Here is a 72,089-nt window from a genome sequence, read left to right as displayed (position 1 = left end):
TACGATAAAAACAGTACATATTAAGTGAAATTAATATTCAATTTATATCTGCCTTATACTTAACGATTAAGTGACATTAGAATAACAATCTTCGTTAAGCCTAATATTATGACCACTTTACCCCATCTTACTTAAATTGTTCTAAAAAATTATCTAAAATCGATTCAGCCAAATGCTAATGAATAAGAGTTTTTGAGACGTGTAGGAAGCTTCCTGTGCAGTCAATCTCTTTATAATTCTAACAAACAAAATTTCCCAAGAAAGTTAAAAGAGATGTTTAGATTTAAAAAATTTTCATATTCACACAAAATATTTTTTTTATCAAATAAAATTTTGCCAGCTGTAAAATTTTTTATTCAAAATGTAGTTTCTAACTGTCCTACTCTATAATAAAATTTGTTCATTCATTCGAACATTTATTTCCAAGCTATAACCATAGACTAATAATAAGAGTAGACCGAGCTATGGCAACCCTTTTGCTGCTCATAAACCAAACCATGTGACTGGTGGATATCCTAGCAACAGCGGGCGTTAATCGTAGCAGACGATCAACGCCAGCGCGAAATAAAATAAATAGAATTGATGGAACACGGAAGAATGATCTTTTATGGAGTCCGATTTGTAAATTTGTTATTCTAAGTTGTAAATATTTTGTTAATATAGTGAGTTTTTCGTTTAGCTAGCATTGTGCATTTTCTTTAGACAATTTCAATAACTCTCTAAGCAATAAAAGATGCAAGCGACCAAGAAGAATCAGCAAACGGTAAGATTTTTACCTACAGTTTCAATTTACGATACCGATTAGTACATTTTTGCGTTAACGCAAAACGTTTACGCCATTTCGTTCACGCCAACGCTGACAGCTCCAAATGAAATAAAAGTTACCGAAAACTGATCAAAAACTATTACTAATGTCAAAATAATGCATAACTAAAAGAAAAACAGTTCAATCTCTGCACCTGGAAGTTTTTTTTAATGAAAACACATAGTCTTAAAATACATGTCGAGTGCCAAACTATAGATAATGCTGCCATCTAGCAACCATGCTGCCAAAGTCTTCGCCAAGCGCTTCCACTAGTCACATGATACATCTATGAACCAATTTTCTTTATCAGCAAGAATGAGAAAGCTCGGTCTACTCTTATTATTAGTCTATGGCTATAACCATTTATTTGACGTATGACCACTTTACCCCATTGACCACTTTCTCCCACCAGACCCTATGCAATATGTGGTTTGAAATATTGATCAATTAAACGCGCCAAAAGCGCGTTTTTCAGGTTAAATTTTCAAACATTTACCCATAAAACCTGCTTTTAGTTACATGTGTCCAAATTAAAACGTCATATCAGTCTCTGGTATCAAACGAAGAGATAGACACAAAGTTTTAAAATTTAAGAAGTTCTGTCTAGAGCTAGACGAGCCTACTTTCCCGCATACCCATACTACTTTCTAGTACCTGATCAATATTCTCAAAAATAGCTAAAATCGCAAATGTTTTCAAACATATTTTTAAAATACTTTAAGTTGATTTATAGGAATAAAATATTCCTCACTCATCTAAAAAAAATTAGATGCGAAAAAAAATAAACAAAAAACCGAACAAATAAAATAGCAACTTTTAAACAAAGCAGCTAATACATTTTTTTCCATTAAAAAAATCTTTAACAGCTTTCAAAACGAAAAAATAATAATTAAAATTAATAAGCTCATTAAAATAAATACATCATATAAAAAAATCGTTTCTTTTTCCCCTGTTGCGAAAAATAATTTTTTTAATGAATTAATGCACTTACCAAAATAAATAAAAACAATAAAATGTCAACTTAAAGATATACTTTTCATTATCGAAAAAAAAAATTGTCTGCTCATATCTTTATGTAGAAACATAAATGACTTCGAGTTCATTCGCCGAAAACTGAATACCTAAATTAAAACTTTAGCGTGAAAATAAAAACAAGTCACATCAACAATAATTATTTCAGAGTTAAAACCATAGTTGCGGAGTCGGAGTCAATCTCATTTTGGGATAAAGGAGTCGGAGACGAATATCCAAGAATAGAGTCAGTCATTTGTCCTCCGTGTATAAAATTTTGCCAAAGCTACGAAGTTAGAGTCGAAGTCGGGGAGTCGGAGTCCGATTAATTGTCGGGCACAGGAGTCGGATTCGGAGTCAGGTGCCCCTAAATTCTCGGAGTCGGAGTCTGGAGTTTGGCGTCAAGAGCTATTTCCAACAAAATTTGTTTGAAAAAAAATCCGCCTTCAAGTACGGAATTTACATTGACTTTCAGTTTCCCCGTAAGCGCTAATGTTAAGGGATTTGAACTGTTCAAAATTGAACGGAAAATTGTTCAAATCAAAAAGATATTTTATATACAAGTTTTTCATCAAAAGCTTTTTCCTATAAAGTTTGTTTGAAGCAAATTCGCCTCAGAGTTCGGAATTGTCTTAAATCTCCCCGTAGGCGCTAATATTAAGTTTTTTTGAACTGTTCAAAATTGAACGAAAAATTGTTCAAATCAAAAAATGAATTATGGGAATGAGATGTCCTCGCCGAGATCTTTCTAACAAAAAAAAATTGTTCGAATCGGACCATTCATTCAAAAGTTATTAGGGGGAAGGACAGATAGACAGACCGACAGACATTTTTTCCCATCTCAATACCCTACTTTCCAATTTTTAATTTTTCAATATTTATCTATTTTATTTATTTTTGACTTTTTTTTTTTTTTTTTTTCGGGATATTCTTAAGATGCATTAAGCCTTCTTTCATGCCTTTTTCTTCTTTCTCTGACTTTTACTGGTAAAGTAGGCTAAAAAAATTGGGGGTTGGGGCACTAGAATTGTTAAGGAAAAGGTAGTTTTTAGTGAAAAATATGACTTTTTTATTCAAAAAAACTATAGATTTTTTTTTTCAATAAGTATTCAAAATGTGTTAGTTATGTTATAATTAATAATCATATAAAGTTTTAGAAAGGTGCAATGATTATTGAAGAAGAAAACATTTTGAGTGTTCGCCTAACTTAAATTTTGACTTGAACCAAGGAAGGTCTCGTTAATCTTTATTTGAAAACTTTCAAAAACTCAAAAGAATTTTATGCTTATTTTAATCCAGCCTTGAAATTATTTGTTTAACTTTATTGAGAATTAACTTCGTAATTGAATCGATGAGTTCGATAACCGAACCGGTCATCTTCGTAAAAACCAATTTTACAGTAGATACAAAAAAAACTAAAGTATTTTAACATTCATCTGATATGTTGGGTTCGGTTGGAATATGGCTGTTTACTCCCAGATTTCATCACTTTTATGGGATTATAACATTTCTTGTTTAATTTTGAAAGATAAAAATTGGGAATGACTTATTTTCAGACAAAAACATTAAAAAGTACTTTTCAGTTTAACAAGGGAAAATAATGATAGAGTTCTTTACATAAAACTTGGAATAAAATTTACTTGATATACTGCAGAAATTAAATGACCATAAATATTTCTACCTCAGTAATAATATTAACAGTTAACGAAGGAGATTTAATAGCTGAACTGAATCTTCAAATTCAGAAATCCTCTTCTGTACTAATAATATCTGTGCTGGTAACAAACATATTTCTTCATAAAAAACTTCAAAAAAAGTTACTTTTTTTAACACTTAGTGTCAAATAATCTAGCGGCTTACCGGAACTTTCCCAGAATATGCTTCATTTACTGGTAATGGGACCACTTTTAAGGAACTTTTTCTAAAACGAAGTCAACGATCAGTTTTGCTTCGATCACCAATCGAGAAACTTTAACTTCATCAAGTGTCCAGCATGTTTATAAGAAAAGCTGTAAAAATTAGATGCCTGACATTGCCAAGTTTAGTTAGAAAATAAATCTCAAAGCTACGGCACGTTTTTAGTCGAAGTACAGATTTCAATGAATTTAAATTCGGAATATTTTCTACAGTTTGGGGGAATAGATCACTTTTATACTGGCTAGAAGGTGTGTCTGCATCATTGGAACGGTAAAGTAAAATAATCTCTATTTGGTTAAAAAAAAAAAAAAGAAAAAAAAGTGGGGATGATTGGTTTTTAGATTTAAAGGATTCCGTTGAAAATTTCAGTGCAAGACGGGCAGAGCTGCATTAAAAAAAAAAAAAAAACTTTCAGTAATCACCAACTGTTTTAAAAATTCATTTTTGAAGATTTTGTCTTTACATTTAATATAATGTTCTAAGTTTCCTCTTCTAGTACGAGGTCCCACTAGGCTTGACCGACCTTCATCGAGTTTCCTAAAATAGTTACCATAGATGAAGAGTAAAAATTTTAAACAAAACGCGAAAGTAAGAATTTCTACCTCTTTCATTTGAACTAATCAGGGCTGCCAGGGGTTGAAAGGTTCCTAAAAACGAGTAATTTACCCTCATCGAGTTTCCGAAAATCGTTATCATAAATGAAGAGTAAAAGATGGAAATAAAACGCTAAACTAAGGTTGGCTACCTTTTTCGGCTCCCTAATCAGGGTTGTCAAGGGATAAAAGGTTTTCAATGAGGGAGATAATTTATCCCTCATCGAGTTTCCGGAAATTGTTCGCATAAATGAAGAGTAAAAGCTGTAAATAAAACGCTAAAGTAAGATTTCCTATTTTTTTCCAGTCCCTAATCAGAGTTGCCAGGGGCTAAAAAGTGCCCAAAAATGAGTAATTTGCCCACATCAAGTTTCCACATAAGTTATATAAAAAACGTAGGTAAAAATATTACAAAACCGATGGTATAGTGCTGCCTAAGCAAAATTGCTCCAATCATAGGGTTGCCGCTGTTCAAAGTCTCAATATTGAACTATATGACTTTGCGATGCAACACCATGCCCCCCCCCCTCTTTTTTATGAAATTATATATCACAAAAGACATGAGAAAATTCTTCTTTATTCGTAAACAATTTATTTTTAAAAAATATACTATAATTTCTGCAGGTTTTGATTACCAAATACGTTTTACTCTTGCACTGTAATTTTAAAAATTTTATCCTTAAATAGTTTTTATAAACATGTCTGATGGATAGACAACTTAAGTCACGCATTACGTTGTTGTTATCACTAAAATTAAAAACTCTCGACTTTAATTGCAAAACTTAAACAAATCAAATTTGTAGAGCTCGCCCACGTAAGCACCCAAATCATTTTGTAAAGAATTTAAAACTCGAAAATATAATGCAAGAGGATTATTTTTTTTATGGAAGATGTTACTTTAAGATTCTTTATCAAGAGAAACCTTCACTAAGGAAGAAACAAGAAGAAAAATAAACTTTACTAGTGGAGCCAAGATTTTTATTTCTAAATTCAATCATGTAGTTTTCCAAATGTGGTAACAATATAGCAAAAATTGTCCAAACTTGAACTATGGAGAAGAACCTTGGACATTGATAATGTAAAAACTATTGTTCACGATGTTAGTACTGGTGAAACATGTTTAGAAACAATCTCAATCATCCTCCTTATAGGTTGTGCACATATTTCATAAACATAAATTATCACAAAACCATTTGTTTCAGTGTTTCATCTTTTTAAACTCCTTAAACTTACTAGATTCACAGTCAGCGTTCAATAAAGTCACCAACTGAGTAGCAATCTCTAGCAGTTTGTAAATACAACGAAGATCAATTTCACTTGAAGCAAAATTTGCCCGAAAAATTGACACATCGCTTATCAGATGACCTTTTTATAGAATTATTTGCTTTGAAACAATTTAACGTTTTCAGTTCGGTTATATCTCTGAATCGTATCAATTCTTCAGCAGTCTATCTGTTCAATAAAGTTCAGCTACATTTCTCGGCAGTTTGTCTGTATAAGTTACAATTGCTTCCAGAAAACTAACTTCAGTTGCTGTATCCAGATCTCGTTGTTTTATACTTCTTTATTATGAAAACTCCCAACACAGTTTCGTTCTGAAGTTAAATTTCATTCTGAAAGGATCTCTTCCTAGGGTGCTGCACCACCCGAAGCATCTTATACTTTCAGCTTTTCTACTTGTTACTTATACTTGCGACTAATGTGCTCTTTAAAAGCATGAGCAAAGTCTAAAAAGGAAAAAAAAGGCACAACAGTTATGCAGAATATAATCATTGACTGAATATTTCAAACAGAACGGTTTACTGAACATTACATTTACTAACCATTTTTCGGTTACGTTTCATAGTCACAGGATCGCTCCCTAGGGTGCTGCACCCCACTCCACATCTTTTTCTTTTGCAGCAATCCTAGCTGAAGCATTCTTTAGCAACGTGATTTTAAAGTCTGGAAGGAAAAAATATACAATAATGCATAATGTAATCATTGCCTGAAAATTACAAATAAGCTTTCCTGAACTTTTACTAACCATTTTTTGCTTAAGTTTCATAGTCCGAGAAACACTCCCTAGGGTGCTGCACGTCACTCGGCATCTTATTAATTTACAGCAATCCTAGCTCACGTGTTCTTTAGTAGCGTGATTTGAGTCTAAAAAGAGAAAAGTATAACTTTTCATAATAAAATCATACACTGAAAATTACTTACAGAATGTTTTACTGAACTTTGCATTTACTGACCATTATTCGGTTAAGTTTCATAGTCCAAAGATCGATTCTCAGGGTTGCTGCTCATCTGTTCTTATCTTATCCCTTTGCAACAACCCTAACTGATGCCACTCTTTAGCAGCATGATATAATTCTGGAAAAGAGAAAAAATACAATTATTCACAAGATAATCTATACATAGTATAAAATGAAGTCTTTAAAAAGCGTCTGTGTGTTTGAACTCGCAAAACTAGAGAACTACCCGGCCGATTGCGCCGAAATTTTTACAGTTTATTCCTTTAAGTTCTGAAAAGGTTTGCAGACCAGTTCGAATAAAATTCGATGAATAGTTCTTTTTTTATTCCAATTTACGTCCAATTTTCATATAAATTCTCAAATATGCGGTCCATCTTATGAGAATTTTGTTCTTAAAATTGGAATAGAAAAAGAACCACATCGAATTTTCGAAAAATCGCTTCGAGGTGCACACCCCCATGCTACAAACTAACTTTGTGCCAAATTTCATGAAAATCTGCCAAACGGTCTAGGCGCTATGCGCGTCACAGAGATCCTGACAGACAGAGGGACTTTCAGCTTTATTATTAGTAAAGGTAAAGATTGTTTAGATATTAGTAAATCAATTGTTTTACTTAAACAAGCCATACTTGCTCAATGAAATTATTACCAAACTTTTGTGACATCTCAAAATACTTTGGGGTAAATAATGTAAGTCTAAGTATTTCATGTCTAAGTGTTCCGCGGGGGAAAGTTATTGTGTACAAAATTCATCAACATCTTAATGAAAACGTGAGTTACGTTGTTAGATCAATTACCACCATCTACTCTCAAAACCAGTCCTAGCAAAACTCTGTACTCCCCCCCCCCCCTTTTTTTTTAATTATTTGCTGCCGCTAAAAGTCCTATGGCTTTCAGTTTTTTGTCCCCCAATTTTTCAATCCCAATCGTCGCCCTGTCAAAAATAGGTTACATTTCTATCGTTGATTAAAAACATAAGGAAGAAATTTGACCGTTACTTTGATTTTCTGCCTTTGAAAAACGACTTCAACCGTAACTTCCAATGAACAAATATTGAAAAAGAAAAGAGGAAAACTTACTTGTTGAATGCTGCACGAAGTCTTTGTGAAAAAGGCTTCTTTTTTGCCTTAGTCACAGTAGCATCCAGTGGCGGATGGGGCCGGCGGGCAGCCGGGCACTTGCTCGGTGGGCCGCCTCTGTTTGGGCCGCATCGAGTTTTACATCAACTAAATAGCAAAATAAATAAATAAATAAATAAATAAAAATAAAAAAAAACCTTCCCTTTTTTTTTCTTCCTTAAAAAAAATATATATATATATATATATATATATATATATATATATATATATATATTTTTTTTTTTCTTTTTCAATTCCGGTACATTTCTCATCGACTCACAAGAAAATCGCTGCAAGAAAAGTAATGGTTACAAGATGGAAAAAAAAAAAACTCTACAGACTCATAGTGTATGAGTAATAAGATATTTTTTTTTTATGTCGGTAAATTCATCGGTCCATAAGATAGTTTTGTTGCATAACTGTCCACGACCTTCTAAGGCCCTAACAGCTGACTTTCATTCGTAGGGGAAAATGAACCCATCTTCGCTCTGAGCAATGAACACGTCAAGGTAGAGTCGTCGCCTGTGGACGCTACCGAACCGAGGCTGCCAATTTTAATTTAGTGATAAACAAAACAAAACAAAAAAAAAAAAGAAAGAAAGAAAACGTTCTCGGTAGTAAAATACTGAAGTATTTAACGTAACTCTTGGAGTTCTAGTGACCAAAAGTATTTTTTTATTTTAGAAGAAAATGCGACGTTTGAATATTAAGCAATTAAACCTTTGAATATTAGTTAGGAACACCTACAATTCTTTGTTATAATTTACCTAACTGAAGGCAGCTGAAATGTATATTTCAAACATTTTTTTTAACGAAAAAAAGCATTCAGAACATAGTAAAAACCCATGACAAGCTTCAGCTGAATACAATAAGAAATGAATAGATAAAAATCGCGACAGTTTCGTAGGGGCCGCCGAAGAATGATTCAAATAGAACAAAAAGTTTAAATGCGGTAAGGGAAATTTAAAGTATTGTAATGAATAGTCACACCAGTTTAGCAGTAAATTACCGACCCTAAAGCAGGTCTAAGGCAGAACAACATGCAATATACCAAACAGCCCAGTTACCACATCCAGAGACTGCAGTTTTTCTCGTTAGAACATATCAGTCTGGAATAGTGAATAACCGAGCTAACCTTCATTTACAAGCTTTACCTTCAATTTGCGAGTTGTACTGCACTCTGCTGCGGACACTCGCTGGTGAGATAAATTTACTTTTATCTTCCAGTTTGTAGGCGCTCTCTGCTTTAATGAAATGACGTCTGCCTCCTGCTCGGTTATTCACTATTCCAGACTGATGAGCCCATAATAAGGACGAAACTGCAGTCTCTGGACATGATCACCGGGCTGTCTGCTGTATTGCATGTAGTTACACCAGTAGTTCTCAGTGTTTGAATGTATAAAACGAAAGTGAACCAAAACTTTATCCTGAGAGTCTGGAGGAATGATATTTAAAGTAAAACAAAGTTAGGAAAAGAAGATCTACGGTGTCACTGAAAAGTACCACATCAGTCCAAAATGTTAAAAGATTATTTTAATGAATCCTAAACACTTTAACTTCAAACAAGTACAAACATCAGGATGGAAATTGAAAAGTTCACTATGGAAAAACCAAAGAAGTGTTTAACATTACCAATGATCGCTTGAAAACTACATTTTAAAAGCTAAATCTGAAGATTTTTAGTTGTAGCGTCCCCGACGCTCTCGCCAGCATCATTCAAGGTCGTCTTAAATTTTGTTTTATGGGCTTCAATTTCGAAAAAAAATTCGGAAAAAAGGAGGTCTCCCGAAAACTCCTCCCCTTCACGTCATTGAAAGTCGACTAAAATAAAGTTTTTTAAGCTTCAGTTTCGAAAAGCTGTCGGTCTTCTTGACGTTATCAAAGAAGACCTACAGTCCTATTTTTAGATTTCAATTTAGAAAAATTTGCTGGTTGGCACCCCTGAACCTCTTCACTCCCAAACATTACCGAAGGTCATCTGGAATGCATTTTTAAGACAACAAATTAAAAACTTCCTAAGGGAAGAGGGCATCGGATTTTTGCTATCACTAACATTGTAAAAAATAGACTAAGACTGCGTTTTTAGAGTTAAAATTATCAAGAATTTCCACAGCCATCTTATCCTTAACATAATTAGTGATCTAACAATAGCATAGTTTTAATTTCGAAAAATGGCCGGGAAAGCGCCATTAATTTATGCAAAGACTCCGAAACTCTCCTTTCCTTACCATTAACAAAAACATTTTGAAGCTGTTTTTTTGGACTTACAACTTCACAAAACTTCTCCGGGAGATCTCCCAATCCTCTTCACCCTCATAACATTACCACCTCTTCTCCTAGTGTTTCCAAAGTTAGCGAACACATGCGCTAACTTTGGCTAGTTTCGAAAATTTTCATGGGGAATTCTTCAAATCCCCCTCCCGCAAACATCGTAGAAGATCATCTTAAAATAGTCTAACAATGGGTTTTTGGAGCTATAATTTCAAAAATTTTCCGGGGGAGAGCCCCCGGACCCCTCATACTCTGCACGAATATTTGCACTTTTTATTGATCTTCATATTATTTATGCTTTTCTCCAAATTTGTAAACGCAAATTCTCCTTAACTTGAGTCCTCAAATTTTAGTGACGATTCTCTTCTGAAACTAGAAGCTGGATCCGCTCTCCCTTTTACATTAATTTGAAAAAAGTAGAGGGGGTGGGAGTCTCCTATATGTAGCAATTCACAAGCTGCCGGCTGGTCTCTAAATGCCAGGGCCGGTTCATGCTGTCCCATCCGCCACTGGTAGCATCATAATCAACGTAGTTGTGATAATCCGTACGAATCAGAATGGTCATTTGGTCAAATTCTGCAGCTTGCTTGATGATATCATGGGCTTGGGTGGAAGTCAAGTTCTTCAATGGTTTGTCATTTATTTCCAAAATGGTATCATTTACTAACAAATACTTGTGAGCAATTGATGGATAAGTGAGACCGACAATTTTTAGCCCTTCAAGTCTGAAAAAAATCAAGACAAAAATAATATCAATATACAAGTAGAGTAATCACGTCTGCAAATACCAGCGGTGTAGTGAGGGAGGGGGGAGGGGGGGGCGTTCCCTTACCTTTTTTTTTTTTTTTTTAATTTTGCACTAGCGTCTTACTTTTTAAAATTTTAACATCAACGTCCACCCACTTTTAAATTAGATTTACTTATGCTCATATGATCTTCCTTTTCCTCTTGGACTACAGAACGAACTACTACACTTCATCTCGGAAGCCGTTGGTTAATTTCGCATCAATTGCAGTAGAGTAGAACTTTCGTTGCACACATGTTCCGCTCGCTTCATCACGGGACGCGGGAGCGTCTCGCCCCGCCAAGGAAACCAAACGTCAGCAGCCAACAGAAGCAAATCCACCGCCAAAGACGAAAGAAAATAAAGCGACCAAGAAGATTACGCGACAGAACGAATTGGGATTTTTGGGTTTTTCACCTCTCTGTATCTTAGCCCCATGAAGACCCCCGGAGTTGATTTTTGGTACGCTCAATTTCTAGTGGCCCCTGACGCCGTAAACCAAAATACAATCCCCTAGACCATCAGGGGGAGGAGGTATTAAAGTTATAAAATCGCTGTTCCAAAATATTTTCGCTTTCTTTGACAGGGCTACAGCCCAGACGAAAAAAGGAATCAAGCTGAAATTTCGCACACACATTCCTTGTGCCCTACTGATTTGCCTTTTGTGCCATTTGACCCCCCCTCCCCTTCCCCCCTCGTTTTTACCCCTCAAATTGTACCTTCCCGGGGTTCTATCACAGTCCCCCGGGGGGCTACGGTAATGAATTTTTGTATACATATTCTTGGGGGGCCCTTGAGTACATATACAAAAATTCAACTCCCAGGGACATCATGGGCCGGAGTAATTAAAGTTTGAAAATCACTAATTTTCCCTAAGTTCTTATGTACTTACTCTCAGCTCATAGGGTTTGTTTATCTCGGACTGCAATTGCAAGGTTAGAACAGATCTAACAGTTATTCCAAAGTTGTCTTAGGAAATGAAATTCAATCAAGACTAAAACATATCCAACAGTTGCTACTAGACGTTAAATCGCGGATATCACAAATTTGCCACAGCGACTGCGCATGCGCGCAGACTAAGCTCATTGGATTTTCTGTTTTCAGATTCTATGTTGTTTGTTTATACTTAAGCAGAGAAACAAATTAATGAATGAGATTAGAATGCTGTCCCCCCCCCCCCCCCCAGTTTCGCCGGTACAAAATTTTTTTTCTTCCTGTTTTTCAGTTTTGATATATTTATGGAGGGAAGAAATTTTAAATGTCGGCGCGAAACTGGGGTTAAACTATTACAATATTTTACGTGACAAATTATATGAAACTGTACGCATATGAATACGGCACATATAACTTCTTAATTGAAAGCGAAAAATAGCACTTTTTTATTGGTTTGCTTATTTTCTAAATTAATGAATTTTTCACAAACAATACATAATGAATTGAAAATATATAAAATATGTGTGTGGATATCCGTGCTTTGTAGTAATTTGCTAGCTGAAAAATTTTTTGCAATTAATTTAAGCAAGACTTTTAATGAGCTTAGTCCGCGCGCAACATGCGCATTCGCTATGGCAAATTTGGGATATCCGCAATTTGACATCGAGTAAAGTTGTATAGATCTTCTGAAACATTCAAAGTTAAAATATTTAATGGCTTAGTTTTTGTTTTTTTTTTTTTTTTTTTTTTTTTTGCTTGGTGATAACATGCGTTATTTCGTTTTTTAAATGAACTTTTAAACAAAACTAGGTATTAAACAAGACAAAGACTTCTATCAAGAAAAAGATAAATCACCAAACAATTAAAATTATCCCATAAAACGTAAAATAATCCACGATTTAAGAAAAAATGTAATTAAATAAAAAGTGAAAAGCTAGATTAAAATAGCCCTCAAGCTGTAAAACATTTAAAGAAACTTTCATGAAAATGTTGAATAATCTGTCAAATAAAGAAACTGTAATAGAATTTATTGCGAAGTTGTAAAATACTCGAAAACAATATAATTAAAAACATAGTATTTTATTATCCAAGAAGTTTTCTTTGCAACAGAGAGGATAAACGAATTGCAATAAAATTTAAACCGCCCAATTCTCGCAAAATGAACATAGAATCTTAATAGTCAGAAAATAACTTGACGTAAAATTAGGCTAGCCATTATTGTTCCTTAAAAACACAGAACAGCGTTGTTTCAATTGAAATTTTTTTGACTTGATGTTCTCAATTCTAAAAATACAGACAAAGTAATAATATCAATGCAAAAAGATGTGATATCTCATCAAAAACAACCCTGTTGTAAAAATTTCCCCGCCAAGAAAACCTTTAGCTTTTCCGCACAAAAAAGAAAACCTGCATCCTAAACCCAAAAGCCCTCAGCCATAAAAAGTTATGATATCTACACTGCGCAAAAAAATTAGGGGAGCACATGGTTTTAACAAAATTGAGAAAAATATTATTCCGGAAACTAATTTTCAATAACGCTTCCATGTTTAGAGAATAAAACGTAAACTTCGGAAGCAAATCAACGTTTCTGTCGTCGAAAAGCAGAAAAAGAATACAAGTGCAGAAATCGCGATAAAAAGATGCCCGTTTTTTCAATGTCTGAATGGTAAAATTCAACCGTTCATTTTTTTTTTTTTATTGGAAAATGCCACGACACCGTAATTTACTGGATTCCATGACTTGACTTTTTATCGGGGGACTGGAATCAGGGCAAACACAAATAACTGTAGCAGCCGATGTTGGAGAGGCATATTTTCATGTTCGCTTCACTGTTGTAGAGGAGTAAAGTTCTCAGTCAAATGTTTTCTGCTTTTTTGCTGTATAACATCTTAATACACGTGTATACTCCTTTTTATGCCTTTGCAAGGCTACCATTGCAAGTTTACCTCATAACGGTTTCTTCACTTTTGTGTGATTGCTCCTCTAATTGTTTTGAGCAGTGTAGTTTACCCGCCAAGTACCTGCCAAACTATCATCCTCCCTCTTCTCCTTTTTCATCACAGCTACTTCCATTAGAACCTCCTCCCACCTTCAACTCCTCAGAAATATGGATAGATCTTTTAAATTGTTTATCTTGTTTGGCGGGAAGCTTTTCAAAGTGAAGTGGTTGCTTGGTGAGCAAAAAGCTTCCCGCCAAACAAGATAAACAATTTAAAAGATCTATCCATATTTCTGAGGAATTGAAGATGGGAGGAGGTTCTAATGGAAGTAGCTGTGATGAAAAAGGAGAAGAGGGAGGATGATAGTTTGGCAGATACATGGCGGGCAAACTAGATATCATAACTTTTTATGGCTGAGGGTTTTTGGGTTTAGGATGCAGGTTTTCTTTTTTGTGCGGAAAAGTTAAAGGTTTTCTTGGAGGGGAAATTTTTACAACAGGGTTATTTTTGATGAGATTGGTTCTACCTCACTCAATGAGCCCGCTTTTGTGTTGGCAATCGATTAGCGATTGGTTGACATTAACTCCGTCATTAAAAATGACTTTCACCATCTTGATTATAACTTGTCGACAACGCTATGATGAAGCACATCGGATAAATCCTCACTCAGATGTTATAACAGCCATAGACAATATATTTTGATGGGATTTAGGATTATCATGACTTATTTCTTAATGGCTCAGAAGACGTCTCTCTCCCATTTGGGGTGTCGAACTCAAGGCTAGTTGCACCAGCTTTTTTTCGCCCCTATGGCCCAGACTTGAATTTTTGAAATTACGAAGCTATATACAGTCGGATCCCGACTTACGCGAGGGTGAGTTCCAAGACCCCTCGCGAAAACTGGAATTTCGCGTTGTGGAACAACGTATGTTTAGAAATATTTTATAAGCAAAACTCAATTTTTTCAGACATGTGTTAACACCCCTTAAATTGTTCCAAACCATTTCTTAACTATATATTACCGTTTCTGTTCCGAACTGACTTTTTACTGCATTTTGAGAAAAGCGTTTCCATAAATTACTGTTATGGAGCACAAAATCGATGATCAATGAGATACATGAATTAATGAACAGCAGATATCGTAAATTCAATTGTAATTTTTAAAATGATGCAGATGATGGTTTATGCAGTGTGGGAGCACCCCTCTTTCTGTCCTCTTTAAGCCACAATGAAAGAGCAGCTTCAATTTCCATGATGTTTGGATTTTGCTTAGACACTACTTTGCGAGCTTCAGTATTAAACTTAAGTTCTGAACGTTTACAGATTTCCTTTTCTTGAATTTTAATTCTATGTATCGAAGATTCACTCATACCTAATTGTCGTGCTACCTTCGAAGCACTTTTTAATTGTTCAAGCATATCAAGAATCTTGACCTTTTCTTTAATGGTCAGAAACTTTCTCCTTTTCTTTCCACTTTCACTAACTTTTGATGAAAAAGCGCGTTTGGGAGCCATTCTATTTTATCAACGTTCATATGTAAAATGAAAAAAAAAGTTAAGAATCGGAGTGGTTATTTGTATAAACTAAAGCTGAGCGTTGTTTAGACTAATTCAATGTGCGGGGTTGCCAACTGCTCCGCATTTTGTAGAGTTGCTCCGCAAAAATGGCAGAACTCCGCGGCTCCGCAAAGAAGTTATTTTGCTCTGCATTTCCTGGCCGAACGTTTTCGAGTTTATAATTTGCTATTACCATGTCAAACATGTAAATATGGGAAATTAAAAATACTTATACTCAAAGATTGAAATAGGGTTTAAAGCTGTTTTATTAATTTAAAAATAATTATTTTTTAATACTAGTGCTTAAAATGATTATTAAAGCTCTAAAACAATTTTAGTTATGTGGTTTTAGTTTTTTTTTATTGATTTTTATACAAAATACCGAACTGCTTCGCAAAATTTCGAATTGCTCCTCAAAATCACCACAGATGCTCCTCAAAATTGTTCCTCCAAGGTTGGCAACCCTGAGTGTGTGAACTTCCGCTTTTAGTGATGCTAAAGGGATTATTCATTCACAAAACCAATATTTCGTGTCAACGAAGCCCATTCTAACGCTCCGACGCTCCTCCCCCCCCCCCCCAAAAAAAATCATGTTACATGCAAGCAATTTGTGTCCGCAATAAAAAATTCATCACACATGGAAAAACTCGCGTTATAGCCCTTTCGCGTAAGGTCGCGTTGTAGCGGGAGAAACGAGTACGGATCTTCGCTCCTAGGGACAGAGAGGCAGCTCTGCCAACCACATGGGTTGAACTTGCCATGCTTCTACTGGTTTCCCACCGGCTACGGAAGTTTTATCACAGAGTTTTTGCACTCGCCACTGGTTCTACACAGTTGGGTTAATAGGCAATCGTGCTACCAACCTCTTACTGACTGATTATCACTTATTCCACCATTTAAATTTAATATTACTCAGACGACCATAACTCACAACTCCTCTGTGAGACGTTAGATTTAATTGCTGTTGTCGTCGAAACATAGCAATGGAGAAAGAACGGATGATTGCAGCGCGTTTTATGGCATTGGCGCGCGAGGACAGATCAGCATTGCTCATATGCTTTAAATAGTTTTCCGTCGGCTCTAGTTATAGAGCTAAAGTTTAACTACAGGGCTTGCGAAATATTTTGGCTGTGCACACATGAAAATGGCTTTGGCCACTACTTTTTGGTGAGCGCAACGGTCCAAAGCGGGCAAATTTAGTCAAACACGTACTCTAACTTCACCATGATGGGAGAGAAAAGTGCCAAATGTACTGTTCGCCTCTGAGAAGTTGAGCTATGCCCTTGAGCAAGTCTATTTTTTTCAAGGGAGAGCTATCAGTAAGTAGAGGAATCGTTAGGCTCAGATTTGGGCTACCATTGCAACCCTTTTATTGGCGAGAAAATCCTGCACCGCTTGCTACTTCTTACCTGAATAGTAATCTTGTTAACCAAATGGTCAATAACACTGCAAACTAAATCCGCAAGCTCTTAAGCCATTTTTCCTCACGTCCTATTTCAACTAATGGAATCGTTTAGTCGGTCTAGCAGCGGAGCTCAACTTGCCACAGGTGGACAGTAGAACCCCTTCCTCCTAATCCCCTCTGTTTTTGCTACAACTTTCTCTTCATGTTGAAATCTTGTAAATGTATGACAGGCCGAGCAATTTTCCTCCCTATACGTGCTTGACTTGATCTGTTTTAACTGACCTGTTTGCACGATTTGCTGCGTATGAGTATAATTAGTTAACAGTACTGAACGATCCTTGTTCAGCTTTTACATTTACTATTTAGCTGGAGTTTAAATGTATGTGCAAGTGTTTTTATTAGCTATTTACTACACTTTGTACATCAGTATCATTTATATCTATTATCGGATAAGCAGCGAAATTCGCTCCTCCGTGGTTACCGTGCCACCCTATTCTGGTGAATAATCGGGAGTTGACTACATTTAATTACTTTCTATATAGATGCACAAATAAAAGACGTAGAAGTTCTAGTAATTTAGGACTCGTATACATTCATTTTTGGCTGGCATTTTCTTTGTCTTTGTAAGCTCGCCCTTAATGTTATTAGACTTGTATGCTATTCAGAGTTATTTACGGGTGTTTTTTAGCATCTGTATTAAAAAATAATATCTTTACTAATAATAAAGCTGAAAGTCTTCTCTGTCCGGAGGATGTCTGTAGGATGTCTGGATCTCTGTGACGCGCATAGCGCCTAGACCGTTCGGCCGATTTTCATGAAATTTGGCAAAGTTAGTTTGTAGCATGGGGGTGTGCACCTCGAAGCGATTTTTTAAAAATTCGATGTGGTTCTTTTTCTATTCAAATTTTAAGAACAAAAATATCATAAGATGAACGAGTAAATTACGAAATTATCATAACGTGGAACCGTAACATGGGAACAAGCCAATTGGCGAGATACGAAATTATCATAACGTGGAACCGTAACATGGGTACAAGCCAATTGGCGAGAAAATTCACCATACATTATTTGTAAATATACAGGCGAACCAAAAGACCTTTTAATTTTTCTATTATGGGCAAAGCCGTGCGGGTACCACTAGTTGTTAATAAAGTAGAAATGTCATCCAGCTCTGTCACGAATACTTTTCCATACATCCTACTATAATAGCTGTCAAGCTAATATGTAAGCGATTTTCAAAAGAAAGGCTAAATTATCTTTGAAGTCATTAGCTTTTGCATCCTGACCTTTTTTGATTTTTTTTTAAATATATATATTCATAACATCTTCGGCTCCAAGTCATCGAAATATGTTCTTATATATGTTATTATCCTTCAACAGGGGAAGCCACCTGGGGGGGGGGAAGAGTCGCGGCGCAGACTATGATATTGGAATTTAATCAGGGGTGTTGTATCTATACTTATTTATTTGGATGTAAACAGAACTGTTTATACGTATGTACAAATATAGAGTTAAACTTGATGTAATACATTTGCATAATTTTGCGACAAAACCCGAGGAACTGTTTAAAAAAAGAGTTACCACTTCTTGAACAATTAATGAAATAAAAACTTTAAAGTTCTTAATGTAGAGTAATGGCTGCTTGTGTGTGTGTGTATTTTTTTTTTTTTTTCATCAAAGTAAAATGTATGAAACGGGTGAGACTTTGATGAGTAACCATTAATGCTTTTTGTATAACTAGTAACAAAGATTTAATATTGTGGACACTTTGCGGCACCTCTCGCCTATCCCTACGACAACCCCAGGGTGCAGTGGCACCCACTTTCCCCCACCCCAAACCCCTTCATTATATATCATAAAACTTAAATACTTCAAATCAGCACGATCGGAAACGTAATGGATTTTCATTATCATATAACTTTACTTGTTTCGCTTGAAAAATAAAATTCATCGCACTGCTAACTATACTAACGCATTAAATAAAATTTTAATTATTCAAGTAACCAGTGTATTGATCTATGTTGACGTGAGATCATTCATATGGACCTAAAATATTTGAACCCTAAAATGTCAGCCCCATGTAAATTTAATAAATGGTGAAATAAAACGTAAAACAGCCTCGCTGTATTCATCCATAGAAGAAAAAAAAATGGGTTAATACTCACGATCTTTCGGAAATTTTTCGCAGAAGAGTTAGAATTCAACGATAACGTATCACATCTACTCAAAAGTGACGGGTTGAAGTTTTCTTCCCTGTGTTGTAGAAATCAAGCATTGTTGCAGGTTTCAACAAAAAAGCAGCCATTTGAATGATTTGTTGAATTGTTGTAACAAATTGTCAACAATGGTACATTGTTAGGTTATTTTATGTATATTAACGTATTGTTAGGGAGAGGGGCGGTGCCTGATTTTCAAAGTCATTTCATAAATAAAATTTTATTTTAAGTGACTCTTAAATACCTGAAAACCAAAAATACAAATTATTACAGGATATGCAATTGATTCAACGATTCCACGATCTGGCGAGATTGATGCCTTATAATTAAAATTTTCATGCAATTTAATATAGATGGAGGATTATTTTGCATTTTAATGGAACTTTTAATGTCATTTACTGCATGTTTAAATTTGAGTAGCGCAAATTAATAGCTAAATGTTTAATTTTGAGTTCAAAGATATTTTGAACCCCACTCGAAAGGCAAGGGACTGGAGAGGGACCACGGTAGAATGTTAATTCAACATAGCAAACACAGTTTTACACTTTTTGTTGAAAAAAAAAAAAAAAAAAAAGGAAGAAAAACACTACTTAAGAGAGAACTGAAATAAAGCACAATATATTTATTTGAAGTTTATGAAAGTTAATATTTTAAGTTTTACAATATACAAGCTATAATCCTGAAAACAGTTCAATTATCTCCGGAAACATAATTCGGAAAGTATTAGAGAAAGGAAAGACTTTGACCTCCATTGTCTGGGTGTGAGAGTAGTTACGGTAATCACGGGGACTATGAGAGTCAGCATATCCTAACAGTTGTCACCCACGTACCGATGTACCCTTCTGGTGGTTCCCACCCCGTGCAGTCTGCATGTGCCTACTACCAACATGATGTACACACTATACCACATCTTATTATTGTGGTCAAATTATATACATATCAGGCAGGTATTTCCAGAATAGTCCTTATCATTCACGTTGTCGCCATCGCATATTTGACTCAAACTGACATCTGATTCCTAAGAAGTGTTTTTGGTCCTATTCACCACTGCACTCGAAGTTTTGCACTTCTTTCTTTTTTATCTTTGATTTTCTCTTTCTCGATTTCTCCTGCTTTCTTTGACTTAGCTGCTTTAGCTGATTTCTTGCCTTATTTTTCAATGAGACTGTGTTTGATATGTGTTATAAGGTCAAAACCTTATAACATTGCTTCATTATGAGAAGGCCCTTGACTCCGCCTTCTTCACTTAGTATCCGATGAATCTATTTCGCTGTTTCACCAGAAAGCATATTAGAATCATAGCATTTTGTCGTAAAAAGGCAGCATTTTTTAAAATGTAAGAATAACGAAAGTAGCAAAAGACAAAAAATGAAGCGATGTAAAGGACACTGATTTTTTTTTGCACATTAAAATGTACGCCAAAGTTAAGATTGTATGGTTGTCTCATTTGCAAGCACGAGACTATGTTTACAGATCATCCCCACGTAAAATTGAACTCTACGTTCGAGAAGGCGGGGCGAAGTGCCTTCTCGTGAAAAACGGTTTTTTTGTATTCGCATATGTTTCTTTGTGAGGTGTTGAAGTACATTTTTGATGGTGCAACCCAACGTGTTGGTCCTATAAATGTCAGTGGTAAGGATGGAATGTACGACACTGAATCTATTCCTGTTGATGATGTTGGTGACGTTGGAATAATAATGAAAGAATCTTGAATACAAAACATCAGCTGCAATGAAGTCTTCTTCAGTAAATATGTTCGGGTTAAACAAGAAAATAGGGCCGTGGTAGCCTGATCGGTAGGGCATTGGACTCGGGGCCGGAGGGGCTCGGGTTCGATCCCCGCTGGTCGAAGACCCACCGTCGTCATTAAAGGGGACTGGGCGACGTTAAATATGCTCGTGGTCTCAATGTCCTCCAAGTGAAACGATACCTCTGGGGGTGCTAGTACCAGGTAGCTATTAGCTCTTGGACTAGTTCTAAATTCTCATTAACTGTTCGATCCGGTGATGGTGCTGCCATCTATCGGTATATAAAATAATGGAGGCAAGGCACTAGTATGCAGACCTCGACATAAATACAGTTGTAGTCAGTTGTGACTCTTGAATAGAATAGAATAGAATAAAGAAGAAAATACCCAATGATCAAAATCTTGATTTTTCTTGTTAACTGATACCATGGCAAAATACACTTTGTTTAGTATGGCTGCAACATGGAATTATCTTTTTCGGAATTCGAGTCTTAAAAAATAAACCGGCTTTCCTCTTGTATGCTGCTGTAAGAGACCCAAAACAGGCGAGGTCTAAAGGTTGCATTTTGGGGCCACATTAGAAGCAAATTATTAGACAGTGTTTCTGTACTTTAAATAGATTAATTGTCTTTAAGGAGTCGTAAAAAATTCTAAGGACTTGGTGAGATCTGAAAAACTGTATGGAGGACTTTTTACTATTGAGTGCTCACGCCATTGGGGGGTAAACAGCAGCGGATCATGCTGACTCCCGAGGCGGGTCCAGCTGCCCTTTCCCAGTTAATAAAACATTACAATCTGAAAAGAAATCCATACATTACAATTAGTAATACAGGGTGTTTCAAAATGAATAGCGGGGTTTTAACAAGTTATAATATTTATTACACCAAACTTACAGCCACAAGTGATATATCAAATGAAAGAGAAACTCAAACAGTTTTTTGTTTGTTGGCATCAGTGCGCATGCGCGTGGAATGTTTCTGCTGCAATCTGAATTCTTATCTGGATACTTTTACAGCTATGGCTCTTCCCTCAACTGACACAAGATGAACCAGAAAACTTCATCTTTTAGCAAGATGGTGCGCCGCCTCACTGGCATAATGAGGTACGCGATTGGTTTAACCTAACTGTACCCGACGCTGGATTGGCCGTAAGGGACCTAATGACAGGGCTTGTTTCCCATGGCCTCCACGGTCACCCGACCTAACGCCGTGTGATTTCTATTTTGGGGGGTTTATTAAGGACCGTGTGTATGTGCCTCCACTGCCAGCCGACCTTCCCGAATTAAGGAACAGGATTGAAACAGCTGTTGCAGCAATTACTAATGAGACACTCATCAATGCTTGGGAAGAACACGCATATCGTCTTGACGTGTGCCGAGTGACGAATGGTGCTCACATAGAACACTTGTAGGCAATTATGTAAAACTGTTTGAGTTTCTCTTTCATTTGATACATCACTTGTGGCTGTAAGTTTGGTGTAATAAATATTATAACATGTTAAAACCCCGCTATTCATTTTGAAACACCCTGTACTATTACAAAAAAAAAAAAAAGGTATTATGTCGGGAGCGCCTACATTATAATTATTTTTTACAAACTGATGACTGAAGTAAAATTATTTTTTAATTTATTTTTTCTATTTCGAATATATACAAATGTATACAATGTTGCAAAACTTTTCATGTGCCGATAATTCTCTCTTTTAGCATGGTGCTTTTAGATAATCCTATAATTTTTAACAAGAATGAAAGACTCAACAGTTTCAAGGGCTACTAATACTTAAAAAATAAATTTAAGTAAACGGTACTCCTAAATTAACCTGTGGACTACAGGTTACTCCCTAGTATTAAAAAACAATTCCTGTCCAGTTAACACAATGCAATTTTATTAACTATGATATGAAAATTTGTTCTAAGAAATTGGATGAAAATTTGAAATTATATTGAGGAAATAAGGAAGGTTGAGAAGAATAAATCGTTTCTCAGAAATAAATTATTAACTATTTTTGAAGTTGAAATTATAAAAGAATAAAATGGAGAGAAATTGGTATTATTAAATATAGTCATCATGATCGTTAATCTGCTCTGCCAATTAATCGACCGAATTTCCATTGCCGATTAATCGGTAATCAGCCAATTTGCTTGTCGACGCATCCCTAGTATAATGTAATTTTAAGAGAAAATTGAGGCAATGGAACGTTTTAAAGTTGATGATTTCGGATGAGCTTTTCTCAGATGAAATAGTAGAGAATGCCGAGAGGGGCGTTAGCTTTCTAGAGGAAAAGTACTCAGCAGAGTTTGGAATTTCGGAAAACAGAGTTTTCAAAATCTAGTCGAAAACAATGAATTTCCCTGTGAGATCCTGTTACTCCAGAATGAAAATTGGCTACGGCGGTAACTTTTCTTCTTCGCTGGTGCCCCCTTTAATGTCTAATTTGAGTTACTTTTAATCTACATAGGAACATGTATTTGGTACCTCTTGAAAGCTTTTAGTTTGAACATTTTGAATACATAAAAACTGAAAAATTATTATTTTTTAAAAAGTTTTAGGGTACGAACTCCTCTTAAAATTGCAGGGAAAAGAGAGTACGTATCGATATTTTGGAGAAAAAATATAAACACGATTCACGTTAACACTGGAACTAGCCATTAATGTTCCAAACTATAATAAATGAGAATGGTGAATTCCAGTGGTAACGGAAGGACACTTTATGCAGAGAAATCAATTTATTTATGCTTGTGAGCAAAAAAACAAAAATACGTATTTTTTCAAAAACTAATGTATGGACTCTTATACACTCTGTAACAAGTTGCTAAAAAAGCCAAAGTTAGGAATTTTCGTATGTAACTTTTTTTTAAAATTCAAATTAAAGGAGTGTTTACAGGAGTGTTAGTCATTATGATTTGTCCCCTAATTTTTAAACGTAATTATTTTAAGCATAGAAACTACGTACTTGTTTATAGTAACGGAAGGACAGTAACTGAAGAACAAGAAGTTCAAAGTAGTAAAACTTGATTAAATTTTAATTTACAATCATTTATTCAGCTACTAAAACATACTGAAATTCAAATTTACATTGAACTCTAGTACCTGAGCCATTCCCTACATTTTTCGGATTCTTTAATTTATCAATAATTTGAGAGTCAATGAAACATTCATTTTCTTTCTCAGGGAGCATAAAAATAATTTCCACATTATCATGCTTTCTCAACCAAGAAATTCTACCCCCTTCATCATTTTTATGAAGTAACTGTCCAATACAGTTCCTAATTAATTTCTTTCCTTTCCATTCAACTAACAAAAATTGATGAACCGTTAATGCATCCTTTGGCATAGTCTCATCATTTGGTGTACTTGCTTCAGCTGTATCTTCATCTTTAACATCATTCATAAAAGTTCTCTGAAGTGAAACTCCTTCGTTTTGTAAAAGAAAAGTACTCTCTATATTCAACAACATAATTTGTTACAGGTTTCAAATAGTGCGTATAGTATGTGCCTCCAAGATATCCGTCCTACACAATACGTTTAATCGTTCCGCCGATACTGTCATCAGACCCCGTCATGTGACTTGTGGCAAAAAATCTCCAAGTAGTCTTGATATTGTATTGTTCCGACATAAATGTCAAGTTTGTAAACAAATATTTCTGCTTGAACTGACTCGCAGCTCCATCACTAAAGAAATACGTGCTTTCCGATAGGAGAACAGACCAACAAGCCACGGATCAAAGCATCAATAAATGCAAACACTGCCATCTTTCCGTGGTCTATTTTGTCACTTAGACATGTACACATCGAGTTATTTTCTCATTTAAATGGCATACATAAGAGGAGAAATGGACCTGTCGGTGATGCCAATGAGCAGCCTGGATTTCATTCCGCATCTTAATTGCTTTGGAAGTTTTCTGCAAAATTTACTAGTACAACCAGTTTTTTTTTCTAGCATTTTCTTTTTTTCTAGCATTTTCTTTTTTTCCTTAAAGGAGTTTTTTTTTTTTTTTTTTTTTTTGTCTTTTGGTGTAAGTGTGCATTAAAAAAAATTATATTGTTCCTTTAAGAAGATCAAGGCATTCTTTAATAGAACCATTGTACCCTTTTAAACAGTTTTTTTTGTTTTCTGTCTCATTGCTCTTATTTTAAGCATATTAAACAGTTTGTGGATATTTATCTCTGTCATATCAAAAGGATTTTCACAAACTTTGCAATTTTTAAATGTAGTTTTCACTATTTTCATTACATACAATGGTAGAAATAAATCATGAAAAAATTTAAAGAGAATTTTTATAATAAAAGAACTTTTGAATAAATATTATTAATATATGTTTTGGATTTTACTGCTAACTTAAAACTAGTTTATTATCTTCTATAGGATTCTGAAATTTCAACTAATATCAACTTATAGATTAATTTCCTTCCATTACCATTAAAAACTATATAAATTATATATGCCTGTTAAAATTATAACTTTCTCATTAACAAGGGACATAATTCTGCTAAAATCATTGCATTAAAAAAAAACATTGGCTTCTAAACCCAATAGGTTGTTAATGAGGTAATTGAGATGTAGTATTTTAGTAATGGAAGGACATCATCTTAATAACCCCTGATTTCAAAGTTGAAAAATATTTTTTTTAATTACTTAAAAGAAAATTTAACTATATATTTAAAGGATAAATGTTAACCTAATTACTATATTCTGATAAACAAGTTCATTAAAATAACAGTATGTAAAAAAAAAAAAAAAAAAAAAAAAAAAACGGATTTCCTGTTCTGCAAAAACACTAAGAGAAAATTGGTTTTGCCCTTGACTTTCTAAAAGTCATTGAGTTATTTGGGGAAAATTTGTTAGGATTTTAGAAATTCATATGTTTCTGAAGAAAATGATATATGGCAAGTGACCAAATATTTTCTTTTATAAAATTCAAGTGATATGTGTGTGTGTGTGTGTGTGTCTCCTTTTTCCTGGAATTCACCAAATATTTAATATTTATTTTGTAGGGCTTATTCTTTACTATGTTTGATAATTTTCAAGATGATAAAAAAAGGTTAGTATTTTCTCAAACCCTTTTCCAATACCTTTGAAAGATCTTAATTACAATGAAATTCCGTTGCAAGGAATACCAATACAACGAAATAAATTTTCGGTCCCGATTCAAAATCCAATACATTGTTTGAATTCCGTTACAACGAACAAAATTTACGGTCCCTTGACGTTATTTGTAACGGGATTTCACTACATTACGAACCTAAAATCCAAATCCAAGTTGACATATAGCATTATACATCATTGAAAAGCAAATTTAAGAAGCTTGCTTCAACTGCAAGATATCCAAATTGTATATTTCAGTCAGAAAAATTGTTCTAACAATAACTTTCCAACTTTACACGATTCGGCTGTCGGATAGCTGTAAGTTTGATTTAATATATGTTTGTGAACTTTTTCTGTTATTAATGTAGCAGAGTCAAAACATTGTTCAAGATTAATTGATACGCACATAAAACAACTAATCCTAATATAGATAGATTACTTTGTAAAAAAAAGCTACAAATTCGCAAGTTACATAAAACAAGTACTATTTAATAATAATCAATTGGAATCAAATGTTTTAAGCTATTGTTTTTATCCAATGCATAACTTACGGGGGGGGGGGGTTCCAAACTTTTCCCATTCACGGCACGCTTTGAAGAATTAAAATTCATTCACGGCACCCTAGTGAGCAATACAATTCATACATTTCTCTTCATTGTTCCAATCAGGGGCGGATACAGGATTTCATTTTAAGGGGGTCATGTTCAAGAACGTAGTCTTACGTACAAAAATTTTCTACTACGAACAACACCCCCTCCCCTCGTAAAAACTCTTCAAATATACTAACAAACATAATTGAAACAATAAAAGCTCTTCAAATATGCTTCCAAAAATCATCGAAAACATTGATAAAAAATCATTTTAACAGTTTTCTTATAAAATAATATTTCAGTTTTAGAATGTAAGCCGAAAATTTTCGGAAACGACAACTCAACGTTTTCTGAAATTTCGGATCACAAAACCCCTGGTTGATTAAATATTTGCATAATACTAGACTAAGATGGATACTAAGATGGACTAATTCTAGATAAGACTAATACTAAGATGGATTTATAATCCATCTTAGATTATAAATTTGAATGATACTCGACACATACATCTTACATGAAATACATCTCTAGCTCAATCAATTCCAGCCAAGGATTGCAGTTTCGTGCTTATTAGCTCTCAGTAAGTTACAACCTGAAATAATACGAAATTTGTTTGAATTGCGTGAGATGATCCGAGTAAGTTAATGCAAATGCTAAAAAAGTATAGGAGAATATGTGTGGAGCAAATTAAAATAGTTAGTGCCGATTTACACGGTTCCCGCTTTCGGACATGTGACGTCATTTTGAGCTCGAAAACCAGTTTTCGCGCCTCCAAAACCTGCCTGACTTCGTCGGGAATGGGTTGTGGATCGTCCACAACTCCAAGTCAGAAAAGCGAAGTCCGACGTGCAGTGATTGGCTATTGATGTCACATGCTTTCGTTTCTATAGTAACAATAAACCTTCCAAAATCAGGGGAAAGGTAGCCATCTTTGTCTCTTGTCTACGGCACTGATTTCGATGAAGTAAATTTCAAAGTGCAACTTCGAAATTGAACAACTACGTAAATCGTTGATAATCGCTAGAAACAAATGAGCCTCTTTTTTTATGAAGGACCATCATGCACTGGAAAAAAAAAGCGATTTTACACATGCTAGGAACTGCAGCGAGCATCTATACGAATTAGCTGGGTAATTCTTATCGGCAGGATCATTTCTGTATATTCTGTCATAAAAATTATCTTGCTGGCAAAAAGAAGATATTATAATTTTATTCCTGCTTATGGAGGCAATGAGAAGATTTACTAGATTTTCAATGTTACTCCTAAAACCTTTTCAAGTAAGTATCATTGTGATTGTTTATCATACAAATACTTTGTGATATTACTTACACCTAGTATGTAATAAAAATTTAGACATTATTGTTTTCATTAGTAGCTAAAAGTGTTTAAACAATGTTTTATGCAATATTGTAATAGCTTCATTTCATAACAAATGAAATCTTTAAATAATAATCAACAAAAAATGTTGTGAAGTTTGTTTCTTAGCAACTTCCAAGTATAGTACGTATTCTCAATTATGAGACTGCTTATAGTTCAACGGATTCTTATATATTTACTGTGTTTTATTCTTGGGCATAATTGTGCGTAACTTATTATGGGACATAATATTATGTGCTAGTTATTGTAAAAAAATATTCACGACAAATTGTTATGTGCTGAAACAGTTCATGATTTGGCTGGGCTGAAGCTCTGTTCCACTCCTATTTTTAATCATTGCTCAATTGTACTTAATGTTAAAACAACAACAAATTTTGGCAAAATATTCAGTATTCAGCTGAAGATGAGAATAGAATTTTAACTGAATGTTCAGTATTCAGTGCATCCATAGTTTTCGGTTTATGCGGTCTTCTATTAAAAATCAGAGTTTACGGAAAAAAAAGACAGGTATAAATTTTACATTTAATGATAATGATAAAACTAAATACAATGTGTACAAGTTAATTACAACTTTTTTATTTAATTTCCTGATAAATGGTTTTCATGAGCATTCAACAGGAGTTGAAAAGAAAGTTATTATTCATTAGTTGGGTACATAATAAGAATATTAAATGCAAAAATTTTGTTCGATATCTTTCTTTCCAAAGTTATATCAACATTGGAAAAGGATAGGCATTACTTGCGAGTGCCAAACTAGAGTGAAAGGTGGGTGGAAGAAAGGAAAACAATCTCAATGCATGTTACGCATGTTCATTTTAAGCTATATTTATCTGATATTTTTCTGTTTATATACGGGAGGGGGTATCTTCAAGGGTTTTTTTCCCTTGCCATCATTGAATAAAAACTAACCATAAACATCTTTCATCTGACTAAAATTTCAATGTTTAAAATACTTTCCTCTCACATCCTTCACAATTAAACCTCTGGTTTTGCTAATCAACTTTAGCTGAGGGTAAAATATTTATCTTCGTGTTTGTTGTTTCTATATTCAATTCCTTTGGTCTTGCAAGTAGCGAGAGTCGAAAAAAAATAATAATAATAATTTGAATTTTGACATTTTGAATTCAAATTATGTTTTTCGCAATCACGAGTGTGTATGTAGGGGTGTGTGTTTGTGTCCAGGCATGAGTGTGGGTATGTGTGTGAATGTGTGCAAGTGTGTATATGTCTGTGTGCAGGCATGAGTGTATGGGTGTGTGTATAGTCTGTCTGTGTGTGCGTGGTGTCTGTGTGCACGCATGAGTGTATGGGTATTTATGTGTGCGTGTAGTTGTGTATGTATGACATGGATGCAACCTGGAGACGGTTTTCGCTAGGGGAGCAGCATCGTGAAGAGCCGGTCGACGGTGATGCTGCAGAGGGTGCTGGTGGGAAAATAAAATCATAGGACATCAAAACAGTCAAATGAAAGCAATAAGCAATCATGATTGCTCAAAAAAACCGTAAAGATACACTTCTGAACATTTCTATGGTGCAGACTGCGTCATGACCCCCCAGTAACTTCCCATCCATAGTCACTTCTTTGACCACCAGACAAGGCGGTCGGTAAAACTAGCATTTGTAAAAACCCCAACTGGATTTTTAAAGGAGCACCTGGATTTTTTCAGGTAACTTTTAAATTGTGGTTTCTTTCAAAATTTAAACTGATTATTTTTCAATTAAATCATGGAAAAAGTTAAATAAACAATAAAAGTAAAATCTATATATCTAAACAAAATATGATGTATGTTAGTGATTGTGTGTGCTATGTCCTTATACAAATCCACAATTAGGGCCAGATTTTTGCCAAATTTGTCACAAAGGTCCTGAGAATTTACATGAGGGGTTTCACCCCACGGTGAACAACCATGGGAGGGGGGGTTCCTTACACAAATACAGTTTATCAAATCTTGTGCAGAGGCAGTGGCGTTGCTACATTTTCTGCCGCCCGGGGCAATTCCTCAATTTGCCGCCCTTTGGTTGAGAAACAGTCAAAAGTATTTAAAGGAAAAATAAGAACTTAATTACAAAGAAAAATAAAGAATATGCTCTATTCAGGAAAAATTTCTAAATTAGCCCTAAGAATGCATTTTAACCTTTTGGTGACACCAGGCAGGAGCTTAGAGGCCGACGCTCTGCACAGGAAATTTTCCTAATTTAAAGATCTAGGTATGCAATTTTATGGTTTCTTTGGTCTTGTCAAAGGGGGTAATGACATCCTTTCGGATCCGTGCTGGGGTGCCTGCCTTAATGTTGAAAAACTCGGAAATTGCCGCTTTCCTAGATCCAATACTGCTATATTACAGAATTTGAGTGGTTTTCTTTTTCACTGATACAGGGTGATAAGATTAATGAGCCCTATAAGTTCGATTAACCATACTGATTCATGAGAAGGAAAAGTTCTGCATCGAAAATCATTACTTTCCATTTGAATGTGAAAGGTTTACTTAGAAATCAATTCCCTAATTAAAAACCTTCTGCTTTAATGAATGTCTCAGTTTGAAACTCGCTGTTTATAGGAATTTTACTGATATAAAGCAGTAAGATTAGTCGCAGTTATTATTTGAGTTGTGAGTAAGTACTTTTATAAGATAAACATAAAACTAATTCTGGTCTGAATAAAAGTTTTGTAATAAGTGACAAATTAAAGCAATTTCTGAAACAGATAATGCTACCCCAAACATGAGCAATTAATTGCCCACCATTTCAGACCCCTCTTTTCTTACTCTTGTTGTAACTTTCCTCAAAAAATAGTTTTTTTTTTAATAAGGTAGTTTTTGAGTAACTTTCTTAAAATCAAGTGCTAGTTTCATATTATAACGAAAAAAATTTTTTTTTTGCCTCCAGTAATGGATCAGAAGCATGATTTCCCTATTGGCAAATGTTGAACTTTTTTCACATCAAGAGCATGAAATTGCCACCCCCCTCCCCCCAACAAAATGCTGCCCGGGGCGGACCAACCCCTCCGCCCCACCTTAGTTACGCCACTGTGCATAGCTTGTGCAATGCTTAGGAATACACATAGGAGGGTATTCGTCTACCTATGGGGGAGAAAGCCCCATAAGGAGTTTTCCTTATACAGCTCCATAACTTACAACAGATCTTTGCAAAATTTGGCGTCTTTTTGCGATTTTTAATTTGTGGTAATTCCTCTGCTTCATGTTATCATACATAAAAAATAGTTTGCTCATTTGTATATTATTTAGATGTGCGTAACATTTACTGTGAAAGACAAACATCCGTTTTACAGCCAGAAATGGACGAATCTATTATTTTTTATCGATGCCAGCTTTTGCAGAAGCAGATTCTCATTCAAATGAGCGGAATATGGGCACCAAATTTTTACTTTTCCCCCCTTATTCACATAGGTTCGTCTTATCTGGACGTATAAAATTCCATGCAATCCATGGTTGGACAATATGTACTTCGGAAAATAATTTAGGTTAACTTTTTAGTTCCGAAAAGTAATGACTTGACCATAATTATTCAATTCCCCTCCCCCTCCCTTTATTTCTTTTGCTAGTTGTGTATTAAAAAAAAAACTTTGGAAGGACTACATATTTGTTTTAGATATTAAATTCAATGCCTCTTGTAACGGTTCCGTATTCTTGTAACGGCTGCATATTAGCCATTTCCCATTTTTCAAAAAAGTACTTATCAGACTAAAGTAAGCAATAATTATTTCAATCAAATTCCAAGATGTTTTTTTTTAATTGTTGGGGGGAAATGCTTTGATTAACTGAAAATGGCCATCTTTTTTTTATCAACAGCTCAATGCAAGGTTTCCAAGAGAAAAAGCCATAATTCAAAAGTCAATTCCGATCACCCCTCCCTTACATCACCCTTACTCGAAACAACTTCGAGATGAAGAGATAACTAACTCCTACTCAAAGGTAAAAACGTACACTGTGTTCCAAAATGAAATATATATATACATTGCTTTCCTTTTGATACATCAAATAAATGCCAAACGCATTTTTTCAATACTGCATTTGTCTATAAAACCTCACCCTAGGAGTTTACTAGAATTTTCTCGAACGTTAATGCATAAAGGCGCTCAAAAGACATTTGCACGATGGCGCCGATCAGGCTTGGTGCGGGCCTGCATACACGTAGATTTGCACATGTGTTAAATGTAGCCTCCCCCCCCCCCCCCCGAAAAAATATTTTCACCAGAACACCACTGTTAGTATTATTCCACAATAACATGCAAAGCAGTTCTAAAAAATATACATTTTGATACATCACTACAAGCATTTTACTATACAGTGAAACCTCTCCGAGAAGCCACCCCTTCGTTCAGTGAAAATGTGGACACAGAAGGGGTGGCCATACTTAAGAGTTTTCATTATTGAACTCGAGCTGTACTATGAATTATATAATTCAACATTTTTTAATGATGTTTCAAGAAAATAAAGGGGTCAACATACACAGGTTTCACTGTATCACTAAATGAAAAAATGCTCCTCATCGAGTTCTGAAAATGTAATAGCAATAACACAGCAAAAATTATCAACTGTTGTTTTCCGAGCGGCTATCAGAAAGAAAAACTTTTGCACACTGAGAACAGTGGTGTTCCCATAGGGTATATTCCATGTATGCCGTATATTCTCAAATATTTTTTAGACATATAGCATATACCTTCAAGTTTCAAAAATTTCCATATAAAGACATATTATGTATATCGTTGCCTCAGAGCAACACTAAGACATCTAATCCCCGAAATAACACTAAGATATCCTACTGTTGCTCTGAGGCAACGATTTGATCGCATACAAATATTGTGCGTAATGGAATACTGGGAGTATACCCTCAGAAAAATAGATGGGAACATCACTGTATGAGAATAATTTGCACAAGCCAAAAACCTTATTTTTGAAATTGATTAAATAAGCAAATAAATATATGTTTCTTTGCATAGAACATACACCATTCTATTTTTTAATTTAATCTTTGAATTTCAGGCGGGGGGGGGGGGGGGGCGGGAGGGAATGCTTGTTCGATGAACCCAGAATTATCTTCTATTATTTTTTTAGCCTGGCTTAATTGTGCACATGTTATGTATTGAATATGCACAGATTTAAAAAAAAAAAAACAGCGGTAAACCATTACCGCGAAACACGGGAAAGCACTGTTTGGCAAATTTAGAATTTTTTACTTCTATTTTTTAGCGTGGCTCAAAAAAGATTAAAAAATAAATCAGCGCTATCCAAGACATGTTTTCTAAAAAATAAACCTTCAACATTTACGGAAAACACTTCAATTCTTTAACAATTAAAAAAAAATAGTAGGAAATAACAGAAGATTCAACGGAAACGAATATAAACAAACAGGAGCAGACGCCCTGTCAAAACACCGAACGGGTTACGAAATTTGCATACGCTTCCCGCTTTCCGCCTTCGTGTAACGAGTTTGCACATTCGAGGAAAACCTGACCGGAGAACAATAGGTCAACCGCGGCACTCCAAAGAAATTGTCCACCTTTTGATCTAACCGGCACTTGGCGTTAGGCTTGTATATCTGGCGATTAGATTATTGGCAGGGTATTCATGTTTTTCCGGAAGGAAGCCATTTTTTTTACGTTCGAGCGGTTTTTGGTGGAGGTATGTGGTTTTGAATTTTCCGACGTTTGTATCATTATTTTTTAAAATTGATCAATCATTAACCATAATAGTTTCAGTTTGTAGATATTTATTGTGTATTATTTATATTTCTTGTTGGCTAGAAAATATATATTGAATCTTTAATGTATTCATTCCAATATTTAAGTCGTTTAATACCTTATCATTCGCATTTGAGATTATTAATTTTGTATTTTAAGTAGACTGATCAATGCAAAGTACGCTGGTTATTTTTGCTTGTGCATAATATTAAACATTATATTTGTAAGGTAATATTTAATTTTGCATCAACGGTGTTCGGGCTAAATGGTTGTTTTACTGTGTTTTGTATAATTATATACGAAGTATGTTATTTTTGTTTTAACTATTATATTGGGCCGGTCTGTTTGTAATGTTAGCTACAAGCATTGCAGCAGAGATTTTTGAGCAGGCTAATTAGTAAAATTGAAAACTAATATCAAACAAAATGGAGCATCTTCCCGAGGTGGATTTTATGACTTCTTGTATTCATGACATTACGATTCTACAGGCATATAACTCGATGCGTTTTTACGCTAAGTATGTTTTAATGTGGTAAAAGTAAGTTAAATGCTGTGTTTTCTCCTCTGCTTTGCAAATCGTCAACAAGTGATTTGTTTTCATGTAATAATTTCAAATCTTCCTAGGGTGAAAACGTCCTGCCATCTAAGAAGGGACAGGGGTTTGAGAGCCCCTGATAATCTGTATAATTTTAAAAACAATATTTGATTTATGGAATTATATGATGACAAGGTGTATTTTGGGCTAGTGCATTCCTCAATGGATAGAGCCTCTATTCTGTTAGCTACAGGGTTGGCAAGTTTCTGCAGAGGCGGTTAAAACCACTGGTAGAAACCGGTTAAACCGGCATGGCGAAAACCACTTTCTGCCACAGTTGTGGCAGAAACTGGCAAAAACTCACAAAATAAAAAATAAATGAATTATTGACATGCAATACGAATTGTATGGAAAAAATAATTATTAACCAAAGCACATTTTAATTATATTACCACAATTTAAAATCAAATATTACATTGTTTGGACCCTGCAGTTGCTTCTTCGAAAAGGTTATTTCTAAAATCTAAACAGTTTCTCAATCTAATATGTACAAATGAGAAACTTTAGAATATTCCTGCAACAGAAGAGCTAGAAGGCAATGCATGAAGGAACAAGCAATGTTTGAAACTTTCATCTATTGTTTTTTTTTTTTTTTTAACTGGTCCACCATGTAGTAACTGGGGTAGTGGAAGAAATTCGACTGGAAAATAAGTTTCGAGAAATAGGGCCAATTTGTTTTGCAAAGCTGTGACATTAGGTACAAAATCTATGTTAATATTGGCAAGTAAAATTCTGGCACTTTCTTCTTGAAGCACGTGATAATTTCGATCACAAACAATTTAGATGAAGCATATAAGTGAGCAAATTAAAATCAGAAATGCCTTTTAATTTTGTATGTCGCTCCTCTTTCCTGAGCACCTATATGATTTTTCGTCCTTTGTTAAATTAATCCAAACATTATGAGCATCTGCAAATGAAAAGTTCCCTTCTCGAACTAAATCAAGGGCATTAGCATAGAATTTTATTTTTTTTTAAATGATGAAATGAAGTTTCATTTTTTAGTTTACTTAAACAAATATTTGGCAATCACTTAAGTAATTGAAGATGCTTTTAAGTTTTTGCCAGTTTCTGCCGGTTTTTACCGGATACAACCAGTTTCTGCCACTGGCACGGCAAAAACTAGTTTCTGCCGGCAGAAAGCCAACCCTGGGTAGTTACTACTAAGATGAAAATTTGACAATTTGTCAAAGTAGTTTGAAATAGATAACTAATTGTCCCCAATGCATGCAGTTGATGTTAATCATATTCTTTCTTTAAATCACCTTTTTTTTTTGCAGAAAACCTAAGCATCCCATCTTCAACGATGGTTCCTCTACAAAGCGGGTATTTTTCCTATAAAACTGGGCTTTGAACCCAGTATCTTTCTGCTTTACATATTTCCTTCTTTGCAGTCTCCCTGTGAATCGACTGGACTGCCCTCAATTTGAGCAATCTGAAGATAGAAAAGGTTGACAAATTTCCTTGATATCTTTCCATTGAAAGAGTCTTGTTGAACAAGGTGGCAAGGGTAAGTTATCTACATGTCATTTTAAAATTGTTGTTATAAGTTGTTTAAAATGCATTTATATGATCTATTCAGTGTGCTCTTTTTTTTTCTCACTCATTTTCTGAAAAAAATATTGTCTCCCCAAAAAAACTGCTTGTGTCAAGGCCTGAAAAGCACCTATAATGTTCTGGTCTCAATCAAGGTTTCCACTATGGTCACATTTTTTGAAAAATGCGAAAATACTATTTAAATTGCAAAAATGGAACAAGGCATTTTTTCTTTTTTTTTTTTTTTTTTTTTTTGCTCTAATATAATAAGAAAAAGAAGGGGCAATTTTCAAGTCTATATTATTCTATATTAGAAATTGTGCGGTCAAGTGGTTTGGCAAGGATCATATTTTATTTCCTTCGGGAAGGTAAAAACGTATAAGGATGAGCTGTTTTTACTTGTTTTACATAGAATGAATAGTGTAAAATATAATAAAAGTATCGCACTGTGTATTGCATGTCTTATTTTTAATTAGTATTTCATTGTATACATAAAATATTTATCGAAAAAACATTCAGTCTAGAATCCTTTTAGTAAATATTTTTTTACACTTAAAGGTTTTTTTAAAAAAATAACGATTCCAGCGATGTAAGATTTGTTATTTTATTATTTTGAAAATCGAAATGGAATTTTACGTAAGATAAGGAGGGGGTGAAAAATCGTTCGACCCCCCCCCTCCCCCATGTAAGGGTAGGTAAGTTGCCAAAATCATCCTTAGGTAATCAATGAATGGCCTCTAGATATTCAAACTGACTAACCCGGAATCCATAAAACCCTAAATTAGTTTTTCGTCGACGAGAAAGGTATGTACTTTAATGTTTCAAATAGCCGAATTAAACATGAGTTACAAATTAGGAAGATGCAAAATCTATTTTCTGTTCTGAAATTACCTCCAATAGTGAATTTCCAATAGAAAATTATTTTGAGACTTTTTTTTTTTCAAAAAATAAGATGTTCCATTGAAAGTGGTACTTTAAAATGGAAAATCTCCGCAAAAATTGCGGAAAACGAACCCATAGTAAGCTTATTGGATGTGCAGTGGGAAGTACTTGCCCACAAAATGGCGGACAATCGTTGGTTGAAAAGGAATCACTTTTCTACCACATGGACATCCATCTAGTTAAGCGAACCGGTTCCCATGTCCATGTTTTCCTCCCTTCTCTCTTAAGATTCGCGGCGGTCCCGCCTCAGTGGTCGAGTGGTCTAAGCGATTCTTTCTCACACTTCCGATTCCGAGTCACAACTGTATTTATGTCGAGGACTGCATACTAAGTGCCTTGCTTCCATTATTTTTTATACCGATAGATGGCAGCACCATCACCGGATCGAACAGTTAATGAGAATTTAGAACTAATCCAGGAGCTAATAGCTACCTGGTACTAGCACCCCCAGAGGTATCGTTTCACTTGGAGGACATTGAGACCACGAGCCTATTTAACCTCGCCCAGTCCCTTTTAATGACGACAGTGGGTCTTCGACCATCGAAGTTCGAACTCGGGACCCTCCGGCCCCGAATCTGACACTCTATCGATCTGGCTTTTCTCACACTTGAGGCGGTGGGTTCAACTCCCACCCTCGCTCCGCATGTACTTCCCCCTCTTTCTGATGTAAATTCTTTCATGTGTTGTTTATATGTAATCTATTGAAATAAAAAATATATCATGCGTAAGGAGGCAAGACACTCAGATTGTAGTCCTCATCAAAATAAACCCGTGCAATAAGCACCAAAAGAAAGAAAGTCTACTAATTCGATTTTCATCTCTAACATGTTGCATTTGTTTTTGTCGTGATTCTGGAGACTGAGTTTTGCGTTATGTACTTTCTTGTCTACCTTTTTTAGTTTTGCGAGATAGATTTGACTGACGACGTTTCCTAGCTCGCGTCAGCATGAGTTATACAGGCTGTTTTTGCTGAAGGTCATGCACATGTAGCTTTAAGCCGAGTTAGGCCCCTAGAAGCAGGACTTGATTGCTGAATAGGCCAACTAGGCCCGGGCTTGGGGCGGCTCCCGATATTTAGGGGCCCCTAAATGTCTGAAATTACTTTAGTCTTGCTAAAATTTATTCAGCCGACGGCTAATGCTATAAAGTTTGAATACAGGGGCCCCCAAAAAAGTATTTGGCCTAGGACCCCTCGATATTTTAATCGGGCCCTGCCTAGAGGGACTAATTATCAGTAGTTTAGACCACCGCAAGTTACTTAATAAACCTCAAGATACAAACTCTCTCAATAAAATGACAAGATTGAGAAGTGTATCCTCTTATAATCATCTAAGTCAATGAAAATTAACTAAAAAGTGTAAAATAAAAAAGATATTTAAAAAAAAAGACCCCGACTGCGTAAAAACCTAAAAAGAAAAATGTATAAGCCCGGTAGTTAAGAATGTTATTAAGTACTTCTAATAATTACACCATTGAAATAGTTTTATAATTGTACACAGATAAGACTAATCATAAATTCAAAAGCAGAAGAGAAGGATCAACAGTCGGAGCCCATTCAAATTTTACGGAATTCCTTGAATCAGAAAGAAATGGGCCCCCACTGTTGATCCTTCTCTTCTGCTTTTGAATTTATGATTTGTCTTACCTGTGTACGGTTATAAAACTATTTCAATGGTGTAGTTATTCAGTAGTACTTAATAACATTCTAAACTACTGGGCTTATGCATTTTTCTTTTTAGTTTTTTTGGTTTATACGCAGTCAGGTTTTTTGTTTGTATTTAATAACTTCTGAATTCGCTGGAAAAGCAGTGGCAACTCTTGTTATCTAAATGTACATACATGCAGTATATTTCATTTTAAGATATAGCTTGGAAACTACTTCACGTTTTCTTTTGTATTGATACCAAGACCTTTACAATGATTGAGAGAGCAGGCAGGTGTCATACTGGTCTAAGTAGAAGAGAACATACACCCTCTCTGACTGCCTGTTAGCACAGAAAAGATTTGTGCTTGGTTCCACAAATCAAGATTTGCATCAAAGAAAGGAAGAATGCTCTGGACGGGCAAAAAAGTTCTCTAAACAATCTGGTTACTTTTACTTTTCACATCCTTTCTACTGCAAATCGAAGGGATTAGAAATTCCCTTGGGAATAAGAGGGTATTGGAATGCTCACTCTTGATGAAGATCATCTTTAGTCACCATTTCATATTGACGCTGAAAATTTACTTAAATTTGAATCTTGTATAAGCTTCAATACGTGCGATAGTAAATTCTTGAAATATATCGAAACCTTTTGAAAATCATGTCAAAAAGAGTGAATGCTAATTTACATGTATGTGTTGGATGGATGACTATTTTTAATAACCTTGGTTACTTCGCGCTTTCGGATAATACGTGCTTTTTCTTTGTCCCCCGAAAAGCACGATATAACAAGGGGTAACTGTAATATCAAATTGAGTGATAAACAAGCCAGGGAAAAAAATCTTGATGAAGAAATGAAGACTGGTGTCGAAGGGATACTATGTGGGCCTTGCTTCCGGTTTCTGGCATGTAAACATATTGTTGAAAACAGTTATATTTGTACTGGTGAAAAAGATGTATTGAGTCATAAATATATAATTTATTACTCTGCAGCTCTCAGGGTTGGCAAGTTTCTGCCGAAGCGGTTAAAACCACTGGTAGAAACCGGTTAAAACCGGCATGGCAAAAACCACTTTCTGCCACATTTGTGGCAGAAACTGGCAAAAACTCACAAAATGACAAAAAATTAATTACTGACATACAATAGAAAATGCATGGAAAAACATAATTAGTTGTAAACCCCAAAGCATACTTTAATTACAATATCTTCTCAGTTAAAGCTTAAATGTGACATTGTCTTAACTCTGCTGTTGGCTCTTAGAAAAGGTGTTTTCTATAATCTAAACAGTTTCTCAATTTAACGTGCACAAATAAGAAATTTTAGAATAGTCTTGCTACAGAAGAGCTAGGAGGCAATGCACCAAGGAACAAGCAATGTTTGTGAAACTTTCATCTAGTGCATATTTTTCTAAACTGGTCTACCATGCAGTAACTATAAAAATGGTACAAATTTGACTGGAAAAATAAGTTTCGAGAAATAGGGTCAATTTATTTTGCAAAGCTATGACATAAGGGCAAAATATCGTACAATAATATTGGCAAGTAAAATTCGGGCACTTTCTTCTTGAAGCACACGATAATTTCAATCACAAGCAATTTAGATGAAGCTTACATAAGCATTCAAATTACAATCAGTAATGCCTGTTTAATTCTGTATGTCACTCCTCTTTCCTGAGCACCCGAATTATTTCTCGTCCTTTCTAATATTAATCCAAATTTTTCGGGCATATGCAATTGATGAAAAGTTCCCTTTCTGAACTAAATTAAGGGCACTAGCATAGGATTTTATTTTTTTAAATGATGAAATAAAGTTTAATTTCTTAGTTGACTTAAACATCATTTAATAATTACTTTAGTTATTAAAGACGCTTTTAAGTTTTTGCCGGTTTTTACCAGTTTCTGCCGGTTTTTACCGGTTATAACCAGTTTCTGCCACTGGCACGGCAAAAACTAGTTTCTGCCGGCAGAAAGCCAACCCTGGCAGCTCTACAATCTGTGGAAACTTTGTTAGATGCTATAAGTTGAAAAAAAATTGATTATGGTGACACTGCTGGGCCCATGCAATCTGTTTATTTGTTTTGAAATATCTATACAAACAATTGTAATGTTTTCATATGCTCCTGTAGTAATTATATTTTAATCTTTTCTTTTCCGATTTTTAGTCTGGAAAAACATTAAATGATAATGCATTTATTGGTCATACAGTTACATATTTTGAAAATGCATGTGCTTATAAATTCTAAAGAACTATCCTAGAACTTTTCCTTTTTTTTCCCGAGTTTGTTTATTTGTATTAACTGTACTTATTCTATATTTTGTAGGTTTTAGTTCTTTGAAAAGTACTGCTCCTGGACCCCTACCCCTCCAACAGTTGATGTTACCAGTTGTATGTTTTGAAGATGCTTGTGCTCTATCTGGATATCTCCTCAAAAATTGAAGATTTGAACAGACTATTTCACTTTACTACTAATCCTGAATGATGTGTTGCTCTGTTTTGTCTAATATTAGCAATGTGGTGTGCTAGGCTTTTCGAGTGGAATGATAATTCAATTACTCAGTGTATTAAGATTCTAAAATGTACTTTAACTTGAGAATCTTGTGAGATTTATTTTATGTATTCTTATATCAACTACTTTTAAATTTTTATTGTTATAAAAAAGATGTATTGAAATCATGGACTATGAATGTACCTGTAAAATGCATACAAAACTCTTATTCACAAAACTTTGTTTGGATTATGTCTATATTTTTAACTTTAAAGTAAACATCTCCATGTAATTTTAGAAAGTTTCTACTTCTACATCAGAAATAATTTTGATCCCTATGCATTATGTGATATATTGCCGTATCTGAGAGGATATTCAATTTTATTTGATACCAGGGAATTAACTTATTCCATTCAAATTTTGGAAATGAAAATTCAGCAAGAAAAAAAGATGTCTAGTGCAAAGAGTTAAATATGTAAATAACTAATGAAAATATACAGCTGAAAGTCTGAAGTTATGAAAACTGCTGCTAATGAATTATCAAATTTGTACTTTATTTGTTAAAAACAAATCAATCATTTTGAAGCAGATAAATTGGCTATTTATTATTCAGTCAGAATAAAGTGCGACAGTGAACAACGTCTATCATGAAATTTTAAGGTTGTAATGAAGAGAGATGGTTATGAAAAAATTAACGTTTTAGTCCTCTCTTAAAAAATAAAAATATATGTATAATTTTGTTCACAATACAATTAAGACCTAAATCAGAATATTATTAAAACAATTTTAATAATTCTCAATCAAGAACTCCAAATATACTTGTACATGAAGAATATTATTATTATTATATTTTTTCTCTGCAATTTTGGAAAATCAAAAATAGAAAATTTTAGGATATTTTAATTATTCAAGTTACCTGTACTTTAATATGGGTTAAACTATTTTTACTTTCTACTATATCTAATATATAGAAGAAAGTTGAATTCGTGCAAATTTTCAAATTTTGATGGATTTGAACGTTTTGAGGTGTGCTGAGTAGTGTGTGTGTCACGTATGTGTGTGACCAGTTTTTTGTGGCCGCTCTACAGCAAAAACTACCACATGAAATCGAACAAAATTTGGTACACATATGTGCCTCAATGTGAACTTCTGCCCATTGGTTTTTGGCGTGAATTCCTCGAAGGGGGGTGGAGCAATGGGACGTTTCTTGAGTTATGCGTGCCTGCTATTACCCAAGAAGTAACAGGCGTAATCAAATAAATATTGGTCCGTATGTTGCCCCTAACAGGAGCAGGTGCTGATATCTGAAACGGGGGTTGAGCTATAGAACGTTTTTTGTCTTCAATTGTGACTGCTGTATCTCAAGAAATAATGAACGGAATCAAACAAAAATTTATTGACAGGTAGCCCTTAGAAGGTATAAGAGCTGATTTTATTTTGGTGTCAACAACTGAAAAGGGGGTGGGGTAATCGAACATTCTTTTTTTCTATTGCGAGTGCCATATCTCAAGAAGTAATGTTACATTCTGCATGAAATTCGGAATAAATGTGAATTCATATGAAACAGGCATTGGTTCAATTTTCACGCCAATCGCTCCAAGAGGTGCTGTTTTTTTTTGCGAATAAAAATAGCTTTATAAATGCAACAATGAGAAAGATAAATCGTAATAAACTGTCGTCTGCGTATTTCTTGTGATTTTAATTGTATGGAAATGATTGGAAATGTTATCTCAAATTGATTTGAAACTTTTAACTGTTGCCATCTCGTGTTTGTTAACAAATAAAATATTTGTAATTAATTCAAGCAATTCTTTTACAATAACCTTCAATTTTCACTCTTTGCTTTGATTTTGCAATAATTCAGACATTGGGATGGTTGTCAAGTTTTTGCATGTGTAATTTTGTTTTTGTTGGGAATATTGCTTCCTCGTCAAGAGTAGTGAGGGATCAGAATTATATGAAAGATATAGAAGAAAGTTTCGTGATAGCCACAACATACTAGTTTATAATGACACATACTAGTTACAGTTTGTTTCTCTTCAAATTTTTATTGTCCTGATAGCATAGTCAATTTGACATTGTTTCACTAATAAAAATTAACTGAAAGATCAAGTTTGTTCTTAGCTACATCCAGTAATGCAGGCCTACATCCACCTTCTAAAGGTGGGGGGGGGGGGGGGTCCTTAACCTTTAAACCAAAGTCTGAGTTATTTTATTCATTTTTACTCTCCCCTTTATTCTGCTTTCAAAGCTTTTAACTAAGAGAACTAGCTTAATATTTGGATTCCTGTTTCAATGATGCATTGAATATTCTGAGGTAAAAAACATAAAGTAACATCTTGGTAAATATATATATATATATGAAGCAAACTATTTTTGCAACCTCTGGCCACTCTCCTAATGTATAGCCCTAAAAGTACATTCATCAATGAAAAGCTCTTCTTTGAAAATAAGTTTTCCCCCTTATTTAATGCATACCTTCAGTAATTATTTGAAATAGACCCTGTTTTTTGAAGAAAATTAATTATTTGAATGGGGTCCGGTTCCAATTGATTCGGATGATTGGAGTTCACTGAATTTTAAAAGATTTCATAATCATCTTTTTTTGTAGCAAAAAACTAGAAAGTTTTAGTTTTTCTGCTTTTTTTTTTCTTTTTTTTTTTTTCATTTTATTCTGCAATTCAGAAAATGTTGTACCAGCATTAACAGCTACAATCCTAAGCTTGAACACACATGACAATACAATAATAACTTTTTACTAATTTTTACAAAAACAGACATTTGCTCTCTTCAAAAAACTTGAGTCATTTTAAAAAATATCTTTAATTTCATTTCAGTCATGGACATCCTTTAATTGCCTGTCCAATTATCCGAGTTCGGGCCCGACGGACTCGGACAGTTATAATTCTATAGTATTTGTATACAGTCGAACCTTGATGATGCTTGTGTATCCCCGATTCACTATTTTGTGTCAATGTCTAGAGGCAATTGGTATTAAAAAAAAACCTTGGGCAGGGGGGGGGGGGGGGGTTGGCTTGAAACTAACTCATCATTTAAAGAACTAGACAACTAAATTTTAACGTCATAATTTATTGAATGACCTCTACGAAATACAGGACAAAGCCTTAAAATCCAAGACGGATGGCCACAGTGTGGTTTTCCTCCTTTCAATTCCAGGGCTGTGTCCAAGGGGGGGATTTAGGGATTAAATCCCTCCCAGTGTGAAAAAAATAATAGAAAGTCAAATGAAGAAAAGTTCATATTTGACTTTTAGTTAACTTTTAATGTTGAAGTTAGGGTTCAGCAGTTAGGAAAAAAAATTCTCTGGGAAGTTTCCTGGCAATTTAGGAGTGTCCTCTTTTTATTGACTAAAATCATATTCTCTTAAAAGCAGTGATGGAGGAACCACTGAATGGGCTGTCAACACAAGTCATTTTTAATATTGCTTTTTATAAAAAGGCTATGATGACTTAGGCGGTTCACAAAAAGGGAAGAGTTGCTGCTATGAATGAATATGCATAGTAATTGTGCTTGGGTAATGTAAATAATTTGCATCTGCAACGAACCTTTTACTATTTAGTTTATTAAGCATTATTTTAGAATACCTGAAAACATGTGTCATAAAAGATTTTTTACTTATTGAAATTTAGTGCACAGTAAACAGGTTTGAAATCTAAACAAGCAGTAGAATGAGTAAATACTGAGGTTACTAGCGCAACCAGAATTTATCTTCTAGAAGGTGAATTTCATAAGGGTTCTGATATGTATATAGTATAACGGTCCTGACTTATATCCCCTCCCACCGCTACGCCCCTCATTGGGAACAGTGTAAAGAAATGAATTATTTGGCACTGTTGTGTTTTCCTGACAATGCAAGCAAGAATGAAAAACCATCGAAACCAAAAACCCTCCCTTAATGAAATCCTGGACACTAGCCTGTCCAATTCAAAACTCGAATTTAATTTTTATCAAATGACATGAGAAGAGTATAAAACGCACACTTATTAAGCAAATTCTTCTTTCTTCAAATACGTGAATCGATCAACACTATCATTTTCTATCGACGGTTTATTTTGAACTAAGAAAAGTTAAGCTGAAATCAGCCAAACAAAGTGAGACAAAAATGACTATAAGCGTTTACGGTATTTAAGACCTGACTATTAATCCGAAAATGTAGAATGGAATTTCTATTCAATATATGAAACATTAAAAAAGTGATTGTATATGCGGGGTGACCTCGTATCGAAAGGGGGGGGGGGGGCTAGGCGCAAACTGTTCAGTTGAGAGTTTACCTCTTTTTTTTTTTTTGAGGGGGGAGGTGGTTAGCTCCCTAATTTAGCCATGGTCTGACTCTTTGTGTTTCTGTGTAAAGCTAATAAATAGCGTTTTTTAGTAAACTTTGCTGATACTTCTTTCATGACGACCGTTCCTTAAATTTTAAGGAATAATTTAAATTTCCTTGACTCTTATAAACCCTAAATTTTGCCCCCCCCCCCCCCCTCTGCAGCATAATCTGTAGGACCCTCCCCACAAGGCAGTGTATATTTGAAACGTTAACAAGCCTTTAATGCTTTTTTTCCCCTCCCATTTCTTCTGCGTAGGGCCCCTTAAGGACGTGCCCCCCCCCCCCCCCCGCACTGTGGGGTCAGCGGGCACGCAGATCCGGGCCTAGACGGTCGTAATCGCTTACCTTTCTATTAACGCAATGGTAACGTTTTATTTGATGCACAGACACAAGTATATATACATTATACATAGATATATTTAGGAGGGGATACGATTTTAGTGGTATAAAGACGCAATTTTTGTGATGTGAGGGTTAAGGAGTGAAGATCTTCCCTCAGAGAACTTTTCTAAATTGATTTATACAAATTTCGATTTTTGATTTTTTTTTTTTTTTTTAAATCTGAAGACGTTTTAATTTGACTTAGAGGACTGGAGGCTCCTCCTACAAGTTTTCTGAAATTGATGCTTTAAAAGCACTATTCGGTGATGATGAGAGGAATATTCGGAAGTCCTCTTCAGAAAATTTTCACTGAATTCTGAGAAACGAAATTGTAGGCTATTTTTAGTGACAAACTGCCAGATAAGGAATGGGTTCGGTGGTCTCCATCGGGAAAATTTCAAAATCGAAACCTTGACGCAATGACGCACAACCCCTGCAGTTGTAGAATACTTTAAGGGTAGGTTTTCCTCGAGATTTTTTTCATACAGAAGTTATAAAGAAGCAACTTTTCATAGGCTTTGTTATCAATAGAGGAAAGAGGGTGCAGTAGGTTTGAAGTTCCCTCTGATTTTTTCTTTTTTCGAAATTAAAGATGAGTTTAAGAATGCTATCATTTACAGGGAGGTTCCCAATATAATCCATATAATCCTCAATTCCTAAAAAAATCATTTCTAAAGCTAACCTACTGTTGCGGTTAGCTTTAGTAGTGAAAGAAATTAACAATACTATTTTCTTTCTTTCGAAATGGAAATTAAGTCTCTCAAGGTCAAATATCTTTTTATCAGAGCCATACTTACAATTGCTCGATTAAGCTTTTTCAGACAAATATATGTTGGGGAAGTTTACAAGGGGTATAGGGTTCATGACGTAGACTGTACCATTGCAATTTTAATAGGGTGGCGGGTATTTTAGAGGATTTTTGATCTCACATTCGGGGATCTCGTTCTTGGGAGGATAGGCAGAGTAGTAACTCTTCGAACGCTTCGTTTATCCTCCAATCACAACCCCCTCAAAATGATAGCAGGAACCCTGAAAAACTATTCCGCCTAATCAAATCCTCCCTTCAAATGGTACACAGCATCCCCATAAATAAGACAAAAAAAAAAAAAATCAAAAACTTTTACAACTATTCCCCCTCCTGAAATATATCAATGCCGCAGTCTGCGTCAGGACTCCTCCTCCCCCTCGAGTATCCCTATCTTCTTTTGCCCACACTGAAATAAATTCTCTCAAGGTCATACATCTTTTTATCAGAACCATACTATACAAGCAATTGTTTATGCCTTTTTAGATAGTTAACCATGTCATGTGTGCCCACGAGAGAGTTGCTGGGGTTGTAGCGCAGATCGCACCATTGAAATTTTCATGAAACGACAACTTAGCAGGAGTTTTGATCATGCTAAACCGTCGTGATGACCCCGAGATGATTTGTGGGGTCTCTTTTCTTTTCTTATGGAGGGGGGAGGGTATCGTTTTTGTGGGGATGGACACCGTACCACTCCTTTGAATGCCGAAATGGGAAAGATGGGGCGCCGCAGACATTGGGTGCATGCCGGGAACATTGGGCACAACATGCTCGGCGCCCAATGTTCTTGTGCCCAAAGTTAACGGCGCCCAAAGTTCTCGGCCCCCAATGTTCCCGGAGGCCAATCGACGGCGCCCAATGTGCGGGGGCCCAATCTTCCTAGACTGAGGACCCGGTCCTCAAGCCTCAACCGAAATCCTTTTAAAATTGATGTAAAAAAGTGTGTTTTAGTTGATCTTTAATGATATCAGAAGAAAGTCAGTGTTCGGAGGCTGTCCCTAGAGTTCCTAGCTCTCCTCGAACGAAAATTTTCGAAGTGGAAGACCTAAAACTGCATTAGGCGATTTGTATAGATGATGAGGGGCGGACGGTAGGTTTCAGGAGCTCTTCCTCAGAACCTTATGCAGTCTTTACTTGTTTTGACTTTAAAGTCAAAGGGAGCAATGACACAACTGTGCCTTTTGGTTCATTTAGCGCCACTGTATGAAAACTACCTTTTCTTATAGGACTTTAGGTTCACTATAAGAAGAGGGGCAGGACGAGGACCAATAAACCAGAACTCTGTTTTCAAAACAAAAAGATGCATCTAGATTGTAAAGTTAATTGTTCGTATCTCGTCCAAAGACGGCTGCTCAAGAGCTGATTATATCAGGACTACTGAAAAACGTCTGGAAGATATTGCAACATCGGCCGATGTTTCACCGACATTGCCACCAAGTCCATCATTTAGACAGGGGAGCCAACTGCCCTCCTGGATTTGGGAAATTGATGCACCAGTGTTGGTACGGGCCATGACAACTATTTTGTTTTCTTGTAGATAAATGAACTGATTATAATCGTATGTGTATCGCCGAAAGATAGAGTATATGCAGAACAGGAACTAATCACTGAGTTGTAGCTGGTATATAGTAGCGCACAGTTTTGGGAGGGACCATCCGAAATTTTTGAACTCCCTAAGGCCGAATTTAGCTCCATGCCGGCCCTAGGCAAATTTGAAATCTTCGCCCCCTAACTCCCTTTAAGAAGCAAAATATCCTTGACTCAAAAAAACGTAAAAAAGTGTTCCCCAGATTCAAACTGTCAAACTTATGAAGAAATGATGGCGTTTCACATTCTGAGGCGCCCCGATGAAATGATCACAGTGATCTCCCAAAATATTTTTTATTCGGCAAATTTTGCTGACGATTCGGCAAATACCATGATTGAAAAACATTTGACTTTCATAAGATATGTTAAGGAATCATTATTAAATTACAAGAAAAATTGTCTCTGCGGAAAATGAAAGAATGCTAATATTTTACTTTCAAGACTAACAATTTAATTAAAAAAATGTGTATTATAATAGCAAATTTGCCGCCCCTGAAAGGTTTGCCGCCCTTAGGCAGCTGCCTACTCTGCCTATTGAGAAATTAGGCCCTGATAACTCCCCAGAAATTTTATTAAAATAAAGTTTTAAAAACTCAATTTTCGGGGTATCGAGGCATTAACTGAGGGGGTGGATTTAGGAATCTCCCTCGAAAATGTTTCAAAATTTAAATTTCCCAGAAATTTCTGAAAATTAGGAAACTAAAAACACATTTTGTATGTTTTTGATGATGTACGGAGAAAGGTCAGGTTTCGGGAGCTGGCCCGAAAATACTTTTTGAAAATAAAGCTTAGAAACCAAAATATTCTGTCATTATACATTGAGAAGTTAGAAGAGGAGGGGTGCTCTTCTAGCTCTTCAGCTGTCCAGCCTAAAAATGCACCTTTAGGTAATGTTTGCTTACACTAAAAGAAGTGTGAAGGTGCTTAGAATCCTTCCTTTCTGGAAATATTTTGCCTTTGAGGCTTTAAAAATTCGATTTTTAACTATATTTATACATATTTTAGAAAGGGATGGAAGATTCGTGAGCTCCTCCCAAAAACCTCCTTTTAAAGCTATCATCACGATATAAACTAAAAGGAGGGAGGGGGTCCTATCAAAACTCGTTTGTAGTTGAAGTCCCAAAAAAATTCATTTAAGTTGTTTAAGTAAGTTAAGTGATAAGGGCTGGATAAGCTAGTTTCCGTTGACATTTTTTTCCAAATAAAAGACTTAAAATGCAATTTTTTGCTAAAACTTTTACAGCGTAATACTATTAGTAAGTCTAAAGAAAAATAGGGGGTGTCCTGGACTCTAGCTGAAAAGAAGTTTTTTTTATAAACACCCTAATGTCCACATATGTAGCTAACACCTTGTCCTTTTGTCTGTATATATCATTTTCCAACCGGGCTGGTATCTTCAAGAAAAATAGTTGCCATGACTTTTGTGCCAACCCTTTGTATTTATAAAATGTAAATTGGTGTGGTTTTGGTTCCCACCACACCACTACCCAATTTGGAATTGGTGTGGTATAATTTCACTGCAGTGACACTATTTGCCCCCTCCATTCCCCTGGAAAAGCTCATAACGAAACATGATATAGAGAGCAATGCCTTCAATGGCACCTCCAGTCGCACAAGATCCTATCACACATTGCCCCCACCCCTTCTACAATTTAATCTCCTTACAAAGAAACCCCTATCCCTTTTTTTAAACATTGTTATGGAATTTACTTAATGGTGGTGGTTAAATGGATATGGTGGCTTTTGTGGATTAGTTCGCATGCTGGATGAGGCCCAAAAAGCCATATGTTAATCACCGTTGCTTTAGACCTTTATGACAATAAGAAATTCTGAACATTTTTCCTTTCTTATTTCATTTCATCGACATTATGAAAAATAATGAATTATCTTTTTGTGCTTTTAATTCAGTAATTTTGTTGAAGAAAAGAAAAAGCAAAATTCTTTTGTTATTTTGCATATAGGATTGTTACTTGCAGTAAAATACATTTTGAACTTTAAAATAGCTTTGTATGTTTCATAATACATTTTTCGACAGTTGAACTCAAGTGATAACTATTTTTTAAAACTTAAATCATCAAATGCATTTTACCATTTCTCAATTCTTCTGAGAACCAAATATTTAATGATATCTTTAAGATAGGAACACAGAAAAGTTTATTTGTGGACAGAGTTATGATTACTTTTTTGCATTACATTATTCTTTGAATGTTTCTTCATATGATAGCTCAATATTTTAAATTCTTACTCACTAATGTGTTTATTAATGATCATACCAATCCAAAGAGAAAATAATTTGCAGCAATTACAAATACAAGAATTAGTATTAGGTATAGTATAAAATGTCAAAAGATATTGTCTGTTGAAAAAAAAAAAAAAAAAAGCGTACAAAGAAAAACATATATGGAGCATTGAAATTATATTATATATGTACTTCACAAGAAGAAAAACGTTGTTTTGGAGACTCAAAAAGAAAGAAATATAGACAAGAATATAGAAAAAAATAAGTAAAATTTATTTGCAACAATAATTTTTGTTCAATTTTTTTACAACAATTAAAAGTTAAAAGTGAGCAACAATCAAAAGTACAAAACAGTAATTTTTAATAGCTGTCATCTTTATCACATTTCTTTTCCCTTTCTACAAGTCAGTTTCCAATTAACAACTGAAAAGTAAAAAAACAAATAAATAAGTTCGCATTTCAGAGGTATATGTTCAAAACAAGTTTAATGCACACAAATCTCTGCATGTACTGCTGTCAACAAGGAAAATATGACAGTTGCCAAGGGGTCAGATATAATTTAGGCCTTTTCCCCCTTAAAAAATATGCAAAAACAATCTGTAGACAGTGGCGTACCTAGCATGGGCATGTAAATATATATGTATCTTATTTATTCAGCTGATTCTAATCTAGTTACATAAAAGTTGAATTCTTCATCAAAGATTTCAATTTGTACACGAGTTTTTTTGTTTTCCATAATAGTAACTAATTTTTTTGATATTTATGCTTGTGTGCAAATGAAAGTGCTCAAGATATAATGCAACAATTGACTTAAATGTAATAAATGACAATTTTGAACTACAAATATATTCGAGTCTTTTACAGCTTTGTGAAGATTTTCTTTTCAGGATGGCGCCATTTCATGATCTAAAACTAAATTACAACCAAACTACTACAAACGTACACCATACAAAAAAAAAAAAAAACATACATAGAGCATTAAAAACATTTTTTATAAGTAGTTAACACAAATGAATGAAATTTTTTTTTTTTTTTTTTAACGTAAGACTTAAAAGAAATAAACATAGACTGAATTAGAGAAATTAAACAAATTTATTTGCATTAAAAATTTTAGTTCAAAATTTTTTACTACAAATAAGAGTCAAAGGTACAAATAGAGTCAATCATAATTATAGAATAGTCTTCTTTAATAGCTGGCATCTACATCACTTTTTTTCTTTTTCTCCAAGTCCGTTTTAAATTAACAGCTGAAAATAAATAAATAAAAATAAATAAGTTTGCATTCCAGATGTACATTATAAAAAAAAGTTGAATGTGTACAAAAGTTTGCATGTAATGGCATGGCAAACATAACTGCTGCCTGGGGTTTGATATCTTTTGACCCTTTCTCCCTCTTAAAATCTACAGTAATACAATCTGTACAATATAATAGTAATAATGATATAATATAAATAACAACATAGCAAGCAGTACCTATCTTAAACTACATTACAGTTAATCATAAATAGTCAATACCCAACTGAAAAAAAAATCAAGATTAGGATTGAAAATTAAAGGCAGTGGAAAAATTAACAGTCCAGTTACTTAAAATTAGCTAAAAAAAAAAAAACTTATGTAAGGTGTTCAGGTAAGTGCGTCGCCTGAGAATTTGGGGAATGCTGCCTGAAGAGACTTCTGCCATGCATTGAACATGTCGGGAGAATGTCTGGTGATAAATCCTATAAGTAGAGATTGGCACTGGTTTCTCATAGATAAAACACAATCAGTGATAACTTAAATACTCCAATGCGAAGATTGATAAAGTTTGTTTGGTTTATTTTGTTGTCGTATCAAACAGCTGAAGTCAGCAAGTGTACGTTGTATTTTTTAGCAACAAGTTACTACATACTAACATACATGACATGTTTTAGTTAATTACTTTAACCAGACTTTGTTTATGAGAAGGGTTGCACTTTCCCTTTATTTAAAGTAAGATGGGGTAAGTGCACCAAGGGCATCCATATGCAAAATTTTAAGGGGGAGGGGGCGCCTCAGATATCCTCTCCATGGTTTAGCAGGATATTTTCCCCATAGAAACAGATTTCACTACAGATTAAAGTTATTAAAATTTGACATTTTCAATAACTTATTCCTTAATTGCTGGAGAAGAAATGCATTTGCAAAGAAAAAAGACCCCCCTCCCATATGGGCGCCCTTAAAGTGCACCCTATATTGTAGGGCAACTGTGACCCCATGCAATTTGCCTTTAATTTTGTTCATAATTTCTATTTTCAGTTCATTCTTATATTTTCTCTTCAAAAACTTCTGAATTCCAATTGTGTATTAAATTTGGAAAATGGGGAGAAATTGGCTCGAAAGAATGGATCAAGAAAAATTGTATTTGAAATATAACATCCAAGCAATAATCCAAGGTTCAACTATAGTTTTTATGAGCAATTTGTGTAGCGATATATATAAATTATTAAATAGGGTCATTAAATGTATGGTTAATGCTCAATGCTAAGAAAAAAGAACAGTTTTGTCATCAAAATATGATAAAATGTGTACTTTTTAGGGGCCTGTATCTCAGTGCACTGAGGGTCAGTATAGAACACACTGCTTGCATTTCAAACTAGAGTATGTGTATTTTCACAATCAAGTGACAGAACTATTGGCAAAGTATTTTCAAGAACACAATATGTATTTCAAAATAGTAAAATGAATTATTTAGTTTTCAATTTAATCAACATATACGGTTCAAACTTTGCTCCAGGGATTTCCAGATACTATTTAAAAAACTAATATGATCAAAAACGTACCAAAAAAGATTTATAGACTTGCAAATGGACTAATTATGCTTACTCACATACTTTATAATATGATGACTAGAAGCAAAGTTTTAAAAAAAGGTTACTATTGCGGTAAAAATGTAAGTTATATTTGTAACACTTTTTTGAAGGTGTTTTAGGTATATTTTTAATTATTTTAATTAAGATAGCCTTCTTTTCATTTGTACTGTACATTATAGTTCGTTGACATTTGTTTAGTCTGTGCATTATAGTGACAAAAATTATTTTCTCTGCACATGATAGCAAACTACTAAGTCATATTTTATTACTTATGATAAAAGCAATACTATGACATTATAAAACAAGGGCATTGTTCAGACGAAGGGGGTGAGAAAGGATTGTTCCCACAGACTTTAGTTTCAGATCATATTACCGATCTCAGAATGTCTTAATGCAAGTAGGGATTATTATGAACCCCAGCTTCCTTGGCTGGTTTCCAAGTAAAGAAAATGCAAAAGAAAAGTTCTGTACAAATAGAAATTGATGTTACACAACTAAAAGAAGGTGCTAACATCATAAAAACATTTAAATGGTACAAATAGCAACTAGAATCGGAGACACACGCTTTAGGGTTACAAAGGACTTTTGATAATTAAGTAAAAAAAACAACCTTATTATTGAAAAGACATCAAACAAAACATAAGAAGTCTTTTCATCCACAAGCTAATTTTTGTTTGCTTATTGCATGAAAGTTAATATTTTATTTGCAGCTAAGAATAGTTTATAGCCAAGAAATACTTACCGCCACTTAATTAGAAGTAGCGTAATCATCAGCAGAACTTCCTCCACAGCATGTAAAGAATGGTCATCACTACAGGCATTCTTATTTGTAATCTCCATTCACAATCTCTGAAATTTGAAGCAAAATTTTTAATCATAAGATAAAACTGTAATTTAATAACAGAAATCAAAAGAATGTAATGACTGCATTTATGCAAAGTATAAGAAACGAGAAATATTAAATAAGTGCTTTCTTTTTGAAAGGGGCGGATCCACGGACAACACGACTTTAATTGACCAAATATAGTCTAAATTGCTTTTTTTTTGGAACTTTTTTTCTTCATGCCTAATTATCTTATATTCAAATAAATTTAACACAAGTGCGGCATATTTGTAGCATAATTCAATAAATTACCTAACTGCACGTACATGTGTGTGCGTTGCTATTCATCTCTTTTATATTTTTCTTAATCTTTACCAATATATACACTCTAGCTTAGTGGCAGATCTAGCCAATCATTTTGGGAGAGGCCATCCAAAATTTTTGAACTCTTCAGATATTTTATTAAAATGAAATTTTAAAAATTCAATTTTAAGCGTGTTTGTACTTTGTACCTAAAATTATTTGCACTTTATGATTACATTTATAAAGTTTTTAAAAAAAAATTTAACAGTTTCATTTTCAGCTAATCGATGAAATACAACTCAAATTCAAAATAATAGAATACTTCCCACATTTTGGAAAAAAGTTTATTCTAACCAAATATAAGTGCAAATTAGGCATTTAAATGAACATGCTACCTTTCTTAGACATTAGAGTGCGAATTTCATCTCAAATATACTCAATTAAAAATAATCTTAGACAGAATAATCCAAACGTTTATAGTGATGAAGATTTACATTGAGTCAAAAAATTAGAATATTCAAATTAAAGGGGGGAAAACACTTTCAAAAGAAACAACATTAATACTAGAATGCTTCATTTTTTGCTGAATTCGATGCTTTAATCCTTTCTCTCACATGGATTCTACCACCTATTTACATTAATCATTTCTGACACTGTTTCCATACTCTCTTCAATGCGGCAACAAGCTAAATTTTGTTGGCGGGCACCAGATCTTGAACGGATTTATTTAGATTTGATGGTACACCAAATTCTTGATTGTATTGAGATTGGCAGAGTTGATTTACCAGTTCAATACCGAAATTCCTCTTTCTGTTTAAAATCTATGAGTCGATTTAGAGATGTGACACAGAGTGGAACCTCGCTGGAATATAAAATGTGTCGCTAAATGGGTAACTGCTGTGCCTCAGATGAAATATCATTCAGTATTATTGATTAACAGCGGAAATCACGCATTGTTTTATTTTATGATATATATAACTTCCCAATTCCAGCAGCTGTTATGCACCCACAAACCAAGAAGGATGTGACAAAGTGGAGAGAACCTCTTACACAAGATTTCTCATACGCTTTTCCTTTTAAACGTCAAACCCAAACACCTTTTTTTGTTTACAGATATTTCAAAAATGATTCATCACTGAATATAATACTTTTCCAACGTTGTTGCCCCTGCTTGAGGTTGCCCCTGATCTCCTATTTTTTCGACAGATATTACAAATAAATATGCATCACTGAATAAAATGTCTTTTCAGTCTTGTTGCACCCAAATGAGCTTCTCTTTACTCCAGGATAGTTGTGCACTTTTCTGCTTCATGTTTATCTTTGGTCTTACTTTGTAGATCCGCAATTAAAACTGCAGTTTATGCAACCATCCAAGTGTAGTTGGCGTGGATAAGATAACTATACATTCTGTCCAACACTTATGGACATAAGAAGCATTTTCAAACGATTATTTTGGACAATTTACTTTAATTTGAATTCATCTCTGCCAGGTGTTACAATTTTTCTACCTCGTTTACTTCGATTACTTTTTAGTTGGTCAGTCTTATATTCCTTTAAAATCTTACATACCATAGAAAGGTTAAAGGTTCATTTGAATTGAATTGGATAGTTTTTTTCTAACTTTAAGAAATGATGCAATATGTAATTTCGTTTTTTTCCTATTTATCACCTTGACGACCCATTTTGAGCAATAAAAAGCTTTTATAAGAGCGTAAAATTATCCAGGCGCTAAGCTTCATACTTGTGACAAACTATAGGGCAACAGGTAAGCAAATATTTTCTCTACTTTTTCACATTGAATGAATCGATTATTCTAATTTTTTGTCCCATGTAAAAAATTTATTTATTATTCCAATGTGTTAATGACCTATAAATCGTTAAAATAATATCTGAAAAGTTGTTTAAATTGATTTGCCCTTTCATGAATAATGAGTTCTTGTTTTTTTAATTTCATGCGTTCATTTTTTTCCGACCCAGGGACAAGTTTTGTTCAAACAGTTCTGATATTCTATTATTTTGAATTTGGATTGTATTATATAAAGCACTAAAATGTAACTACAAATAAATAAATACTTAAATGTGCAAAATCACTGTACTACTGCAAATTAAGTTCTAAATGATAAACATTAGTGTTGAATAACAATGCGAAACAAATAAGAAAAAAGGAAAACATTTTTTCTACTGATGAGGATTTTTTAATACACTTAATGTTCCAATATTCAAAAAAAAAAAAAAAAAAAAAAAAAAAAAAAAAATTTGGCAAAAAATATTTTGCTTTGGTGTCTTAAATAGCAAAATGTAGTTTTAAAACCAACTTCACTTTTCTTTTTCACAACCGCTAAAATAGGCTACTGAATATTTGAGAATTTGACTATTTTCATTTAGTTTTAGGACGTTATCCCCCCCCCCCCCCAAGTATGTAAATATTTGGTACAATGTAGATGTAAAATTTAAAATTACATAAATTTATTAGAAAAAAATTGTAAAAAAAGGAAACCAATGGTTTGGCTAATAAATAGTGAGATATCAGCTAGGCCAATTTTTCTAGCCGAGCGTAATCAAAAATAGCCAGTGATTGTTGATCTCTGAGGACTATTGATTATTTTTTATGGTTATAATCAGAGTAGTATAAAGTTTTGTAAATTTTATGGGGGCATGGGGGTCTGGCAACCGAACTGACAAGGGGCCTTGGCTCTCAGGGACTCGGAATGACAATCATATTTTTGAGACTAATGCACATATTAAAATAAGTCATCCATGATTTCAAAGAGAAATTTACCAGGTTTTTTCTTAATAAAGTTTAATCACATAAATGTGCAATGTGCGAGCCCATTGTACAACGTGCTTAATTATAAATGCCCAATGTTGGAATCTTTAGTAATGCAACATCTTATCTATAATTGAACTTGTTTCACACATTTTGGAGTATTGCACTGTCAATGAAGGTGGTTTCCATACACCCCATTTTGAAGAGAAAAAACTTATGTGAATTCCTGAGCATCAAAGGACCACTGCACCATGTTTGGAAAAAAATCCGACCAAAACTGGATTTGCATAACAAAAACCCCTTGTGGGGTGTATTCACACCCTCCCCCCTTTCCTCATAGCAAAAACCCCTATGACAATTCCTGATCATCAAAGAACCGCTGTGCCAAATTTGGCAAAGATCCGACGAAAACTGTGGACTAGCATAAAGAAATCCACTGTGGGAGGGAGGGTGGCCCCCCATTGTGAACAAAAAACTACTCTAAGTGAATTCTTGAGCATCAAAGTACAGGTCTGTAAAATTTTTGCAAAAATCTGACGTAAACTGGAATGGTGGTGTTTTCGCACCCAACCCCTCCCTCATAGGTAGGCGAAAAACTCCCTATGAAAATTCCTATGCATCAAAGCATCACTGATCCAAATTTGACAAAGATCTGACGAAAACTAGGTATTTGTAAAAGGAAGTCCCCGGTGGGAGGGGGGTTCCCGATTGGGAACGAAAACAGCCCAACGTGAATTCTTGAGCATCAAAAGATCTCTCTGCCATATTTGGCAAAAATCTGATGTAAACTGAATTAGCATTAATAAAATCGTTATTTGGTTCAGCGTTAGAAATTAGTGCTGGTCCACTGGTCCCAGACTAGTGAAACCTGCCTGGGACCACGATAAAAAATAATTGGTGGTCCTTAGGACCAACTGTTGTATATTTTTTATCACACTCTGTTATAAAATATTCAAAAGCATTAGTCTAGTCCAGTGATTCCCAACCTGGGGGCGATCGAACTCTTCTAGGGGGCGATAGGGGGGCGACCGGTATTCGGATACCTTCTTCACCTTTCAAAAACTATGTTTATTAAAACAAATCGGTACATAATTCAGAATACCTATGTTGTGTAATACCGAACCAAGCATATGGCACGTCAAATCAAAGAAAGTCGTTCCCAGAAAATAAGGCATGTATGATTTACAGCTCAATCAAATCTGTTCGGATAAAAAAAATCCCAAAAGCGAAAAATAAAATCTTTTATTTTAATGCCATTTTCACGAGGAAGAAAAAAAATCTTGTAAGCACTGTCTGACCGTTGGCGCCATCATATACTTAACGCCTGAAAATTGGATGGATATGTGTAAGAATGGATTTTTGCATTTACTTATCTGTTGTCATTCAGAATCTTGCAATCAGCGCATAAACCTCCTTACGTAGTTTCTATTGTTTGATTTAATTTAGTGAATTTCTGTTTAATTGTGCATGTTTCGTAGTGTGGAAGTTCGATATGAATTCAAAAAAGAAGTACCGACAGCATTCAGCAGAGTATTTAAAAATTGGTTTTGTCACGTCACCGCAAAATGTGCAGTTTCTGCATTGTCTTTTGTGCGATAAAACATTTTCTAGCTATGAAGCGATGAAGTCCTCGAATGAAAGAGCATTTGTCAAGAGTACATGGTGACAAAGTAAATAAACCTCTTAGTTATTTTCAAGACCTCAAAACAAAAGCGGATAAACAGCCAAAGGTGGGTGAATTACTTAGAAGACAAGCAACAGATCTTGACAAAGGACTTCTTGCTTCTTACGAAGTGTCTCTTTTGATACAAAAATGTGGTAAGCCTCATATGATTGGCGAATCTCTTATTCTACCGACTGCCAAAAAAATAGTTGAAATTTTGCTTGGTGAGGGCTCCAGTAAAAAGATAAGTCAATCTCTCCTCCTGAGTAACAACACAGTTTCCAGGAGAATAGATGAAATGGCTGCTGACATTGAGTGCAAACTCATAAATGTTTTGAAACAAAGTAAATTTGCACTACAGATTGATGAATCAACTGTGACAGATAACAGCTATTTTATTAGCTTACGTGGGGTTTATTAATGAGCTGAAATTGATAACTGAGAAAATGTTGTTCGCCAGAACTTTGATTACTGATACAAAGAGATTGTCGATTTTTAAATTTGTGAAGGATTATTTTGAAGAAAAAGAAATTCCATTGACAAATGTAAGTGCTTGCGCAGCAGATGGTGCCCCTGCCATGGCGGGTCGTCATGTTGGGTTTCTTGTACACCTTAAACAAGAAGTGCCAAAAGTGATTACCTTCCATTGTGTCATTCATCGTCAACACTTGACTGCAAAAAAATTGAGTGGTGTTTTACATGAAACCTTACAATTAGTCATTACTGATATTAACATGATCAAAACTAATTCTCTCAATGATCGCCTGTTTCGTAAGCTTTGCCATGAAAATGATGAAAAATTCGATCGCTTGCTTTTACTTACGTCTGTGAGATGGCTTTCCAAAGGAAACTTTTTCTTTGAATTATTCGACTTTGTAGCTGAGTTTCTCGACTTGCATGATCCTGCTTTAAGTGAGAATTTGAAACAGCGCAAATTGGAACTTGTGTATCTCACGGATATTTTTGAAAAAATGAACGAAGTCAACATTAAGCTTCAAGGAAACAAGATAAACCTCATCAAGGCCAAAAGCATAATTTCAGCATTCATTTCCAAATTCAAAATCCACAAGGCAAATATTGGCCGTAAAGAATTTATCCTGTTTCCAATTCTAAAAAAAAGTTTAATCGTGGATGATGAATTTCCTGAAGAAAAAATTTTGATTTATATTGATCACCTTGATGAGTTAAAAAAGAACATGGAATCAAGATTTGCAGATTTGATCAACTTACAAATTTCTGACTGGATTTTAGACCCATTTAGTTTCGAAGATGTGGATGAACTGGAAAACTCTTTGCAGACAGAGTTTATGGATTTGAAATTTGATTGTGAATCAAAAATTACTTTCAAGCAATACAGTTACGAACTTGCCTGGGTGAAGCTTATGGGTACTTACCCACAAATTTGGAAATAAGTTGAACAGCTCCGCATCTCATTCCCCTCAACATATTTAGTTGAAAGAGGATTTAGCTCTGTAGTGCTGCTTCTCACGAAGCAAAGAAATAGATTGGACATCTGCCTCAAAGGGGATCTCAGATTAAATTTCACAGACATCAAAGCTTTAACGGAGATCCATCAAGCACAAGGCAGCCATTAAAAATGTAAAAAAGAACAAATCTTAACAGTTAAAATTTTTAATTTTTTCCGGATTTCAATTTAAAAAAAAAGCATGTTACTGAAAAATGTAATTTTCTCATTTTTGCTAAGTATGTAAATGACGTTGGTTAATTAAAGCACTTCAAATTATTTTTTCTTTTTTTTTTTTTTGGGGGGGGGGGGGGAGGGGTTAAGATTAAAAAATTCAGTTTTAAAGCTAATTATTGCTTTATCATGCACTTTAACTGAAGAACTGAAAAAATTGAGTGTGATAAATGTGAGACATAAGTATTCTTATTAGGATTTTTTCGTTTTTCATTTTTTTTAAATAAAAATATTTCTGTTCAGTATTTTTCTTAAACATTTTATTCAGCTCAATATCAATAGTTTATGTTTAATTTGAACTATGAATCATGTTGATACCTCAATTGGTTAATTTTTAATTGTTGCATTAGGATGCTCTCTTAACCAATACACGTTCACTTTCATGGGCCTATGAGAGGTCATGTCAGCTTTGTCAGAAAGAGAGCAGCAAGGCCGTATCCAGAAATTTTTTTCGGGAGGGGCCCGGATTAACACATTGCCCTAACACACACACACACACACATATAGTATATATAGACACACCAAACGAATAAAAATGTTAACATAGAAGACTTTTTGTCTCGATTTTTAATGATTCCACTGTTTGGATTGTTTTTATTTTAATTTCTTATTATTTTTCTTATTCACCTTGTAGTGGTAAGGATAACAGGAGAGTGTCCCTTTAAGTCGGATGTAGAACATCCATAATTTCAGGGGGTCGGGGTTTTTTTCCCGTGAAATTTTCGGGAAAAAAAAAGCTGTATTTTGAAGCCTTATATTAGGTAATTGTGACTACAAAAATATGAAAAAAAAAAAAAAAAAATAGGCAAACAAAGTCTTTTAAAAGTTATACATTATTTTGCAAATCAAGATCAAACAAAATAAAAACTGCTTGCTCGACAAAATCATGGAACTTTATGGACAGAGAGGAAAAACGAGAGATGAGAAAAGAGAAGCACTTCGTCATCTGCTCACATCGGCTTTTAGTGAAGTTTGTTTTTGATCACTCCTCCTACCCCCATTTTTTTTTTCATTAAATGCCCTACAGTATGAAAATTGTACAAAATAGTTTAAAAGAAATGGTGTACACATTCAGAAAATAAGAACGGAAGAATAATATTCTGGCCATTTGGACAATTCATACTTTATTTTATTGATAAGATACAAAATTGAAGAATTTTTCAGGGAATTTCAAAAACTTAAATAATTTTCAAAGACTCTCGAACAGTTGAAATTATTTGAAGCTCTTTATTTACACTTTTCAGAAGTTGATTGCACAGTCTTACAAAATGATTATAACTTCGTAAGACACACCCGTTTTAAGTTAAAAATAAATGCAAGGAACTATTTCTCGAAACAAACTTTTTTTTTCAATCACAAGTAGTGCAGAAAATGAAAGAGAGTCAAGTGTTATTTTTTTTTCTCATACTAAAGATATTAACAGTATGCAGTAAAAGTAAGGAAAAAAACAAGCAATAACAAAAGAACTTCCATGATACTGAATTCAGCATTATATAAATGCAAGACAAGAAACATATCAGTCACAAAAATGATCTTGAAAGTTATGCTACAAACACGCGAGAATGGTGATTTTTGCATTTTTTACTCAGGATGTATCAAGGAGCTGAATTTGTCACATCTTGGTAACAAGATACTCGCCTAATCGGAAACTAGGGGCCCAGCCTTTGAGGAGTCCCCGGCTCGAAATCAGTACAGTGTAAGTTTTATAAGAGTTTTAGGGGAGGAGGGCAGGCTCGTGCACAGAGGGGAGAAGGGACACCTGTTGGCCGGGCTCGAGCTTAAATGGGGCCCAATATTTTTAAACCTAGGGTTGAAACTATGGGTAAGCAATATGGAGGGGGCCCAAAAAAAGCATTTGCGACAGCCCCAAAATTTCTGTGCACGCCCCTGGAGGAGGAGGTGCGCAGAAGTCAGTTTGGTAGACTTGAAAAATCTACCGAACTGACAAAGGGCCTGCCTTAACCCTGGACTGCCCTGAATTGAATTGGGAAAGAGAGCAGGAAGTCCTAATTCAAGGTCTAAATTTCAAGTGTGCCTTGCAGCTAATGAGAACTTGAACTGCTTTTTCTGTATTTCTTCAAAATTTTATAAATTTTGAATAGTAGCAAAATTATGAATTAAAAAAAACATTGTTATTTTCCTTTTCTGACATTAGGAATTTAAAAAAAAAAACCTTCTGTTTTACAGTGCAAAACATTTCGGGTTTCGGGGGGGGGGCCCGGGCCCGTCAGGCCCCCCCTCTGGATACGGCCCTGGAGAGCAGGGATCCTTGGAAGGAACCTGCTCTGAATGATAATAATATAAGTTTTGAAAACTCTATAGGGGGAGGAAATCCGGAGACGTACTGACAAAGGGGCCCATATTTACCTTCAGCGACCTTGTGAATTCTTCCTTTTGACTATAGTTAAAAATTAAATAACTCTTTGAACAATGCAGAAAACATCTTAAAACTTCAAGCATTCACCCATACACAGAGGTATGAAAGATTACGTATTGTTAAGTCAGTATTTTAATTTCTCTGTAATGAAGTCCCGTATTTTCTTTATAAACGATATATCGAACAGATAGAAATCTAAATATTGTTTTTGCTGTAGTAGATATATATCGATATATGATGGTATATCGGTATATTGCCCAGCCCTAGTGATGTATGAAAATGAAAAAGTGAAGATGCAGTAGTAATGTTATTGTGGGACGGGGGAGGAGTAGAGTAGTAATTGCCCTCCCACTGATTATTTTAAATCACGGGCCCGGATGCAGTGGTACCCCCAATATTGAAACTCTGCACATGCCTCTGGTACATAATAAAATTTGAGTTTGGAATAGAATATCGATTATATCAAAGTAAGCCCTAAATTTTAAAACCATTGTTGATGCTACTTGAGCAAGCGAGGTTTTAGATTTATATATTAACTAGCAAAAATACCCGGCGTTGCCTGGGTCAATAATAATTGTGAGAAACAATCACTACTTTCTTTCGTTTTGTTTTAACTGAAAGAACTCAAAACACACCGCTTTGACATGATTAAAAATCGAGCTTCTTCCTTACCCATAAAAGTAAAATAGCAATAAGTATGAACAAATGAGTACAGTAGAAGACTGTTATAACGCACACCTTGGGACCAGAGCTTTTGCGTTATACAGGTTTTGGCATTATATAAGTCATTTCACAAATTTTGAAACTAATATTCAAAATATATCTATATTAGCACTTCAGAATGAATTCTATCTGCAATGAGTATTAAAACACTAATTATACAACTAATCATTCATAAATAAACATGCTTTACCATTAAAAGGAAGTGAATCATCCTGCACTTCTGTCAGCTTCATGGTTTGCATTAACAGCTGCATTTTCAAGAGCCATCTGATATTTTCTCTTTACTGTGAATATTAATTTTCATTTAAAAGCTTTGAATTAAGCTGAAAAGATGAAAAACTGTTTCAAAATTTAATTTTCCTAACAATTTTTATGTTAGCAAGGCAAAACAAAGGAATTTTTTAAACTTAAAAACCTATTGTTTACTTCTGAAAAGTTGTGCAGTTTATAGAGAGTTGTGTTATATAAGTCGGCGCTGTTTCTCTAAGTGTGCAAAAAGTAGAGTTTCCAAATGTTTGAAATAAAGTAGAAAAAAGTAGAGTTTCCAAACGACTTTTTTAAACTTATGTTTGCTCCGGAGAAGCCTTGATGCAAAATTTTCATTATGATTATTGATTACTTTTAATATTGCTGTTGTTAGGCACAGAATTTTTGTAACAATGGATTTTATATTTAATCATTTAATGGAGAAAATACATGACATTTACTGTTTTCCATCATAACATTTTTAAACTAAGCTTTTTAGGAATAAATAATAGCCTAAGTTGCTCCCTGATAATGTAGCCATCTTGGTGAAAAAATAGTTAAAATGGGTCCAGTAGTTTTTAAGATTACCCCGGACATACATACAAAAGTAGTCATTTATGTATATAGATGAGGATAAAAATTCTAAGATAGCAATAAATGTCATGCTTGCTGCAGAGAAGCCTTTATTCAAAATTTTCATTATGATTACTTTTAATATTGAATATTGCTGTTGTTAGGCAACAAACTTTTGTAACAATTGGTTTTATATTAATCATTTAATGGGGAAATTACATGACATTTACTGTTTTTGATCATAACGTTTTTAAACTACGATTTTTAGGAATAAATTATAGCCTAAGTTGCTCCCTGATAAAGTAGCTATCTATGGTGAAAAAATGGTTAAAATCGGTTCAGTAGTTTTGAAGATTACCCTGGACATACATACATACAGAAGTAGCCATTTATGTATAAAGATAAGTGCATTAAATTTACCTAAATGACTTTCAAGTACAGTAGAAGACCGTAATAAAGCACACCTTGGGACCAGAGCTTTTGCGTTATACAGGTTTTGGCATTATATAGGTCATTTCACAAATTTTGAAACTAATATTCAGAATATATATATATATATATATATATATATATATATATATATATATATTAGCACTTCAGAATTAGTTCTATCTGCAATGAGTATTAAAACACAACTAATCATTCACAAATAAATATGCTTTACAATTAAAAGAAAGTGAATTATCCTTCACTTCTGCCAGTTTCATAGTTTGCAAAACAGCTGCATTTTCAAGAGCCATCTGATATTTTCTTTTTACTGTGAATATAGATTTTCATTTAAAGGCTTTGAATTAAGCTGAAAAACTTTCAAAATTCAATTTTCCTAACAACTTTTATATTAGCAAGGCAAAACAAAGGGATTTTTTAAACTTAAAAACCTATTGTTTACTTCTGAAAAGTTGTGCGGTTTATAGAGAATTGCGTTACATAGGTCGGCGTTATAAAGGTATTCTACTGTATATACATCTATGTACTATTTATGTGATATTGATTCATACCAAAATAAGTTAAGAAATTAGCACATCTACATTAAAATATTTTATCCAACATTTTCATAGCTTTCTTCTTATTAGCAAAATTTTTTAATCTTTGAGTTACACAGCAAAATCTGAACTACTATCAATAATTTACATGATACAATACAATGATATGTAAAAAGAACTGAATTTGTCAAAAGGAAAAAGACAAATTTCAACTCAAAATTTATTCTTGAATAACAAGTAGACAAAATGAAATTTTAAAAGATTAAGCATTATAAGTAACAAATCTGGCTAATCATATTAGTACTTGAACTAGAGAAAACGGGTAAACAAACAGAAAAAAACACACAATAACAATTTTTAAATAAAATGCTTACGAAAGAATGTTTTTTTTTTTCTATTCAGCCTGAATTTCAATTATATTAAGAAAATATCATAATACTTACGACTTACGTAGAAAACCACAAGTAGATTTCTCACGAATCGCCATGTTGTTAAGGAAAAACAAGACAACATTCTGGAACTTCCGGTTGACATCGAAATCAACCAGTTGGATCAAACTACAACTATTTCTAATAATACTATTGACGCCAAGCTGGCAACCCGGCGCTAATTGCTTTATGGCAACCCATGGACAACTCCTTTGGAATGCCGCGGTTAGCCTATTGTTATAGCTTGGGTCAAGTTTTCCTTGAATGAGACACCCTCTTCGTGTAAATGAGCAACGATTTTCCTCTGACTTGTGACGTCACATGTCTGCCGTCCGATGTCCGAAAGCGGGAATCGTGTAAAAGGGGTCTTAATATTTCTTAATTTTTTCGAACAGAACAAAATGATTTTTCTTATGAAAATTACTGTACATATCGAAAGAGAGAGATTTCTGATAAAACTTGCATTGAAATAATATTTTCCATTTCTGGCCGTAAATTTGTGCTTTCAGAAAAAAAAAAAAATTAAAAAACTTTCACTACGCCGCGCAGCATGTATGCTGCCAGCACAAAAGTCATATATGCACTTTTTGTCAAAATTGAGTTACGGTCACCAGGCGGTTCTTTGTCACATATTTCATGTAAAACGTTTTAGGGTCATTTGTTAATGGGAAATATTTATTTAAAAAAAAACTTGTTTTTTTTAAAGGGGCATCTGAATCAAATACATGGAGGCACACAACTTTAAACGGCAACTTCTCCTTTCGAACTCAACTGCAGATACGACTTTTGTGCTTAGCACGGCAGTATGGGACCAAGTGAAAACTAAAGTATTTTTCTAATGAACTATTTGTATTTAATTATTTAAAATATTTTTCATCAAATGAATGAATAAATAATGGAAGGATAAGCGAATAAATAAACAAATGAATTAATATAGGGGGAAAAAATAATAAATGAGCAAATAAAAGAGTGTGAATGAATAAGAAAATAAGTGGAACGAATGAATAAATAAGTGAATTAATAAATAATATAATTGAAATGAATGAATTAATGGATGAATACGTAAGTGATTTAAAATGAAGTACAGCAACTCTCGTTTTACGCGGTGTTACGTTCCACGAAATTACCCCGTAAATTAAGACTCGGTAAAGTGTTAAAATAGAAGTTAAGCTTCATAGATTTAAAAAAAAAATGCTTCATTCCACTGATAGATAATTATGAAATAAGTTTAATATGTACTTTTTTCGATTCATGTGCACGACGTGAACGTGTATAAAGAAAACATGTATTAATGTTCGGAAAAAAAGTGCAGGTTATGATGATCTTTTCGAAATTATTACTTTTCTCCATAGTTATTTATAGTAGGACATTAACGCATCTATGATCACTTACGTCCTTCCATGAGAGGATCTTCCTTCACTAACAAATCAGAAAGATCATTTACAATGATCAGAAATGTTTCAAAAGTTTCAACGTGAAAGTTTTTAGTTGTATGTCATCCAGGGGCATCGAAGAGGAGAGCAAGCGGGGCAATCGCCTCTGGAACTAAGATATGAGAGGGCGCCACAGACTAAGCCCTTTAGCTAACAGTTTGTTTGGCTCTCTTGGTTCCCTTAAGAGGTTTTTTTGCCTCCAGCTCAGTTACTTCCCATTCCGGGCTGATGAGTGCTAAAAAGCACGAAACTGCAGTCCTCGGCTGGAATTGACTGCGCAGGCGGTGCATTTTATGCAAGCCTTTGCTGCCTTAAAATTCCTTTATTTGATTTTTAATATTCTTTTTTAAAATTTGTTTTTAAATTGATAGCACATTAGATTACATTTATCCTTTTATGGTACACATAGATTTCAGATTACATGTTCACTGATGTAATAATTAATACAGAAATGTTCCGTACTCTTCCACTATAAGCCCACAAATTTTTCTCAACCCTCTTTCCCTTTTTTATTTTTCAGCTCTCTTTTTTATTTTATTTATTTTTTATTTATTTTTATTTATTATTATTATTATTTTATCAGAAAAGTTCTGACTTTTAATGACATACACACACACACAAAAACTAAATAAATAAATGAAATGAAATATATAAACAGAATAAAGTAAAATAAAATAAAATAAAATAATTAAATTAAAAATTAATCAATAAATAAATTTAAATAAACTTTAAAAAAATTACCCCCCCCCAAAAAAAAAAATTTGATGTCACAACTTGAGCCATAATCCTCCCCCCCCCCCCCGTGGACACCCCTGCTAGTTTTGCACACGACTCAATTTACCCCGATCGTGCTGCCGTTGCTAACTCTGGTTTATCACAAAATTCGCCAATACTGTGATACGAAAACTGTATAGTTTATGCTAAAATATTTTTAAATCAAAGTAGAGAATCTAATAGTAGAGAAAGGTTAAAAGTAAATGTTGACTCACTTTTTAAATAAAATTCTCACACAATTTCATCAAATTAACAGAATTTTCAGAGAATGGAAGCTCGAATTCAGCTATCAGTGCGTCTCATCGGCTTCAAGTGAAAAGTAACAGTTGCGTTCACTCTGTTGATGAGTTATGGCATTGTTGAACACATTTTTGTTGATTATTGCAACAATGTACTCACTGCTATGTGTTGCGTAATATTTTCCCGCGGTAGGTACCAATGTACATTACTTATACTGTTGGAATATCGTGCTCCTTAAGAGTTTAAAACACAAAAACATTAAAATAAAAACTACTTAAGTGGGAAAAAAAGAAAGAAAACATGGTTAAATTTTGGAGAAGGATGTGGCTTTCGTCCTTTTCTACGGTCCACAAAGGGAACATTTCTGAGTTTCAGGGAGTAGTCCTCATGACCAGTTTTTAACAAAACAATGTTCGGTCACCACATACAGCAAGGGTTTCAGAGGACTTCCTTTTCTACATTATCACCCTTTCTGGCATAGGCGGCTGGTGCACCAAAAAAGTGGAGTTGAAAAGAAATTTTGGGGGAGGAGGACTAGAAGGCGGCATCCCTGAAGCTTTTCTTTTTCTTGTAAAATTGGGCTATCTTGTTGGATTTTAGCATTTCTGATTAAATGAAAAATGTGGAATATGGCCTCAAATATCGGGATGGGTGAGAGAAGTCAATACCGGGATGGTATTGGCTTCTCTTCCTATTAAAAGTTCAACTCTTATGAAATAACCGGAGAAAAGTCTAATCAGAGAAAGTATTTCACTAAGGATATTTTTTGCTGTTTTTTTATGAGGATCTTTAGCTTTTCTTTTCGTAAAATTAATAAATCCTCCCAGTAAAAAATCACTTCTCAATCGATCATTAATTTATAACTCAAAAGGTGAGGGGGTAAGACCTCTCTAATTTTTGGAAGCCCCCCCCCCCCCCCGCGAGCCACCTATGTTCTCTGGCCTGCTCGATCCTCTGATTGTCACGGATCCAGTATATTCGGGATCACTTTGGACGACCTGCGAGTTAGATGGAATTAGTGGCGCCTGTTGTAAATGTGGAACAAAAAACGACTTAGGACCTCGTCCAATACTTTTTGTCTCAACCCTCGCCAATATCGTCTCGAGCGCAGGGGTAAATACAGACTACATTTCAAGGGGGGGGGGAGGTGTCACGTTGAAGAATATAGGATTTTAGGTATGAAAAATTTCTGAAATTGCTTGGGTGTCAATAAAAAGCACCAAATTGGTCAGGAATAAGGCACCAGTAGGGCATAAACAACACATACTAATTAATTTCATAAGCAATGAAAGGAAGTAGTATTTCAAATATTTACTTTCAAATATAATTAATGAATTGAAAATATTTCTGCAATCATTCACATTTTATTCACAAAGTTTTTGAACACATAGTGAGAAAGGATAATATTGTCGTGACTATAAAGAATGCAATACCGAATACCGGTATTTAAAGCAATTTTGCAATTTCGTAATACCGGTATTTGCTCACCTTTATGTAAAGCGCAGTTAGAAATAATGTTAATGCGCTTGAAATTAAACATTGTATGTGTCAAAAAAAAAACAAACACATTTTTAAGTATAAAAAAAGTATATTGACGAAAATGTACAAATCATAAGAAGCCAAAATCAAATCATTCAGTTTAGTCACATGTCAACTGAATAAAGTGCGGGGTCACTGCTTATCATAATGGATAGTTCAATTTTTTTGATGATTTTATTAGATTTGTACCAGATTATGTTCATGTTTTCAGGCCAACACAAGTTTCCATTATATTTCTTCATGGAAGATACTTTAATTTTTCCAGGGAAAACCCCTATAAATGTACTTCACAGCTACATAGTCCCCACAATGAGACCCCCAACATCAATCTTATGACTCTGAGTCCCTACGACCTTTTTCTCGTTTGAGTTTTTCACACCAACCTCACTTTGCACAGGCAAAATTCCATCTTCTTCATCATTATCACTACCCAAACTCAATTCAACCCCACCTAAAATAATCTTACTCACTACATATTTAATAAATCCTCCTCTTCATCAGTGGAGCTAAGTACACATTTCATTTTCTTTGCCTTTAAATGTCGGCATACCTTAACTTATCCGTTGTTGCAGGGTTAGTTGGCATACCCAGTCAGCTTATGTCAACTAGCCCCCGAGTACCTATGCCAACTAACCCCAACACGGCAAGTAAAATAAACATGGCGACCAAAACAAATGTTCAACAACTACAGCAGAAATGGACTTATAACCTCTTAGCTAAATGTCCAAAGATACTAAAAACTTGTGAATGTTACCTCTGTGTGAATATGCTGCAGTACGAAATGACAAATACTGAATAATCAAGATTTTGCTTACTGATACGAAAATCACGTTTTCAATCCTTCCACTCAAAGCAATGGCTGGATCCAGCTGACGTTCTCATGCAAGATTGACGTATCCATGATGATCACATGATAAGCTCAGTGGTGCTTTGAACCAACCTTGGAGTTTTTTAAAAACACAATGCCAACCCCTTATGCCAACTAACTCCTGTCTCCCCTACCATTTATTGACAAGTGCTTCATCAATAGCTTAGAGAGCTTGTCATGCAATATGGATCACTGAGGCTTTTTCTTGAAACAAATTTTTAATATTGTCAAAAATACTCTAGATTTACTACAAAATTTAAACAGACAGGTGCTAGCAGAAATTCCAAATTTTTTTTTCAGTACATAAGTATCTCATTTCAAAGTATTGAATTGTCTTTTGTTGAGTCTTAAAAGGAAGCGCGAATCAAATGACCTGAAGTTTTTCAACGGTCAAAATTTTCTAAGAATATTTACAACAAACTATGAGAACATTAATTATACCACTAGTTTACATGTCGACTCCCTTCAAAAAATTATCAATGTTAAGAGTTGAAGAATGTAGAAACTCTGAGGTGTGAATTGATCTAGCAGCTATAAAAAAAAATACAGAATGAAAAGGATGTATTAAAATGAAGATTTAGAATATCTAGGTATTCACATATATCAAGTTAAAAAATTGGGGTTTATTTTAGTTACATTTTGTAGCATTTGTACTGTATTGTAGGTTAGTTAGGTACATATTCGTGCCCGGATCTGTGTACCCACATACCCTGCAGAGGGGGAGGGGGCACGTCCTTAAGGGACCCAACAGCCTAAGAAAATGAAAAAAAATTAAAGAGACTAGCACTAAGACTTATTAACGTTGCAAATATACACTGCTGGTTTGTGGGGAGGGGGCCTACAGATTTTGTTGTAAGGGCCCCAAACTCTATAGATCTGGGCCTGTACATAATGAATATCACTTTGTTCTATTAAATGGCATACAATTTTCCTAAATGGTGTGTTCTTGGTTATTTTCAAAAATCCAAATAATTTGAAAATGTTAACTACATATGGTCCCAACTACTTCAGATCTTTTAAGCTCTATCTACTGTATATTTACTATTACTGCTGTAAATTTCTGTTTGTTTTGTGTGAATGTTGCCAGATACAAATTTTTAATGAATGTTGTATACACGTTACAGAACCATAAGGTAAAAATGCAAGAAAAAAAAAATGGCTATTGACTAATTCTCTCCAATAGATAAATCCTTTGACCTATAAAACATGCACGAGTATTCTTCACTGCAATTTTCTGCCTCACTTAGTGGGATTTATAAATATAACCACAAAGAGTATCATTCAGAATTTTATTTAATAATGTGCATTTATTGTTTACATGAGACAGTCCATACAGATTTGATTAGGCAGATTTCAGATTACTAGATTGAGGATTGATTGCATTATGTAACAAGAAAAAGTCAGTGCTTACAGAATAGTACATTACAACAAACAATGAAACTTGAACTTCAGGCATATTTAATAAATTTAACAAGATTTGTATTGAGGATCATTATTTTTCACTTGTTTGGGTAGCATAATATTCAAATGAAAAATTTAACATTGAGCAATGATCCTCTGAACAAGAACTGTCCAACATGGGATATTGTTCCTGCAGATTGCAATCTGTGTAAACAATCCCCCATATCAGAAAATACACATTCAAAGAAAGTCATTTCTTTAATCAAAATGAAATATTTAAAAGAAAAATTTTAAAGAAAGGCATATTTAATAAATTTAACAAGATTTGAATTGAGGAGCATAATTTTTGCACTTGTTTGGCTAGCAATATTTAAATGCAACATTTAAAATTCAGCAACCACCCTCTGAACATGAAGTGTCTAGCATGGGAAATTGTTCACGCAGATTGCAATCTGTGTAAACCATCCTCCATGTTAGAAAATATGCATTCAAAGAAAGCCATTTCTTGAATTAACATGATTATTTTAAAAGAAAAATTTTAAAGAAAGGCATATTTAACAAATTAAACATGATTTGAACT

At 34.3% G+C, this 72,089-nt stretch overlaps 2 long non-coding RNA genes across 2 annotated transcripts; one reads left to right on the top strand and one right to left on the bottom strand.

Annotated features, from left to right (window-relative positions):
• The first annotated feature begins 33,141 nt into the window (after window positions 1-33,141).
• On the top strand, window positions 33,142-40,693 carry LOC129222685 (uncharacterized). The gene is made up of 3 exons (XR_008580599.1): window positions 33,142-33,227; window positions 35,159-35,388; window positions 40,320-40,693. It is a non-coding gene; the product is annotated as an uncharacterized LOC129222685 (long non-coding RNA).
• A 9,485-nt stretch (window positions 40,694-50,178) lies between these two features.
• Window positions 50,179-65,350, bottom strand: LOC129222737 (uncharacterized). The gene is made up of 4 exons (XR_008580603.1): window positions 65,270-65,350; window positions 63,215-63,347; window positions 53,412-53,518; window positions 50,179-51,088 (listed from the first exon to the last, which is right to left on the bottom strand). It is a non-coding gene; the product is annotated as an uncharacterized LOC129222737 (long non-coding RNA).
• Between the last annotated feature and the right edge of the window lie 6,739 nt (window positions 65,351-72,089).

Source organism: Uloborus diversus, chromosome 5 (assembly GCF_026930045.1).
Source record: "Uloborus diversus isolate 005 chromosome 5, Udiv.v.3.1, whole genome shotgun sequence".
NCBI classification, from domain to species: domain Eukaryota; kingdom Metazoa; phylum Arthropoda; class Arachnida; order Araneae; family Uloboridae; genus Uloborus; species Uloborus diversus.
The sequence above is the reverse complement of the archived record's forward strand: the minus strand, read 5'-3'. Positions and strand labels throughout refer to the sequence as shown.